Source organism: Eucyclogobius newberryi, unplaced genomic scaffold (genome assembly GCF_026437365.1).
Source record: "Eucyclogobius newberryi isolate DKJ021-1_F unplaced genomic scaffold, fEucNew1.0.hap1 SCAF_10, whole genome shotgun sequence".
Taxonomy (NCBI): Eukaryota; Metazoa; Chordata; class Actinopteri; order Gobiiformes; family Gobiidae; genus Eucyclogobius; species Eucyclogobius newberryi.
Window position 1 is genome coordinate 30048685 of NW_027315724.1, and position 72089 is coordinate 30120773.

The window sequence follows — 72089 nt, forward strand, 5'->3', positions numbered from 1 at the left end:
ACCATAAGTGAGGGTAGGAACATAGATTGACCAATAAATCAAGAGCTTTGCCTTTCGACTTAGCAAGACCACAAGACCCCGAGGGGCAAGGACTCTCCACCCACAAAACACCCATGAACCCTCCCATGAACCCTCGAGCACCCAATGGAGGGTATGTCCTGTGTCCACCACCTGGTTCGGGGGTTACCGCCGCGACAGGCACCTGGCACCTGAGTAACTTGTGTAATGTCTCTGCAATAACGTCTGAAAAAGCCATAAAAAATGTGATAAACCTTTTGTCTGCATTGTAAAACCAGGTAGAATGAGATGTGGTCTGTAATATTACTTGTCTCATTGAAAACGTTTATAAGAAGTGATTTTATGGCTTGTTCTTCTCAGCAGTGGATCCCATTATAGACTTAATGCTTTTAGATGAAGTGCTCCTCGAAGAGAAGATTCAGGGAGGTTGATAATTAGAGGCAATTCAAAATAGTGCACTTTGTTCATTTGCCCTTCAACCCTGACGTTTTAGCCACACAAAGCCACAAAGCACAAGTCATCTTATTTTGACTAATGCTCTTTAGAGGCTGTGTCAGTATTTTCCACTCATTCAAGGTATCAGGTTGTTGGATATAACTAATTCCTTATCCGCCTGGTGGCTTTAGAGGCTCTTTTTGCGTTGTTTCTTCTGAACGAATGAGACAGGCGCCACTTACAATAATGAACAGCCCACATGGGTATAGGCTAAAGTGGACAAGGTAAATCTGTATTGTTTTAAAGCCAGATTAGGAGCATTTTAAACAGATTTATAGTTTATGACTGTGGCTCTTTAATAAAAACTGGATTGAATGCAGCAGCTTGTGACACACTTGCCAATTCCATCAGTTTACACTCAAACGACGGCAATGAAATATCCCATAGATCATAAACTGAAAAGAACATTGCTTCAAGTGTTTAAATATATCTATAATGTTTGAAATAATATAGAAATAGTAATATTATTCTATCAAGCCTTAACAAAAAAAATATTTCTCGATTTTTTGGAGTATCCCGATAGCGACATTATATTATGATATTATGTCAAGCCAATAGAAAATAAAACATCAGTAAAATTACAACATATGTTTATTTTTTATTTTTAATCAGCTCTTTTTGAAGAATCTTTAAGTCAAACTTTATACGCAATATTCCAATTTAGCATTTTGTCACGATGCTTTCTGAATTTCTATACGGTATATTGTCCACCTCTATATATTCTGCATTGCTATCTATTTGTTCTGTGTTTAGATATATTAACATTTTTTTGATTAATGATGCTGCTTACCATAATTACCTAAATAGTATCTGTAAAAAAACTGAGAAAAGAATGAACACGTGAGTACACAATAGCAACATTTTTACGCAATGGTTAATCTTTTTTGACTGCAGTATTTTGGAGAGTATGAATCATAGCAAACATTCTGCAAAAGTTTGTCCATTTGAGGACTAATTTTTGGTCATAGATCAAAAAGCAAATGAAATTCATTTATTTTTTGGAAGTTCCTCCAATAAAAGATCCAAGAAATTCATTTTTGTAGTTGTAGCCAGCCGTGGACATTTTTAGTGCTCATGTTTATGAAAGCTAAATTAAGTTAAGATAAATGTCAATTATAAATGGACTAAACCCAATAAAATTGTGATCCAGAGTTGGAAAATGATATTACTTTTAAAGAGCAACACGTTTACAAGGGTGTGAAGTGGAAATAGGACTTATATAAGGTCGTGGAAAAGGCTGGAGGCTAATAGGCAATACAAACACTGGCACTGCTTCCTATAAAGTAAATTCAATTATTATCATGAGCTGAAGAATGTGGTAAACATGGCATAAAGGAATTATTGCAAAAGTTCCTCAATGTTTTTAAAGGCATGTTTGCAGAAAGCGAGAGGAGCAAAGAATATATGTTTGTCAAAGTGTCTTGCCCAGTGAAGCAAGATTTAGCTGTAGATTTATTAAAGATTGACTTTGAAAAATTGTTATGCTAAATCCTGAAATGCGTCAATCACAACGTTTAAAAAAAGCTAAAACATTCACAAAATTGCCCAATACAAAAACATAACGTAGGAGACACTAAGAATATAACCTTACAACAATGTAATGTATGAGCTTACACTGTTTGAAATATACTGTATGTCAAAAATTAATTATCTTTATGAAAATATATGTAATTCAAACTGCACCTAGAAGACCACAAGCTCAAAAGATTTCACCTAAAAACAACAATAAAGCCAATTTAAACACATTTATGTGTTTATAGGCCGAACAAAGTCATGTTTCACTCCCAAATCTGTGGTCCATATACTTAAAATCTCAATAAAATAGTCAAACTAATTGAGGTGGGCAGAATCTCTAAATGTTGTGAATTTAGTTATATATGCAACAATTTGATATTATGTATCGTTTATAGTAATAAAAAAAAGCTACTGAAAGGGTTGATTAAAAAATAATCATTTATTCTATCAAGAGTATACGGTGATATTTCTGCTATTTTATGATACAGACATTTCACATTTGTCTGAATTAAACCGTGACTCATACGTTTAAACACATTTCTATTGGATTGCCATAATCTCGGCTGAATATGGTTATACTCCACAAGAATATTGAGATTCATTTTTGTCAATAATCACAATTTTTTTTCCGACTAAGATGTCATTCATCAACAAAACGACTTAAAACCCTTCAAAATTCAAAATCCCAAGCAATCGGGTGTATGATGTAGTAGTGAGTAAGCCAAAGTGTAAAATGCGTAGCCGTTAAACTTGGATTAGAAGTACAGTTGGGTATAAAAGTTACTCTGGGTCATAATACCCCCTCTTATAATAAGCTGCTGGCGTTTTCCTCTGATCAGCAGTGTCTTTGGTGGTGGTTTAGGACAGAAATCGATGACTCACCCCCCAGCTATTCGAAATGACTTCCAGGAATGTGTTATTCTTGTAGCAAAAGAAAAAAAAGAAAAGAAAAAAGGATGAAAACTCTCCCTCGCTTTGGCCCACGCTCTCAAGATCACATTTGTGTCTATTGTTTTCCCGCCGTTGCTAAGGACACTATCTCTCTGTAATGGGGATTTTGACGTCAAACGAAGAGCTCGAATCTTGTCCCCATAATCTCTGCAGACGTCTTCAAGGTGGTGGCCGCCCGAGGCTTCTTCTTCTTCTCCTCCTCCTCCTCCTCACTTCTTGGCACTGTTGTTTCATTCATTTTGCGCGACGTGTTTACATGCTGGAGGAGCGTTGAGTGATCCCACCTGGTTACAAGCGCAATGCTCTGCCAGCAGGTCGGCCTGCTTTCTCCAGACAGATTTGTGACACTCGGCGCGTGCCCGAGACAGTTAAAAGCATGCCTTCACTTTTTCCTTCGTTAGACATTGTGACGGTTTTAAGGTTGAAATTTATATCAGGCAAATAGGACCAATATATGGGAGCACGCACGAGGGATTTCTTAAAGCTAGTGATTCTCGAGCATCGGGGGCAGATTGTTTCCATTCTTTCATGGCAAAGTATTTCCATTTAATTTGCAGGGGAAGTTATGGAGCAGCCGACCTGACAGCGGTGACGCGGTAAAAAGCTCATGACACCTGTGACATTTTCCAGTCGTCCCGGTGTCAGCGAGAAGCTCATGGGGCCCGGATCTGCAAATGAGCTGCTCTGGCTGAGACGTTTTGCTCTCTGATGTCTTACTACTCGACCGACTTGTAGTTTGGATGTTCCCGTCGCAGATTGTGCCTTCACTGTCTGTTTCTTTGTTTCAGATTTTTTGGCCCGTAGCCTTTGTTGGACAGTAAGTAGTTTATTTAGAAGGTAAAAAGACGAGGGACAAATTGCTATGAATGGATGTTACATTATTGAGCTTAGTCTAGTTTGTGTCGCAACCAAACCCCCGGGCCGTAGTGCAACACAGGTTCAAACGCTCGGCGAATCCGTTCAAGTGCGAAAGTGTGCATTTTCTGCCATAAAACATCATATTAATAAAAGCTATCAAGATAGTAATCAGTAGGTGTGAAGTTACTATTCATATAGCCCGAACAACGTTTTTTCAAGCATGTCTTCTGTGATTAAATAGAACTGTGACTAAACCGTCGCTGCTCTTCTCGGACAGTTTCAGCAGAAGCCATTTCAGTTCATTGTTGTTTTTATATTGTATTTCTTTTCCTGTTGCGTGAAGCACTTTGATTTGTCTTGTGTACGAATTGTGCTCTATAAATAAACTTGCCTTATAATATCACAAACAATACTTGATCCATGCCCACCCTGCAGATAGACTTTATTCTTCTTCTTTTTTAACTTTGCTCTTGGAACAGCTTTTCTTCAACTAGTGTTCCACATCTGCGTTTTAGGTCATGCCAATGCTTCATATTGACACTGTGACTACAATCTTGTATCTGTATATTTAAACGAACTATCAGATAAATGGGTGTATTTTACAATATATCCGATACATCCAGACTGTAAGCATTTCAATGTTTTATTACAGACACACTTTTAGAGAGAGGCAAAAAATTAGTGAAAATTCAGAGGCACACTGATTTTATTACACATACACTTATTTATTACATACTGAAATTATTTATTATATGGAGAGGGAATCATTTAAGTGTGTCCAACTTTTCACCATTGTGCTCAAGACTCTGATTTGATGGGCTATCGTCAAATGGGGCCTTCAGGAGGTATTTACGGCTGTATTTACAGGTCTCATAATGAACACAATTAAAGTTAAGCACTCCTTGAAGCCATATGGAACATGTTCAAGAGCTTTGCAGCGCCGTTACAATGGGAGAGGTTTGTCTGTAAAAACTGTAAACACAGCCCGCTCGCTGTGATTTGAGGGAAAATGGCGCGAGAAAGAGAAACTAGTTAAACATAAATTAGTTAGTTTCAGGCACGATATTCTGCAATCCAAAACAGCTTCAAAGGATAAATAACTGTCTGTTTTGTGTCCACACAGCTATTATAAATTGAGCTGGTTTAGTCTAGATTTAAACCAGTTTTTGCCATTGTTTAGGTCTGGTTTACCCTTGTTTGACCCAGTATGATTATATTAATTTTAATTCATTGCATTATTTTTGCCTTATCTTCTGAAATACGTGGTGTAAAATGATTGAGAGTCTCTTTAAAAAAATTCCAGCCAACTCTTTATAGAGCTCTAATGTGAGTACCTGGGTTTGGTTTCTGGGTCAGCAGATGTAACTCATAAATAGTGCTTTTTTTCCTAATCTGGCACACAACCTAACATTTTTGGAATCAACTTTGTAGAGGAAAAAAACACGTGCATAGTAATAAATTATCAAGACACCTACAATTTCTATTGTTTTGATCTTCTACAAGATTTATATATCTTGTATGATCTATAGTCATATATTTTATAGATTCATGCACTATCTCGAACATGTTTTAGCACATTTCTGATGGTCTAATCAGAACAGAAGAGCAAAACAACAATAAAATGCAGATTCATCCATTTTGCCCACCCCTTTATTTGAAAGTCTTCAGGACCCTATTTAAATAAGTCTTCAGGACCATATTTATAAGAATGTGTACCTGTTTTTTTTAAATTATTCCAATGACAATATTCAGGCTGGGATGACATTTCTTGATGATACATTATGTTCATCAAGAAATGCAAATCAAGAATGTACTAGCTAAAATATGCTTGTACGGTAAATGTCTTGGTTGAGGTTGTGTTTTATAAAATGTGAATGGCCAGTACAATAAACCACACATCACTATAGCCTATAGATTACACTGCAAGTTTGTTTAATTTATCACCAGTTCCTTTTGCAAGCTTTTTAATATTTTTTTTATTGGAGACAATATAATCTTGATATTTCAAAATAGCACATGCAATACTATCCATGTTTTAGCATATCGTTTCTCCCACCTGTATATGGAGCAGGCGGCAGGTGATGGATGTTGTGACTGGTGGGGCGGTGCTGTAGGAGAAGTCTGCGCGTTGCCCTGGTTGATCCGTGCTGGAGAGCGGTCTGGCACATCCCAGGAATGCACTTGGAATCTCCTTCAGAAGCACTCACGTCAGCAATGGCCTTGGATCAGAAACAACCAGCTCATAATAAAAACAAAAGAGAGATTTCACTTTGCATACAACTACTGGCACTATTCCCTATTTCAGGTATGATCAGCATAGGAACAATCACTCAATTTTGTGCAATTTGTTTTTGATAAATCTGGCATCATCTCTAATAGAAGGCCATCCTGCATGAGAAGTGACCCCAAAATGAAAGAGCAAGAGGCAGCAGAGCACGTAAAGACTTCATTACAGTAATCCACCGCCTGGAGACTTTATTATATTCTATTGATACTTTGAAGATTCTTTCCTGAAGAGTGATTACTGTCTTTTCTGTCGTTTTAATTGATGGGGCTTAGTAATAATCAAATAGTCCGTCGTCTTATTTTGGGATTAAGTTGTATAATTAATGCTCAAAGCGCATAGAGGTACTATTGTGTGTGAATGTAGAGCTTGTTGTTATGGTGAAACACAGTGAGAACAACAGTAAACCACAATCACAGAAGATAAGAATGATATAATGCATTTGGAGAGTATGTGCTGAAGCATGACTGGACAGACTCTTCGAAGACGTTGCTGTATTAACGTTTTGTCACTGAACTTTCCACAGTTTACTTTTACTTATGGCTCATTTCACCAAAGTAGCGAGAGTTCAATTGCGGGTGATGTCATCTGTACAGTGAGAAGCCAAACAGTCACACCTCTGCTACTGTTGTTTAAGTAAACAGCTCCTGCACCGCAGCCCTGGCCACAGAGGCTCCTGAGGAGCAGCTCACAAGTCCACACAGGTGAGTAAACCAAACGCTGTGCTTTGGCTTGAGAGAAGACATTGTACTTAATGGAGTGATTTAATCCTCTCTGTCAGTTTGTGGAGAGAGATGTCCATTGACAAGCTGCCCTCTCTGTGCGTCTGCACACAAATGAATTGAAATTGTCAGGCTCTGCCTCAGTCAGCCAAAAGGTTATGAAATACTGTCATGGTTCTCAATATGTTTTCACTCATGAGGTCAGTCTGGAAGCAAACACTCTTGTGCACACAGTACAGTGAATGCTGCATTGAGAGGGTTGAGCTCAGAAATGAATGGGCAGGGTTAATGATCCTGATAAAAGAGAAGGACATGTTCAGAGAGTGGATCAACATTTCAACTTCTTCAGTCAGAGTACCAACTGCTGGGCCGTCCCTGCTGCGAGCGCACTCACCTTACATAAGTCACGTCCCGAGACACATCTGGAAATGAGCTTGTCCAGCCCAGGCCTCAGTGCCCGTGGCTGGGGTCCACTGCACAGACCACACGTTGTACATCAATTCACTTTGGACAGATTCTTTTTCAATCTGCACGCCTCACTTCACATGTCACTGCTTTCTGCATTTGATTCAGTCTGCTGGCCCACTGCTCTGTGCAGCATCAAACCAACACGAGCGCATTCAGCGCTCTGCTGACAACTCACTATTAGCTTTAATAACATCTTAGCGTTCCAGCAATTATTATATCAGTAGTGTGCTTAACGTCATTTGACCTCTGATTGTGAAGGCGTTAAGCTTCCATATGAAACTCCACTTGAAACGTGTGGATATTAGAAGCAAGCATGCACAGACTGCAAGCATATTTTAAAATCAAAACTAATTTGTGGTCAAGACTAAAGGTTTATGATTTTTTTCTTTTTTCTTACAGGATAACCTATTATAAACAGGAGCGTCTCTGGTGCTTTGCAAATTTTCCTGAAGCGTCGACTGAAATTGAAATGTGCCTTTTTTGACAGCAGTAATGGAGGAGATGCTGTCACGGATGATCTAGAGGCAGATTAAAGTTGTCAGAATCCTGCAGAGTCCCGGGGCAGACTGCTGGTGCAGCTCTAGTGAGTCCAACTAAGATCTTGTGATCAGCTCATTAGTAAAGCTCCAGTTCTTTTCCACTGTCTGAAGGAAAATGAGCTTGTGTGGAGGGTCCAAATGCACTTGACTCTGGGTGGCCCTCTGTACCCAAACTGCCTGCACTTGTGAACCAAACTTAGATAAATATCAGACAGGATATTAAACACTATATATATGCCACAAAAATGGTACACTTCTGTAGCAAAAGCAAGTTCAAGCAGCACCATTCTCACATTAACCCTAACCATATGCTACTTTCTGCTCTGCTGTGACAAATAGACCAAATGCTATGCTCTTCTAAACATTATTATTTTAGCTTGTGTTTATCTTTAGGGCCCATCCCATGATATGTTGGTCTTATACATAGGTCTCAGCCTGGATGTGGCCACATTGTCAAGTGCTAAGTTGCATGACTTTGGACGACTAAAGAAACTTGAACCAATTTCCCACGTACACGACCCATTTCTCTATTTTTTTTTTATCATCGAGACAAACAAGTTACATGTCAGATCTGTGGAGAGGCATATTCCAGAGAAAGCAATAATACAATATCTATATATGAGACAAGCTGGTGTCTTACTCTCCACCAGAAAAGTTTCACCTTTAATAGAGACAGATTCTATTCTCTACAGACGAGCACTGACAACAACATTGGCATTTATGTATTATATACCACAGCTTAACCTCAAATGTAGGCAGTCACCCACAAAAATACGTATATCAAAGCAATATTTAATGTTGCTAATGGTGCAAAGCTATAATGTACAGCTACTTTTAAGGATTTACCGTAAGTCCTTCTCTGTAGCTCTTGTGTTTTCCTTGGGCATGAATGGGAACAGCACCAGCTCAGTGACCTACGTAGCCTGGTTACTATCCCACATGTCTCCCAAGAACCATTCTTCCTTAACCTATAAACTCACAAGTCTACAATTACATCGCACAAGTCCTGCCAGCCACACGTGATAATAGTTCTCACTTGTCCTTAATTAGGGGATTAGCAGAATGAATTTACCTCGTGTCTGGATCAGTCTGTGCCCTGTAACCCTTCTCAGTGTTTAAACATCTGACAGTTCAGAGACAGAACACTGTGCCAGCAGGCCCAGAGGTGAGGATGTGGTATGGCACGACGTCAGAGGTGCCCGTCCCACGTCAGAGACACAAGAATGTGAGCAAATGCACAGAGCAGAGTCTGAGAGGGCCAGACAGGTCACAAAACATCAGATGTGTCGTCAGTGTTAAATTATAGTTATTGTCATGCAAGTTACACATTTAAAACACACTTGTGTGAGATCTCACTCGGCAAATACATAAATTGCTCCACATTTTTGAAATGCTAGAATAAAAGACATTTTAAAAAGACATTTTAAATATTTTTTAGTTAATTCCTATACCTGAAAAAAAAATATGTTTTACAATTTAAGCAGCCAAAATGCTTGAGAGCAGCACTTTGTTCGGAAGTCCTCTTGCCAGTGGAACGAGGCTGTTCCAAAACCTGTCTGTTCTGCTCTTCTCACCGTGATGATAATATTAATAATACCTTTTATTTATATAGCACTTTTCAATGACCCAAAGACTCTTTGACATATACAAAAAGGGGGGTATTTACAGACAGGGGGGACAGCACGTACAATACACAATAATATACACAGTCCGATAAAAGAACAGATGAAATAAACAAGACAGAAGAAGTACAAAGAAAATGATGGGGATGTAACAGGGGGTAGAAGTGTAGACAGTGGGGTAGAGGAGGCTAGAGGTAGGGTAGGTCATGTCCCTGAGTTCAGCAGGAGTAGAGTGTTTGGTGCGGGTGTGAGCTGTACCTCACCCCCTGGAGATGCAGAGAGGGACTTCATGCTCTCTTTATGGTGCTTCTGTAGAAAGCATTCAGTCATAAGTGCTCTAATCACTGAGCCACTGTCGCCCTTAAGTTTGTTTGAAGATGCACCTTAAATTTGAACTTCTCCAGTAGAAATATTCTCACCTCTCCAACTTGCATAACTAATAGATCAGTGTTTTGTTTTATTTTATTTGCCGTCACCTTGACTCCAGTAGTTCGATAGAGACAATCTGCTTTACCTCATGTTTCCATCCTGGTGTGTCCTTTCAGTGCTGCACATTCAGAAGGAGCTTGTTTATAAAGTGCTGAAAATAGCGTTTGATTTGTTCCATGTGCAAATGTGAGACTGTAATGTGTCACTGTGAACGCCGGAGTCCTCTGGCTGTCTCTCTAGTCGCCTCTGCTGATTGCTTTTAAGTACATTTCCATTTTACTCTAAATTTCGCCTGTTGATTGATCAGCGTGACTTGAGCTAATCACCAGCCGCGTGCCCATAGATTCAAATCACACTTTGTGGTGCACTGTACTGTACTGGTCATCACTCAGCAGATCAGAGATGATAAGATTCTCTGGGTCAGCAAGTCTTAACATCAAGTACTATTTTGGAAAATGGGTTTTAAAGGTCAAATTTTTTGCCTGTTTGGCGTACATTAATCTCTTGTCTCGGGTCCAAATTAGGACTACATGGACCAAATAAAAAATAGGTTGGTGTGATTTAGATACACCATGACTAAACCAGTGATTTTTTCCTGCTTTATCAGGAACTTGAATCTTGTGCTCACTGGACGCCATTACGACAGGGAAGATATCGCAGTAATGAATGGCAATGAGCCTAACCTTTTGCTTTGTTGTTTATCTCTGTCATTAAAATAAGTTATAAATAAAAATAAATGTCACAAACTATTGAGATTAAATATTTGTGACCCTTAGCTCGAACAGGTGTACTACTTTAAAGAGTTTTAATCATGTAGATTGTGCGTTAAATCTGTCAAATCTGGACATCTGATTCACTTTCCACCTTCTATAATCAAAAATGTCTCTGGATATGTTTGTGTGGAATAGAGTTTGTTATAAAGCCCTGTGCCTTTAACATTTACTGATATTGGCAATTGAAATGATGATAAAATAACACATTATATATCATGTTGTGGTCTCACTAATGTGAAGCTGTCCCAGTGCCCTCGATTGAGAACCAGTGTCTGTCCAAATTCCCTTCCATATTTCCATTTAAGGTAAAACTACTTAAAATGAGATCAGACTGGACCAATGACAAGCTTGGCAAGGCTTTCCATAGATCGTTCTGAAGATTGTGGAAGATCGTGTGGAAATAATAAAATGTTCTCCAGGGGATCGAGTCATGTGACCGTTCCGCCTTACGCCAAACCGGTGTGAATCTGCTCCTTTTATAAACATTTATATTACCCCACTCAGCAAAACATATCTCTCAGACGCGCCAAAGAATTCAAAGCATTTCTCTCAAGTGTGACGAAGCAGTGGCCTATGATTTCCAACAGTGAGCAAATAGCCTGACTGCAATAATACAACCTATGTGCCTGTGCAAGAGAATCACAACAGTGCAATCTTGTAAAGTTACAGACTTGTGAAAATAATGCCATTCTAAAAACAGAGAGTGCATAAATAAATTATGTATTATATATTTTACCAATAAATGTAGTAATATGAAATGTAAATTTGGTTTTACACAAAACGTTAGTAATCAATGCAGTAATAATCAATGGGAATGTATCGTTTCATAAAACATTTTGCAATTGCTTTATTTACTACTGATCTGAATTTTAAATGGTCATCAATACTTTATTTTTTTATATGTTTTGTTCTGTTGTGTATATGTTAAACTAGTGGTTTCTAGTGAAAAACGAAATACATCTGAACATCCTCCTGAAATGTTTTATCAACTAATTAAGATCTAAAGTTTACTTGAATCGATTGATTGATTTTTTCGTCATGGACCTAGATTGTTATTTTTATTTTTTTGTTTTCTTATTTTTCTTGTAACTTATTTCAATATTTCCCTTATTATTTCAAGCCAAATCATTAATGGAGTTAGACATTTGTACTCTCTCCAATGGTAAATTATTTTCTTGTTTCAAATTATCTTCTTGAAACTAGTGTAATATCATAGCAAATAAGCAATTCATTCTCACCTAGTTAGACATTCTTAAATCCTGATTAATCTTCAGTATTTAAGTTTTAAGCAAGGAGATATTCAATTTGGAAAGACATCTATATATTTCTGTCATTTGTCATTTTCCAGATTACGCTTATAAAATGTTACAAATGTATGTGCTCAATTAGCCAAGAGTTCCATAAGTGAGACAAATCTACTTCCAAAACAACTTCCTTTTGCTGACATTTGGTTGTGTAATGATTTGTAAAAAAATGAATGGTGTGAACACTTTACATTTACTGCAGTACTTATTCTCATCCTATATCCCACTCATAACATAAGAGGTATTTTCATGGTGACAATCTGTTTGAACCACACTGATAAATGTTTAGCCTTATTTCACCTTACCTCAACTCGGGACAGCATTTTCCAAACAGAAAAGTAACCTGCCACTAAAGCTGTCAGGCTGATAGATAGTGGAGTCCAAATGTAAAATATTTCCCCCGGAGAGTGGTGAATTAGAGCAATAAAATGTGAATACTCAAAGTGCTTTTAGACACTGCATGGCTATCTGCTGGAAAGAGCATATCGAAAAGAATGCTGTTACCTTCAGAGTTGTTTGTTTAACTCGAATTTCACTGTTTGGCATTGTGCAACACTGTTTTATATGCGTGTCCGTAGAGATGTCACAATAGCAAATGTTAGTGTTACGATGATTCTGAGAGGGTGCATCAGAATTTAACGGTTATTCACGCTTATTTACACCACGACCAAAAAACTGTGATATGCTTCCTTTCCCACTGCCACATGCATTATCGCTCCTCTTCTACGTGACCCTTTTTTCAATCACACTTTCTGGATGACAAAGTAAAGACATTGTGACATAAACAGACTGATAAAAGCACTTTTTATTTTTTAATTAATTTTGCTGCAATACTTTATAATAACTACTTTTAAAGTAGCCTTAATAAAGCATAAAAATACTTAATTCATAATGATCAAATAATCTATTATACAAGCATGATACATCCGAACCCTGTATTTAAGTAGTTATTAACCTGAGTCTTTCTTTATAAACTATTTGCTCATTATTATTTAAATCGTATATCTTGCTTTATTAAGGCTAATTAGTTTGTAGTTGTTCTAAAGTGATATTTCGCTTCTAAAAATATTTGGTTTGTTCAATAACCAAATAATCTTGACACGCTTACTCCTTATATGCTATTGTTTGCACTGCCCAATCACTTACATCCAATATAATTAAATATTGTAGAAAGTTTGAAGATTGGTGGCGTGGTATTATATTACCCTTATATTATTGTTTTGTATTTGAATATAGCCTAAGTTACTGTCCATACTGTATTGTAGTTGGTTTTTCCTATCTCTGTCCACTAGAGAGCGTTGTTAAGTTGTATATTCTTCCACAGGATTGACAATTTTCTGCTGCTATTATGGACCTACTTTCAATGTAGCCTTTTTCTCATCTGCTATTTGATTTTCTTGTTTTAGTTTCTTCACAGAGTTGGCCTAGAGGCTTTAATCTGCAGTGTCAGTGTCACTGCTGTTGACACAAACTTAATAACCCACCTGTTTACCTGCGTCAGACTCACGCTCGTCTCGTCTACATCCTGGCCATTTTTGATTCAGACAAATATGTTCGATGCAGACGTCATTGCTTCTGATTAAACGTCTAAAAGCGAGTTGTGCTTTTCTTGTGTTTTACTGCCATCTAGTGGAAAGACTGCAAATAACCTACTGGCAACAGAGATCCGCTAGAGGTCGCTCAGGATGCACTCTCTTCAGTTCAGAATAGTGTTATTGTTCATTTTATTCTTTTAAAAGTACAACAAAGTATGATCAGTGTTGGGTATTAGTTTAGTATAAAATAGTATTAGGATTGTGGAATTGTAGTTGCCTTTGTGGCACACAGTGGCACACATACTGCACACACAGTGGAATACACAGTGGCACACACACAGTGGCACACACACAGTGGCACACACACAGTGGCACACATACTGCACACACAGTGGAATACACAGTGGCACACACACAGTGGCACACATACTGCACACACAGTGGAATACACAGTCACACATACAGTGGTACACACAGCGGCACACACACAGTGGCACACACACAGTGGTACACACACAGTGGCACACACAGTGGCACACACACAGTGGTACACACACAGTGGCACACACAGTGGCACACACAGCGGCACACACACAGTGGTACACACACAGTGGCACACACAACGGCACACACACAGCGGCACACACAGTGACACACTCAGTGGCACACACACAGTGGCACACACAGTGACACCCACAGCGGCACACAGAGTGGCATACACACACACACACACAGTGGCACACACACACACACACACACACACACACACACACACACAGTGACACACACAGTGGCACACCCACAGCGGCACACAGAGTGGCATACACACACACACAGTGGCACACACACACACACACAGTGGCACACACAGTGGCACACACAGTGGCACACACAGTGGCACACACAGTGGCACACCCACAGCGGCACACAGAGTGGCATACACACACACAGTGGCACACATACAGTGGCACACACACACACACAGTGACACACACAGTGGCACACCCACAGCGGCACACAGAGTGGCACACACACACACACACACACACAGTGGCACACACACAGTGACACACACACACACACACACACAGTGGCACACACAGTGGCACACACACACACACAGTGGCTCACACACACAGTGACACACACACAGTGGCACACACACACACACACAGTGGCACACACAGTGGGACACACACACACACAGTGGCTCACACACACAGTGACACACACACACAGTGGCACACACAGTGGCACACACACACACACACACACACACAGTGGCACACACACAGTGGCACACAGTGGCACACACACAAACACACAAACACACACACACACACACAGTGGCACACACACAGTGACACACACACACACAGTGGCACACACACACAGTGGCACAAACACACACACACACACACACACACACAGTGGCACACACACAGTGACACACACACACACAGTGGCACACACACACAGTGGTACAAACACACACACACACACACACACACACACAGTGGCACACACATACACACAAACACACACACACACACACAGTGACACACACACACAGTAGGTCCATGATTGCTCCTTCCTCTTCGCTGCAGATGTCCGTTGAGCGGATCAGTGCATTCCTCTTATCATGTCATTAACTGATAAAACCCCACACATCACATCAGCCAACACACAACAAAACACACTCACTCTGACCAGGAAATATGTGGCACGTTGTGCACTGACATGCTGACTTTAGTGGACCAGTGCCATGTGGAGAAAGTCCCCTGTCTTTCCCTCTTGGTACAATGGACCAGTCACTTGCTCAAAACATGTAAATGATAGTTTGTTTTTTAATCTCCTGAGTGGTAAAAAAAAAAGTGCAAACTACACACTGACCAAGTCTTTGTGTTTTTGATGCCATCTAGTGATAACAAGTGGTTAAATAAGACTTAATATTTCTACTCATAATATTTTAATTATGCTATAGAATAAGTTGCCATAATTGCAGTTTTGTAAAAGTAAGGAGGTGATTGCATGAAATACATTGTTGTATTACGCTTTTACCCCCTGCCCCATGAGACTATGGGTGGAAATAAGCTTTGAGCTCAATCTGGTGTATTTACAGCTTTAGATGTTCATTAATACAACTATTCAAATAATTAAATAAACTAAACTTTGTGCATGACTTATGCTTATAACACTTGTATAGAGTGGCTTTGAACAGAGAAATCAAAAAAACAATATTGGACAAAAATGATGTTTTTCCACTTCTAAGTGCAATGAGTTTCTCATCTTCTTCAAGGACAACGTCCAGAACATTAAGAATACCATCAATTCCATGGTGCAAATAATAATTCTCCAGTTAAACACGTCCTGTACTTTCTGCTTTGACATGTTGTAGCACCACTTACTAAAATAGTCAACATGTCACTTCACTCTGGAACATTTAAACGGCCTTGAAAACTGCTGTCATTAAGCCGCGGCTACGCAAGAGCAGCCCGGATGCCACAATACTAAAGAAATTATTGACCCATTTCTAATTTGCCTTTCCTGGTAAAATTCCTTGAAAAAGTTGTTTATCAACAGCTTATTCACTTCCTCCCAACGAGTGACTAATCTGATGTCTCCCTGTCACTCTGGTTTTAGATCACACCACAACACTGAAGCGGCTCTCATTAAGATGACAAATGAGTGTTCGACACTGTCCATCATGGGATCCTTCTACAGAGACTAGGAGACTGGGTAGGCCTTAAATTGGAAGTCCTACCTTGAAATGAGGAAATACTTTGGGATTGGTGACAGTGTCTCTGATGACGGGGCGTTGACCTGTGGGGTACCCCAAGTGTCAATCCTGGGACCCTTTATGTTCATTCTGTACATGCTGCCGTTAGGTCAGTTAATACAAAGCAGTGGTGTGTCATATCACATTTATGCAGATGACACTCAGATCTATGTCTCAGTGACGGCAGGTGAATAACGACCAGTGGATTCACTGCATTCATCAGCGAGTGGATGCAAAACAACATCCAACTCCAACAAACTAAAAATTCAGACAAAATGTATTACCTTTGGCCCACAGAAACAAAGAGAAATATGTTAGCAGTCACCAGACCTGAATTTCTAGAGCTACATCAATTAAATAATATCAGTAGCTTTTTTCCTTCTTAATGCATTTGTCTCCAGTAGATTAAACTACTGTAACGGCCTGCTCACTGGCCTCTCCAAACGAGCTGTAAAACAGCTGCAGTACATCCAGAACGCTGCTGCTCGGGTCCTGACTAGAACCAGGAAGTACCATCACATTAGTCCTGTTCTCAGGTCTCTACACTGGCTCCCTGTGGCTCAGAGAATAGACTTTAAAGCAGCTCTGTACAAGTCTCTTCATGGCCTAGCACCAAAGTACATCTCGGACATGTTCGTGCCATATAAACCATCTCGGACTCTGAGGACCTCAGGGACCGGCCTCCTGCTGGTGCCTTAAACTGTTTTGTTTAGCTGTACCCATAACTGAGAGACATTTACTTGTTTTTTACTTTTTTAAATACAGTCTAACGTATTTTTTATGTTTTTATTGATGTATTGTTGTGACTTATATTGTATTGTGGTTTTAATGTGCTTTTATTGTTGTAAAGCACTTTGAATTGCATTTTGCATGAATTGTGCTCTACAAATAACATTTGATTAATTGATTGATTGATTGATTGATTGATTGATTGATTTTTATATGATTTGTCTGTAAACAAATATCTTTTTCACAATCAGAAAGGGGACTGTAATTTAGTAAACTGTATAGAAGTAGTAAAATGTTTTATGTAACACATTTTACACACAATTAATTATACAAACAGCTAAAACAGCCAATTACAAACATATAACCCCATGTTATGGCATCTTAAAAACACATTTATTACATACAAGTTTACAGAGTCACAATACACAATTTCAAATGCATTAAGATATGGATTACAAAAGGCATAAGAGTTTTTACCAGATTGTAAAAGAAAACCAAATAAAAAGCTTTGATATGCTGAAGGAATCCTTTGGCTTGGAGAAACAAGACTTTTATAGGTTCTCTCTTACAATCAAGGACTAAAACAAAGTAACAATTATTATATTATTTCTTACAAAAACTGCACCTGCACATACTGACAATGGGAAAATATCGCTCACAGAGTCACCCATTTTAAAGAAACTGGATTAAATGGGACCTTTATGTCTCTGGCGAGCTGGCCCCTGTCCAGGACCCCGCCTAAAGCCCAAGTCACTGGGATAGGCTCCTAACAGGAGCAAGCAGTATAAAATGAAAAATGAAACAAACGATTATTCTAACCCTTTGACTGAAACCTTTATTAAGGCATATACTTTCAAGGGTCCGACACAATAACTGACATAAACTGACAATAGAAAAAAATCCCCTGAAAGTGGCAAAATTTCAAAGAATGTGGACTAAATGGATCATTATTTGGAAACTTTTATGCCTTAACCTTACTTTTCATAGAATGCCTTTTTCTTTTTATTTTTATATATATATATATATATATATATATATATATATATATATATATATATATATATATATATATATATATGTATATGTATATGTATATGTATGTATATATATGTATGTATATATATATATGTATGTATATGTATATATATGTGTGTGTGTGTGTGTGTTTTTGTGTCTGTGTGTGTGGGTGTGTATATATATATATATATATATATATATATAATCTGTTCTGTGCAGTATCTTTGCTGTTCCTGCACTTTCCTGGACCGAGATGTCTGGTGTTTTTCCTGTTTCCTGGGATCTGCTCAAGCCATTCCTCCACTTTGGGGGTAATCTATCAAATCTAATTTGAAAAATGACCCAATCTGTTCTTTATTCTCTGTCACATTTTAATTTGATTATTTATTTATTTTTTTCACTTTTCTTTCATTTTGAAACAATTTAAATAAAAAAAAGCATAAAAAAATAAATAAATGCTTGCATTGTTTGTAATGTTCTTTGGCAGGGAGTTCCAGGCCTCTGAACAGTGTTTATGGCCAGTTGTAATGTCGCAGGCTGGAAGTGCCATACTGCATGTGTTAAGGCCAGGACAACATCTTTGTGACAACAATGTGAAGGAAAAAGCAAATAAGGGCACAATTCACATTGTTTTTTACTGAATCCTAGACTCAGAGGTGTCAAGGAGTCTCCAGGAAAGATTGAAAAAAAAAACTAAACTGTCATTTAAAGACAGATGACTACCAGCAAACTAAAACCAAATGGACCTTTACGCTATTGTTGTGCCTCCAGCCATTTGTCACTAGAAAATCTTGTTCTTTATAATCCTTCTCCTATATACACTGTATATATAACATGCATAGTGTGACTGACATATGGTCACAGCTTGTTAACAACACTTTTGTATAACCCCGGCTCGGCCACAAACCTGCACAGAGAACGTCCCACACAGTAAATCAAAACTAGAAAACAATATGAGCTTTTGAGCATAGCAGAGGGGAGTGACTCAGAGCTGCCCAGTCTCCTCTCCACGCTGTTGCAGCTCACAAGCCCTTAATCTGGACAGCCGATGCAAATAGGCTAAAAAACGTCCCTGCCAGACATTTGCATTTAAACAAATTGATAAAGGTCATTTTGTGGAGCTGGGTGAAGCACAGAGAGTGGCGTGCGTCCAGCCCTTTTGACAGTGAGGTTTAAACTCTCCCCTCAGTATGGTGCTGATGTGCTTGAGGACAGGGACCAACAACTGCAGGGGATAAACAGAGGAAGAGACACACAGGAGCATCATGGACACAGGTACGACGTTAACATTTATCATTTTGTTAGCATTTATTATGTGTTCTTGTATTGCTTAGAATATTAAAGATGAACATTGACTATTGACATTCTAAAAGCAGCGAATTAAAATACTCTTGATCAGGGTAACTTTAAATATAGTCCGTCATATTATTCGTCATATTATTTGTTATTTGCGTGTAAATTTATTCATACTAAATCAATATTTTGGTTGGTTTGAATAAAGTGGGGGCTTATCTAAAGAGGTCCATTAACAAAACAGGGATCTTTTCCATTTTTTTGCATGCAGTTTCCTTCTGTATAATAATAATTTTCATTGAGTTTTATGTCGCTGCTACTCAGGACTGTCCCTAAATCACACCTGTACTAATGACAGATTTATTTATCACTAATTGTATCTATTTCTAATCGTTTATTATTTATAAGATTATAATAATAATAATACTGCGAAGAATAAGAATAAGAATGATAAATATAGCCGCAAGTGGCAATGATCGGCCCTCGCCACGCCGCCGCCGCCACGCCGCAAGAGGAGGGGGCGCTAACGCGCCCCAATTGTCCTTTTATTACGCCTACTGCTGAATCTGTGACGCTGTCACATCTTCTCCTTTGTTTTACCATCAAAGAGCAATTTTATTTCGAATTCTTGGCAAAATGTGCGGCTTTGCCGCACAGACACCGTGAGTCTTTGAATGAAAATGTGGATAACTTTTGATGGTCCTGAAGATGAGTCTCACCAAATTTCAGGTTAATATGTCTAAAGCCCTGGGAGGAGTTTGTGAAAGTCTAAAGTGTAAACATGTTCTGGCGATTTCCCCATTGGAATAACATGGCAGGTTTTGGTCATCGCTACGGCAAAGCCGTAACAATATGACATGGGTCTCATTGACTTTTTTGATCAGGATGCCAAAATTGAGTTTTGTGTCAAATTTCATATAATTTCGCAAAACTAAACATTTAACCTCCATATAAAATCTGTAGGGGGCACTGTGGCGCCAAATTAATTTATTTCACTTCAAGTAGGTTTAGGGCAAAGAGTTTAACAACTGATTCTAATTTGACGCAATTCGGACTTTATCTGTGCAAACAGCAGAAATGTTAAATTTGGGAGATTTCTGAAATTCTAGCTACAGTTTGCGGCTTCGCTGCACAGAGACCGTGACAGGTATCAATGTAATTTGAATAACTTTTGATGTCCCACTCCTCAGTAGCATTTTCACCAAATTTCAGCTTTTTAGGGCCAACGCCCTGGGAGGAGTTCGTAAAAGTATAACGTTTGGAAAAACTCCCGAGTCATGCTTAGCCATTTTTGAAGCAATATGGCCGGCATTTGGTTGGGCGGACGGCGTTGCCGTAATAATGTTTTTTACTTCTCTTGTCACCATCTACCTCTGCGCCAAATTTCATGATTCTACGATCAGATTTTTTTTGGGTCATTTCCTATCTCTCAATGATTTTTTGGTACATTTGGTGGCGCTGACGCGCCAATTTTTTTATTTTAGAAAAGGGAAATAGCCAGAATGTAGAGAGGCACGATTTTTATAGGTGTGCAAATTTTTGTGACTTTTCGTCAATGTTCACTGGGTGAAAAATAGGGGGGTTGGTCCCGAGAAGAAGAAAGAAAGAAAGAGAAGAGAAGAAAGAAGAAAGAAGAAAGAAGAAAGAAGAAAGAAGAAAGAAGAAAGAAGAAAGAAGAAAGAAGAAAGAAGAAAGAATAATATTCCGATGTCAAAACAATGTTTCCCATTTTTCAAATATCATAAACTATACATTTTCGGAAAGCGCTTGCGCTTTCCTACCTCATGGTGTGGGTCCCTGGTCACTGACGGGTACTTTCGTTAATTTTGAGTGGGCTCCGCCCACTTTGTGTTTTTGGCCCTCTATACAGTAATAATGTTCAATTTTTGCATTACATGCTCATATGCACGGAACATGCAAGAGATGGGGAACATATTCGTGACCTACTTAGCGCAAATGAGTGCTTTATATGCTACTAATTAGTATGCACGGGCGTGCATGAGTGAAGGAGTGCGTTAGTGAGTGTTTGGAAGTGGGCGAGCGCTTCGCGCTCGATTTCGTGCGCACTACGTGCGTACTTTCGCAGCCGTGCTTCGCACGGCCTTACGAGATTAATAGGCCTCTCGCCAGCTTGTGGCGCTCGGGCCTAATAATATAATAATGATATAATAATGATGTGACTATGATAATGATAATGATAATATGAATACAAAAGCCACCAGAAAACAACACGTCAGAAATAAACAACATAATGATAATAATAATACGGATACACTTGTTATTCACTTGAGTGTGACATTTATCTTTACAGTAAATTGCCTCTTTTTCACCATCCATTTGCATCAACCAAACCAAATGTCATTTCCATGATATTTACACACCAATCCCAACAGGTCATTCGCCTATATGCATAAAACTGTGAAACATTCAAATGAACAGCATTTGTGGGAATGGATGAACATTTGTATGCAGCTGTGTTACGTAGATTTGTATCTGATGTAAAACCTTTTTTTTTTTTTTTTTTTATATATATAGACTTCTCCAAGAGGGTTTACCAAGGCGTCCGGGTCAAACACACTGTGAAGGACTTGCTGGCAGAGAAGCGATCTCGACAGACCAGTGGACCCAGATACACTGTAAGCATCCCTCCTTTGTCCCATCCTTTCCCATGTCATGTTTCATTCAGACCACAGCTGACAGTCTGTTTGTGGCATAACCATGAGGCTGTCTTTTCAAATCTTCTTCTCTATTTACATTCGGGCTGTTTTGTTCGCTAACGATCCATGGTTGAGGCATTGACCAGGCCCCACCCCCCCTCGCCCCGGCTCCCAAACAGCCTGGAGAAATCTGTAAATAGCTAAACACCGGTTATAGAGCGAGACTGTCCTGGGATGGCCTCACAAAAGGCCTGACACAAAGATGACAATGGCCGTGGCGGTGCGCTCCAAAAGTCCCTGAGGTTTGGGCAGGGCGGGGCGCGGGGTTTCAGGTATAGGATTGAGGCAGTCGGGTCGTGCGATAGGCGGCCTATGCAAAGTCCCACCCTCTCACACCTGCCCGCGGACATTGTCTTGCATTGTTGTCGCGCACACAGAGACACCAGAGACACCAGAGGCAGATTTATTTAAAACGTGCACGAGCAAGACCTGCTTTTCATCCGCCAGCCGCAGTGAAAGGGTCTTTACAGGCGACTGTTTGCCTTGTGTGAGCATCGGCATGTCCACTCCGCAGACACTCAGCTCCCTCACCACGGCCTAATGACGGGGTTTAGGGCCTGACAAAAGGGGATGACTTCAAATTCAACAAAAAACATAAAGCCATAAAATGATCCTGTGCGATCTGTTGTCACGCTGTCACACACGCACGCACGCACGCACATGCACACGCACACGCACACACACACACACACACACACACACACAGAAAAGCCACAAAGTCATTGTATACTCTTGAAAACCTTGACAATAGTTTAGAGGACTATAATTAAGTCTGTGTAAACAAGTCGTAAGTATACAGACAAAACTGATTTTTGAAAGAAATTATATCATCTTCAATACAATTAAACGAAAAGAGCCCCGGGTCAGAAAATACATTAAAAACTAGGTACAAAAAGTGGATTAATCTATTGAAATACATGATTATGTGCTGTTCTAAATAGATCATGTTTGTTACTGTATACTTGTTGCTAACAACAGGGTGTGCTCTGAGGCAGATCTGTCCCTGGGTTTCAGAATGATGAAAAATCAGGACCGTTGCCACAGCCATTAAGAGTTTAACCCTTGTCCTATTCTCAAAGATAGTTAGAGGCTTAAAAATCACTTTTTCATTGTTACTATTTATTTTGACATAAAACAACAAAAATAAACATACAACAGACAAACAAACAAACACATACAAAACACCACAACACTTTTCCCGGACTAAATATCTTATGTTTTGAAAGCAGAAATGGCCTCGAAATGTTGCCTATAACATGAATAAGGACTTCGTTATCCATTAATGTCAGAGAGCTATCAAATCATCACGGTTGCCATAACAATTTAAAACTAAATATATTAGTACTACTTGATATGCATATGAGACATACGACATATTCCATTAAAACGTAGTGAACTATATTGAAGAAAAGGTGGCCTATTTCTCTCCAGATTGATAATTTTGGCATTTATAATGTTACTTCCTGGTTGGACATGAGCAGCAGATGTGACATAGGTCGAGGTAATTCCACAAATGTTACCTAGCAACCATACATAAATTACCCAATGACGTGACAAATATTGATGACCTGATAACACCTTTGTTTTTGGATTGTTTAAACTGTCTGAAAATTGTGTCCATTGCATTTAAATTGTCCCTGCATTTCTATTGACAGAAGGATTCTGTTTTATAACTCGGTTTGATTTCTGTTCACAAACTGCTACTTGAGCATGTAAAACTGTGATAAATTAGACCAAACAAAGTAATCATTAGAAAAGATGAGAGAACCTGGCATGTGTACTTTAATAATAACTAATTAGCCATAGTAAAGCATAAATCAAAATGCTCCACCCTTGGTAACAACTTAAAGGCGCAATGGACGATTTTTTGGCAATTTGAGAACTCAGGTGCATGCGCACTCCCCGTGCGAACCGATACAACACACACGTGCGTTTGTTTATTAGCGCGACGGATCGCATCGCATCTTTAGTCTCCCGTAGATTTCCGTCTTCTTATGAGTCAGCTCGAACTGTCTTTCTCCGTCTTCATTTTGCCCCGTACACTAAGGGAACTATATTATGATAGATCAATGCGCTTAGACACGCGGAAATGTGGGACGAGCCACACGCGGCTGCAGGTGAGCGGTAGGTGCGTTTTATGATTGATACGTGGCAGGACTAATCGGCCGGCCACGCCACGAGGAAATGAGACTCAGATTTGGGCCAAAAAAATCGTCCATTCAACCTTTAATACCTTTAATCCTGACCTCTTAATTATCATTTATAAATCGGGCTCTTGAAAGTGTAGTTATTATAAAGTGTTACCATCATATCTTTTGAGTGGTCAAAAGTCCTCAAAATATGGCCTACGTGTCAATAGGAAGCTCTAACCCATAACTACAGTACATTATTACAGTAAATAGCATTATTGCCAGAGTTACGTGCAATATTCAAACATTTATAGGCAAAATACAAGTGAGGAGATTATCTAATTATCTGATTATTTGCCAATCTGATTGAGGGATTACACAGAAATCTGACCTGAACAAATATATTCAAAATGACTGCAGTATTTTCAAACCCACGACTACCATTTTCAGTCATCATCTGAATAAACTTTAATTATATTGCCAAATAATAGAGCTCACCGATCCAGTTTTTTGTTGTTGTTTTTTTTATTGTCGATGCTGATGATTTATTGTGACACTGCAAATGTAAAGACCATGCGGCGCTCGCCAGTTGGCAAAACAAACACGTCCAAGTGCGACATCTTTCTCCGTTCACGTCCGTCTTTCTGCAGCTGCTGTTGTTTTTGTGTCAAAGCTCTGACAGACGCAGCACCAGACGCATGCAAAACCACCAGACACTTTTATCACATCGGCGCAATCTCTCTGACCTTAGATTTTAGGTGAAAGTAAGATTTCTAATATACAGTCCTCCCCTGAGTTATGGCGCGAGCGAGTCCAAATCAGATGTAGATTTATTACTGATAACATTATGCAACTTTCCAAGGTCCGCCTCCTCTTTTAGAATATTGCTTTGCCAGAAATGTTCCACAGTATATTAAAGTTATTAAAGGCATCAATCTCGCATCAGTTCAATTACAGGTATTTTTATTGCGAAAAGAAATTCCTTGAAAAACAGGCAGGTTTTTTGCCCTGGTAACTTCACTTGTTTGGAATTCAACTTGATACGGTGGAACATAATAAGCAAAGCAATGACGTCTCCATGGAGATAGTGTATTTATTTACTCAGATAAATAGTAAAGCATTTATTTAAGCATTTATTTTGTATCTTTATTTGATGCTCAAGAGGAATTTCCCCTCCGAAACCTTGAATAAACTCATTGCTTTGGCTTGGGGTTCCAGATCATTGTCTTTACTACGTTTATGATGCAAATAATTATGTAGCTGAAAAGAGCGCTGTGTTTATCTCCAACTAATTTCGTGATAAACGAATTTGAATAGGAGCTCTAGTTTACGATAAGAGAGAGAAATATCTCGTGTGAGCTGTGCTGTGCGATTGCTGATTCTCTCACGATGTGTCCACGGCGCTAAGACCGAAGTCTGTTGTAAAACATTTTCATAATTGAGCAGCATTGCTAATTCTCCGGTCACAATGTGCTTTTCATTTGAATGTTTTTAAGTGATGCATGCTACAACGCTTATGTGGACCCACACAGTGTTCTGCAGTTTTTGGGAGCCTTTCTTTTGGCTGAAAAAAGACTTCAAGACTAGACATAGAGAGTCTAAAGGGAACACGGTGTCACATCACCCAGATAAACGACGATTGTAGCTTAGGCGTGCTAATGTGACAGAAATATGACAGAAACAAGGCCTCCTGCTGGTGCCCAGGGTCAGGACCAGACATGGGGCAAAGTCTGGAATAGTTTTCCTGAGGATGTGAGACAGGCCCCCACCCCGCCCGGTTGTGTTTAAATCTAGGCTCAGGACTGTTTTGGCCAGCTGTGCCTATGACTGAGAATTGTATCTGTTTTTTACTATTTTAGATACATTTTAATATGTTTTTATTGATGTATTTTGGTGTATTGTATTGTGGTTTGAATGTGTTTTTATCGTTGTAAAGCACTTTGAATTACACGTTCATAAATTGCGCTCTACCAATACATTCCATTATTTCACAAGCCCAAGATGTGCGAATAACAAATATTTATTGATGCGAGATGGACACTGGCGATCTATGGCAGCTCCAACTGCAGACTGATGGCGAGGACGAGAGACTCAGGGTGGGGGGTCTCGATTGCCAGGCCGGTTCAGGACCAAGGAGAGGACAGAATCAAGCGGTGACTAAGGCTTCTGGGTAATAAAGGTGTGAGGGGTGGTCCTGCTCCAGAACCTCAGTTAACATATCAACATACCGTATTTAATAGTATTTAACACATTGAGATTGACTGAATGTTTGAATAAATAGAAGCATGTTTTACTTTTTGGTAATTAAATAACAAAAGCTATAGTTAGCGAATAGTTTTGACATTTTATGACTTGAATCTACATAGCCAAAAGCCAAACCCAATTTTACGAGCTTGGTTGAAAACAAATGTGCTTCCAGACCACTCTCGCAGTCTGGAAGCACCCGTCAGAACATTTCCATACGCAGCCTTCAGAGAGCCACTGTGCCGTACCTGGGCCACATAAGGAAGTCTTGGCGCTGGCAAATCACATTCAAATTCAAGCCTCAACATTTGCATGCTTCCCAGTCAACATGGGCTTAATATCAACTCTTTCATGTCAGCAATATGCAAACAAGTTCACCTATACCTTGTCCAGAGCTGCTGCTCTGCTCCCTCCACATCCACACTGTCCATGCTTCAATAACCAGCAACGTCCTGGTGTAGACATTCTTTTAATGTTTAATTTAATGTTAAACATCTACTCCATCTACTCTGAGTAGGATTAATATCTGAGTTCCCAGACTTGTTTCGCAGATTGAGAATGACTCTCGGATTGGAGTCAAAATGAGTCCAGATGACTATTACTGAATATGTTTCTACAAAAGATTCCATCTCATTAACATTCACTTACTGGATATAAATTATTATTTTTAATGTGAATGAAGGGTAATCATTTTATTATCCTTTGGCTGGAAAAAAATGTACTATTCCATTAAAATATTGAATAGTATTGTTTTTTCCACAAATAGTCATTTGTGACATAAAATTGTAAAAACATTATTCATATTATTTATTTATTTGATGTATTTATTTTTCTCTAAGTATTATGCCAGTGTTGTACATTGTACAAAGCAGCAATATGTAACTTTCTGGACTAGGAACATCACCTGTATGATTCCATGGAAATAGAAAGTTAAAACAAAACGGATGGAGAATCTGGAAAATGGAGAGAGATGTGTACCTTTTCTGCCGTACTGTGGAATATTGCAGCCAAGATACATTTCCATGGAAACAAGCAGGAGGAGTCAGGGTTGTGGAGATGCAATCCTGCTCACAGTCAGGAGACATATTTTTCAGTGTAAAACACAGAAATGAACAAAACGTTTTATTTTAGTCTATTTTTTGGCTAAAAAGTTCCATACTGGGGCTTTAAAGTGAGCTTAGACTTGTCTCTGACGGGGCCTGTCCCCAAGCTTCAGCTTGATTAGCCTACGTAGATTAGATGAGTTGTTTTTATGGCTTTGAGACATTGAGAACCCACTTCTCAAAACACAGAGTTGTCCTGTCCATTGAGTGAGAAGTCAGTTTGTCTCTATCATGTCATCTAATGTTGTGCTCTGTGTGTCACAGGGGGGGTCCACCAGTCCACCCTCGTTCATGCAGATGTCAGGTAAGATTTCACTGTCTGTGCCTCATGTCTCAGTCTCAATCACTACCATCATTAAGACCATTTAACGCTCACATGACACCACTTAATGCTCTCACTCAGTGATATGCAAAAGACCCTGTTTCTACGTAAACAGGAGGGACATTCTTGCACTATTGGAAATCAGACAGTATCCACTTCTGTGATCATCTAACTTTGAACTGTTCCCTCAGGGTCCCATGTCTTGCCTGCGTACTATGGCATGAGGCGCACCTTCGATTCGGACTTCTGCTCCTCCACAAAGCAGTTCTCCCCGGACCTGTACTCGTCCAGCCTGGGGGCCAAATCGCTGGGCTGTGAGGCCCCCACCATGAGTAGCTACTCGTCCCTCATTGACAGCTACTACCCAGAAACCTTTGGGGACTACCGCACATCGTCTGCCTTCTCCAGCTCTGGTAGCTCTTTCCTGCCCTCCTCAGCCTTGTCCTCCCTTCTGCCCCCCTTCAGCAGCGACACCTCACATCTGTTTCTGGTATGTCCCTAAATAATACAGCAGTGTTATTGCATGCATAAGAGTCATTCAAACAAGGCATTTCAACTCTCAATATGAGGGATTGAAAATGTGTGACCCTCTTCCTCAAAGTGGTCAATTATTTTCCCCCCGAGAGCCATATTTTAACCCAGGCTTGTACTTAGGCATGCTCAGAAGCAAATGTCTGGCTATTTATTATTTCATTCAATTGAACCCTCATTAAATACACATGTGACACATGTACCTTAGCTAATATAATTAAGAAAGAGAAAGCGCACACTATAAACATTATCAAAATCTTGCGGGGGGTGGATTCAAATGATTTTGCCCTTGGGCCACACAATGTCCAGGTCTGCTCTACCTACATTAGGTAGAATGTAGTGGGATGTATTTGTGGACCCTTTAACCAGTGCCTCCAGACAACTTGTCTGGAGCAGTAGACAACAATGCAGCTCCCAGGGCCCAAACTCAAAGTGGAATAAATACATTTTAGAGACAATATGAATTATAGTAAACTAATAAAGTATTTATTTAAACTTAAATACACCAAATAAAACAAACAAACAATTAAACCTCTCAATAAATGTGTATCATAAATATATGAAGACTTTAATCATGCCAATTTAGAAGTAGCAAAATAATCAGCAAATTCAGAACCCCTGTTTTATCTCGCTCTCACTGAAATACAAGGTCTTGTTTTGTGTTGTCCTTAGAGAGACTCTTGGGAGCAGCCGGTCTCTGAGCCTGGGTCTCAGGTGGACCCTCTGTGTGGGGACAGCCTGGCCCCCGTCAGTGTCTCGGCGTCCATGCCCAGCCCTGAGGCCCCTGGCAGCCCGTCCCAGTACCGCTCTCCCAGCCGAGGCTCCTCTCTCACCTCCATCGGTCAGCCATACACTCTCCATCCACTAGAGGACGCCCACTACCACTCCCTCACCGCCACCACCTCCAGCAGCAGCAGCCCATACACCTCGTCCTACGCTTGTCCCCCATACTTAAGCACCCCGGAGCTCATGTCCAAGATGGTCAGTGAGGAGGGGGACAACCACAGCCTGCCTCTCACTAACGATAGCCATTCATCCTGGGCCAAAGAGGACGCCATCAGCTCTTGGTCTCCATATGAAATCAGGAGAGCCTACTAAGACCAAAGACTATATACTATGGCAGGCTGGACAGCAAAGACGCTGTTGTGGTGAAGCACAAACTCAGACACTTTTTTACACAATGAGTGTGAAAGACATTTATGTGTGTAGTGCCTTTCAGAACATGGTTTGACTTATTTATTTAAAACTCATGGATGCGTCCAAAGCAAGGATGTTCTGGATCTCTACTCTTAAAATCCTGATCTTACGTTGCTTCGCTTTTTTATAGTTAAGCCTCATGGTCACTTTGTGTGGCAGGAACTAGACTCAAGTCTCTTCGATGCAGTGACTTAGCTCCAACAAATGTGCACTGTCCTATTTTCAATATTTCTGCATTTTTTGGTCAATAGATTAAAGACATTTCCTTTTTCTCCTAGAACAATGTTTTATAAGATTTTTTTGATCACCACTATAATTAGCATTGTTAATGTAAATTACTAGGTCTACACTACACTGCTCAACTGTTTTTTTGTAAAAGTACTAGAGAACATGTAGCAATGAAAAAAGGATGAATGAATATTTAAGGCTTGATGTTTCAATAAAACAAAAACATGTGTTTTTACTGCTCAACATTTGCCATTTTAGCTTCAGTCACATGTCTGTGATGTATTTGTCCTGTGCATGTATGCTCAGGGTTTGAATGAAGCTCTTCCAGTTATCACATATATATCATATATTTCTTCAAAGCTATGAAATGAAACCAGTCTCAATCTAATATCTTAACTCAACTTGGAACCGGCTCGTGTTGTACGTGTGCTTGGCCACGAAATGGCGCTCCAATGCCAGAAGGAGCTATGGTACTAGATACAGTATAAGGTAAGTTAATCCAAATCTGTTTTACAGAACATTTCAGAGTCTTTGAGCGCTCTTTGTCAGGAGAAATATACTGAAGATGATTGAACCATAAATAAGAATGATTAAACAGTCAACAAAAATAGAATTACTTCATACATGTTAATTGGGCAAGTTATTACACACATTTCAGAGAACATTTTAAATGGGACATTACAAAATAGTGCAAGGAATCTGCCCAATGGTTAACATAATAACGTCTTAAACATAAGGCCTAATACACACTACTCATCTAGCAGTGCAAAAGAAGAAGGAAAAAGCAAAATATTTTGAAAACATTTGTAAAAACGTATTGCATTTGACTGAACACACAACACATACATTGATAATAAAGCCGTTCTTAGAGTACAAAAATATAGCATGTTCCCAATTCATGTGTAAGATTTTAGTTAATGTAAATATAACTCCAAATACGTTCCCAGTTTAAAAGGGGATGGCGCCGTTTTAAGAGAGTTTAAGAGTTGTCTTCTCATCTTCATATTAGTTATATAACAAATTAATGTTTATTTTAAGATCCGCGATAGCGACTGCGCTCCAGCTGAAATAAACACTAAACGTAAACTATACGACATTTTCTCATTAGAATTTATCAGTGGAAAATATTGTTGAGAAATGTAAGTATTAGTGTCGTTGTAATGTGACATGTGGTGTATGTAGTGTTCTGTGAATGAATAGAGTGCGGCGCAGTCTCCTCCCTGAAGCTGTGGAGCTCAGGGATGCCAAAGATGGCTGCGGCCTTTTGCCACGCCCACCCCATCCACTCATTTACCTGCTTTTCTCTGAATTAAATGTTTTAAATATCTTGAGTCTTTTACAAATGATTCATATGGCCACTGTTGTACGTAATTACGCCAAAAACACAAAGTTGTGAGTTAAAGTAGCGCAGATCGTCCACCTGCACTCCACAGCCAGATGAGGGGGGCTGATGCTGTGATACTGGGAAAACATGGATAAAATTAAGAAAAGAGTAGTTTAATATGGTTTAAGTGCAAAATATTGTCATAGTATGTTGAAGTTAATCATATACAACCTCATTGTGAAGTGATTTTTCAACAAAAATCGGCAAAACTCGGTTGCTTCTGAATATTCAAATTGAAAGTAACGCGCAATCAAATCATTGTCAAATCATTGAGTTCTAGGGGTTTTAAATAGTAGGGATGGAAGGAGAAAATCACAAACTAACATGTCTCCAGCTATAATACAATATTGTTGTATGCTGTAACGCACATTTAAGACATTTATCTTTTGATTTTTGGATACTTTTGAAGAATTTTCGTTCTTGGCCATTGTTGCTGAGGTAGAAAAGAGACATTGTGGAGTCCTGCTGGTCTTCAACGGGGAAATCTAACTCCATTTCAGCCATCATGTCCGGTGAGTTTTAGGTCTTTTTCCATCTTCAATGGATTTTGATGCATTTTATCCTGTTTGGGGGAAAAAATAGAACATGTGAGCTTTTTTTTCCTTCTTTTTTTACAAATGACATTCTATTAATTCAAATCAAACTAAAGTTGATTTACATGTGTTATTTTACCATGAATAAAGATTGTAAAGGTATGATTTGAACCAGGACATTTGATGAATAGCAGAGCGCTGCTAGACTCCCTCATGACATGCTGCACATGTGCGCGGCTCCCGCGTCTCCAGGGCGATTGTTTCATACTTTCACGGGTTCACATTAAAAGTCTTGATCGACACACGCCGGGACACGATCTCTAAGACTTTTTTTTTTTAATTAGAGGTGAATTATTGCGGCTGGCTGCCTGTCATTTTGGGGGTAACTCGCTGTGCATTTAACAGGGCGTCGTGCGTAAAGACGGAGTGGGATGTGTCTGCGGGAGATTTTGCTGTACTATTCGCCAAATTTAAGGCAAATCATCGAGTGCCTTTTGTGCATGAATATTAATCAGAGGCAGCCAGTCTAATTTCAGTGTCAAATCGCCTTTTCGGGAGCGGCTGGCCACTCCTAAATGCTTTACATTAACGCAGCGAGCCTCAAGCATTTTTGCCTAACTTTGATAAACTTCCTGATGGAATAACACACCACGTTTCGAATGGTGTGGATTTAAGTTCCATGTCCAAAACAGGACATCTTGATTTGAATAAAGACTCGGATTGGACTGTGTCGTGAATCATAAACAGCTCAGGCGTGGATGGAACAAAACCATGCACAGAATCATGTTTATGCAGAGCTGTGTAAAACGACTGTGGCGCACGGACTTCGAGCGCACTGCGAGAGTTGGAACTTCTTGAACTACTGTTTGCACATCTATTAAACTATGCTCGCCCAGCCGTAGAGTTTTACCCTCTGCGCATCTCTTTTGTGGTATTTTACACGGTTTACAATTATCTTAAATGTTCTGATCACCTTTCCCCCCGAGACACAAACAGGCGCAAACTTATTATGGCTCAAGTCGGTCGCAGAGATGAAATCGTAAACTTTTCAATTTAGAATACTTTCACTTACTTTAACACGCGGGTTTTTGCCTTTGTTGCTCTGTTGTTGTTATGTGGCTTGTTGGGAGGCGCTCAGTGCGGAGCAGGAAACACGCACCGGGGCTTTAGGGGTGAGGGGAAGCTCTGCAGCGGGCTTTGGTGCTGCATAATGGAGCTAAAGGCTTTTACGCACTAGAGATCTGGAAATATAATTAACAAACCAGGCAACACACGCTTCAAACATATTTGACTGTTTATTGAATGAAACAAGACGTGAGGGTCACTACTAATGCAACATAAAAAAACACGTTTAATAGGATTCATTTGAGTTAGGTGTTTTCACGTTGTGTTTGTTAATTTCTCAAACTTTTGGACAGATAAGGTGAACATGATTTTTATGAATGTGATCGTGTTTGCTTAACATGTTTGACGCGCTGTTTTCTTGTTGCAGATAAGTCTAAGGTTTACCAGGGAGTCCGCGTCAAGACAACGGTCAAAGAGCTGCTGCAGAGGCACCGCGCCCGCGAGGCCAACGGCAGAAGTGCCAAAACGGTACTTGAGTCACACAACAGCCATAAGCACGCACACTAAGGCTCCTGGAATCACAGACTGACGCCCCTTTGAACGGCTCTTTAGAGCACGGACACGAGCAAAACACAGCTCTAGAAAATGCGGGTTAAATATTAATATGCATTTGTGCTTTCCTCTCTGTGTCTTCCGATGAACAGATCATATCCCAGGCGTGTTTGGATCTGCAAGACCTTTCCGCGTCGGTCTATCCAAGTAAGTGATAGAGTCTAACTTCACTTTTGCCAAAAAATATATATTAAAAGAAACAAAATTGCTAGAATGAAAGAATATAAATTGAAATTCTCAATTGAGTTCCAAAATAAAGATGGAAATCTGTAAGAAAACTGGCAGTTAAAAAAAAATAGGAAAAAAAGCCTAATTCGCATTTTCTATGATTGTTGTTTTCAACAATTATGATTGTTGTTTTCAACAATGATAGAAAATAGAAAACATGTCTTAAGTCAAAACAGACTCTCAAAGTGAAGCCAAGTTTAGTAGCTTAGCCCCTCTTATAAGCTTCATTCAAATGTGATGCGGGATGAGTCGTGACATCACCCACTGAACTTATAGTTAAGCAAATGGTTTGCTTTCTCCATTTTTCTCTGCCTTGCCTGACTTAATTAGGCAAGATCAGCTAATGAATATTGGTGGAGGCTCCTCACTGTGAAATGCTGGGGTTCATTTCAGTCAATCTACATGTTGACTTGAATGTTTTTTTAGTTTTAGTTTTTTTAAACATTTATTCATATCATTCACTTAACCTACAGATTATTGTCCGGCCATCTATGTTTTGCCGTAATAGCAATAGTAATTATTTTTCAATTTTCAAGACTTAGGAGAACTTGAGCCACAAGGACTCTCCATGCTATAGGGACAAACGTGCAAAGTCGTTATTAGCTCACAAGCATTTTTTAATCAAACTTCCTGTTGTCTGTGATGTTGTAATAGTGACATTAGCATAACTGAGTCTAAACTTTGCTTTTGCTTTCTTACAGCTCCTCCTGCTCCAATGCCTGACGTCAGCCACCTTCAGGTGCCTTATCCTGCCTCGTTCCCTGCACAACAGAGCCTGTGTTCTAGTCAGAGGCAGGATCTGAACACCTATAACAACAACAACAACAACTTTCAGCATCAGTTTTGGGACGCTGTGCTGCCTGGCATCAGTGGCCCAAGCCACAACCTCCATCAGCACATTTACCAGCATCAGCAACATCCACAGCAACACAACAGTGGGCTTCAGAGCCTACCATCCTCTTGGAACCACGGACTGTCATCAGATGCCGACTACTATGGGCCCGGCATGGTAGGATAAAAATCACTTTTGTTGGAAAGTTGAAACATTTGAGACGTAATAGTAGTCATTAATAACAAGTATTTTAGACAATTTGCTATTGTATGAGAAGAAGTACATTGTATTTAGAATAATCAAACACAAACATACAAATCAGCAAATAACTGCAGATCTTATTTCCAGCTACACCATGAGCCAAAATTTGTATTAAAACGTCTCCAAAACATGAATCATGCTGATAGTCCTACATACATTGCTCACCATCTTTCAAATCTCCAGTCCTCTGGCAACTGGATTGGTATGTAGATTGTAACTTTGTCCTGTCTTGTTGCAGACTTCTTGTTCACCGGCTGATTCTCTAAAGATGTGCAGCCCTGAGGACCACAAAAGCTACTCGCCACACGACTCCTTCTCCTCCTCTTCCTCCACCTCTTCGTCATCCTGCTACGATTCGCCTAGTCGCTTGGAGTCTAGTTTCTGCAGCCCCGAGCCCTACCCTTACACCCAGCACTATTCGGCCCAGGACTCTTACAATGTGGGCCACTTGTGGACGGGCCAGCAGGAAAGCTTCTCCACCTCTGAATATGCACCATATTACAACTCCATGGACTTCGGGTACCCGTGTATTGATGAGAGCTTCTACAAAAAAGACCTGACAGCTGAAATATACAATGCACTATGATGCCAGCAGTATTGACTCTGTGTTTGTACATAATGTCCATGTTACATTTTAGACAGGTTTGACTCATTTCAGCTTGTGATTGTAATTGCCCTCTTCTTTGATTGGTAGTGATTGAGACATAATTTTCCATGGAGGATTTTAATACTTTGTTGCTGTACAAAAATAAAAAGGAATAATTATAAATGCCTATCTTTCTTTTGCTTGGATGTGAATGCAATGCTGGAGTATGTGGGGGCAAACTGAAGCTCAGAAGTAGTACTAAAGTACTGCTTTAGAAGAATTGTTTATTTGCAATCATTACTGCACTTCCCAGAAATCTCTAGGTATGAAGATAACAGTAGACAAAGCAACGCTCATTTTATTGACTTTATCGTTTTCTTGTGCACACAATTTAATTCTGCTCATGCAAAACATAAAGAAGAAGTAAATGTACGTTGATACAATATCAATATACAGTGTCTAAAATCACTGAAAATATAGAACTATAATAAGATAATTTTCATCAGTCTTTTTTTTTTTCATCAGTAAATTCAACCATATTTTGTTACATTGACTCCTATATTAAACTGCCAGTGATTTATAATTATATCAGAGAAGTGAGAGGTAACAGAGCCTCAGGCCAGAGTGAGCATGTGGCTCCTGTCCTGTCTGAGACTCCTCAGACAGGACAGGAGCCAAGAAGCCTCCCGAGCCCAAACATGGACCCCAGGCTGGGTGCTTGGGGTGGGGGGGCAGACAGCAGGTCTCTGATAGTAAAAAAAAGGAGGGAAAATGGGGGAATTAGCACCTTGTGTCATTTGTGACATTTTATCCATTTAGGCTCCATCTCAGCTCAGATCTAACTGTAGCTGCAGGGACTTAGAACAATGAGCCCTTTGAGCGTTACATGTAAAGATCTTAAACCATCAGCGCTGCAATACACAAAGTAAAGTTTATCTTGATTCCCACTGTGAGACATGATGAGGTGTCAGTTCAATCGACATGTACAAACACACACATGGTGCCACATGGATTAGGAGTTAAATCAGGCAGTGATCTGCAGCTCTCAGCTCTCTAACGTTACTTAATGAGTGAGTCGTTTTAACCAGGTCATAAGTGACATTTTGCAAGCTTGAACAATTTGCAGTAGCAGAAAAACTGCCCCAAACTTGTTATTTTGTAGAAGGTTTTCAGCAGAATGAGTGCACACCACACACGATTGCTATGAAAATCCTTCACTCCAAGCAATCTTTGAATCTCCTGTCCTGAAGATCACCCTCGCCCTCCCACTCACTGCACAGACAGTACAAGCTGCTGCCTTCAGGGACACATTATCGCACAGTCAAGCACAAAAGCAACAGATGAAAATGTTCTTTCCTACCAACATCTGTCACTTTGTTTACCAAGTCCAAGTGACCAGACACATTTTTAATTCATTCTTCTTGGGATTGCCTTATTCCAGTGTATTGTATTTATTCTATTATTAATAATGTTTTGGCCATATGTCTTTGTGTTGGAATCGTGCAGACGTGCTGATTGATCCTGAGGTGTGTCTGGCTGTTGTGTGGACTGTGACCTGCAGCACTGTGAGCCCGGGACAAATGTCCTTTCTGGGATAATAAAGTTGAACTTAATCCAACCTAACCTGACAAATGTAATGACATAATATTTAAATTGTGGCCCTTCCATTCATGATTGTGTGTCCTGTCAACACTGTTCCAACTGAAAGGTGAACATTTTGAATGTTATTTTCTGGCATGCAAGAAATATATCTTCTGTCGATGCATTTTAATAACACTAAACTTAGATAGTATTACTCATTATCAGAGTCAAACTGCACAATACTGTTCCGTCATTTGACAAGACACTTGACCCTGCAGTCCCTTCAGGTTAAAACGTTAGGCTGGTTGCAACAGTGAGGGAATCCTTTCCAAATCCTTATTCCCCTGTTGTAATGCGGCGTGTGCCTCTGCTCAGAAAGCATTGACAGATGGACACAACAGAGAAGCCGTTCTTTTCACATTCATTCTCCCTCTTGTTGCAGGATCAGCAGACAATACAGACACTTACCTGCAGATTTGCAGAACAAAAAAAATAAGTTATTTTGCTACAAGTCTAATGGCTTGGAGTAAATCTGTGATTGTGTGTATGAACGATGTTGCAAAACTGAGCTTTGGCAGGGGATTTCCACAACTGCTTGCTCAGCAGGAGGCTGTGCCAACAGAATTTATGAAATACAAACACAATAACATACACAAACACACATTCACAGCGAAGTGTGAAGGTAAAAACACAAAGAGCTACTCCTTTTTCAGTTTCTTATGTTTGGTTTGTCAGGCTGTGAAAGCTCTGTGATAGTGACAAAGGTCACGCCGCACTAGATCAGACTTGTCTGTAATGACATGCGCAGCAGCATAAGGCTGTGCAGTTTGACTCTGATAATGAGTAATACTATCTAAGTTTAGTGTTATTAAAATGCATCGACAGAAGATATAGAACAGTGTTGACAGGACACACAATCATGAATGGAAGGTCAAGTGTCTTGTCAAATGACGAAACAGTATGGAATGTGTCAAATTGTTTCCTGTACAATCAACAAACATATTGCCTCAAATTCAAATATCAATACATGAGTCAAGTGTTGAATGAATGGGATTTAGGCTTTTGTGGGCAATATCATTATTCTTCAGAATCGGACTCTTTGTCATTTATCTTATGATTCTGTATATTTGCACTGTCCATACAGTTCAATTCAATACAATTTATTTTTGTAACACCCAAAATCACAAAAGCAGTTGCCTTGGAGGGTGACAGTGAAAAACGGATTAAACCATGTCCATAGGGACAGGGGCAATGTCCCAGGGTCCCCTGTCCTTAGACCCTCCTTCTCGGCCCGGAAAAACAACAAAAAACCTCCTTGGGAAAAAGAAACCTGGAGGAGTTCCACAGTGAAGGAGAGATCCGACTCCCTCAGACTGACAGGCTGACGCGAGAGAGACAGTGGAGCTGGAACCACTCAGGAGAAGAACCAGCTCTTCAGGAGGAGAACCAGCTCTTCAGGAGGAGAACCAGTTCCTCCAGGCAGATGAAGAACCGTTCATATGGAGTAGAGACCAGGGACTCGAGGAGCATCTGGGTCCATAGGTCATAAATGTGCCTGTCCCACTCCCCCCCGGAGTGGCAGGGAGTGGGAAAAGAAAAAGAAAAGGCAATCAACAGATTGCAAGTGAAATCAAATATTAAATATTGTTTGATAGAATTGTTGAATGTGTTATAAAAGCAAAGACCTATTTTAGAAAATGATGCAAAGGTAACAGTACAATCTGTACTCATTTACTCACACAGACACTTTTGCACATATGGATCTACAGCTTCCTATTTCTATTGAGAGTAAAAAACAAATGCCTCAGTGGCAGTTAAACCAGAATGTTAGATCAAAAACTGGCTGTGATTCATATTATGAATTGTGAGTCAGCTATTATGTTTTATACGTCACATCGTGCATTTGTTTTTGTCTAGTGTGTGAGTTGCGCAGCTACCAGATAAGAACAGTAGTAAAGTCTGGCCTTTATCGAGTATGAAGATTGCTGCAAAGTATCTTGGGGCAGTTACTCGAGAGGAGGGAATGTGTCGCCCATTAGCTGCAAACTGTTTCTCTGTTTCACCCGTCTGCGGCTGCTGGAGCAGAGAGTCCAACCCCAAAACAGAGAAAAGGCGCCAATTACAAGAGCAAATTATTTTTTGTACATTTGAATTTAACATAACCAAAATATATGTTTACATTTCATTTATTTCCCCCTGTTTTAATCCTGGTTTAGTCAAAATCTAGTCCAGGTTTAGTCTAAATTCTGATGTTATGGTACAGGCAATCTCTCCTGGCCTGCACTGTCTATGCTCAACACGGCCTATAACACACATGTCATAAACCACAACTACTGATAAGTGAATGTTTGTTTCATATCAGTGCGAGGCTTAATCCTTTGTGGCAAACTCCCCTTTTCCTTTCATTGATTCATTTTTCAATGCATCAAATCTCAAAGTCAAACAGCGAAAGTCACTTATTTACTTTTCAAACCACAGTATGTGGAGGCTTTTATCCATTCAACTTTTTGTGTTCTCATCTAGTCTAGTTCTAGTAACATTTGTATGATACAACAATAATAAATGAATTATCATTATTATCATTATGATTAATATTTGTAGTAGTAGTAGTAATATTAGTAATAATAATAAATATAGCCGCAAGCGGCAATGATCGGCCCTCGCCTAGCCGCCGCCACACCGCCGCCACGTCGCAAGAGGAGAGGGCGCTAACGCGCCCCAATTGTTCTTTCATTACGCCTACTGCTGAATCTGTGACGCTGTCACATCTTCTCCTTTGTTTTACCATCAAAAAGCAATTTTATTTTGAATTCTTGTTCTGGTGATTTCCCCATTGGAATAACATGGGAGGTTTCGGTCATCGCTACAGCAAAGCCGTAACAATTATGACATGGGTCTCATTTACGTTTTTGATGGGTACGCCAAAATTGAGTTTTGTGTCAAATTTCAGATAATTTCGCAAAACTAAACATTTAACCTCCATATAAAATCTGTAGGGGGCGCTGTGGCGCCAAATTAATTAATTTCACTTCAAGTAGGTTTAGGGCAAAGAGTTTAACAACTGATTCTAATTTGACGCAATTCGGACTTTATCTGCGCAAACGGCAGAAATGTTAAATTTGGAAGATTTCTGAAATTCTAGCTACAGTTTGCGGCTTCGCTGCACAGAGACCGTGACAGGTATCAATGTAATTTGAATAACTTTTGATGTCCCACTCCTCAGTACCATTTTCACCAAATTTCAGCTTTCTAGAGCCAACGCCCTGGGAGGAGTTCGTAAAAGTACGACATTTGGAAAAACTCCCGAGTCATGCTTAGCCATTTTTGAAGCAATATGGCCGACATTTGGTTGGGTGGACGGCGTTTCCGATGCGAAAACAATGTTTCCCATTTTTCAAATATCATAAACACATGGACCCGAGGCCCCCTCATGGACCCGAGGCCTTCAGTCTCTGCGGTCAAGTCATCCTCTCTGAAATGTCATCCAAGCAAAATGTAATTGTTCTGACTGATTGTCTTGGTCCTGCTCAATGGAGAAAAGTATAAGTATAAGTATAAGTATAAGTATAAGTATAGTAGTGTAGAGTTCCAACTTGGCCGCAATGGATGTCGGGGAGTTTTGGGGGGTGGTCTGATAATATAATTGATCCATGGGTGGTCTCAGTTGTAACACAAGGAAGTTGTTGTTGTTGTTGTTGTTGTTGTTGTTGTTGTTGTGAAAAACACTGACTGTTCTTAAGGCTGTTTCTCGCGACTCCATCACGCATAGCTCTGACGTCACAGTGGTACAGACCTGCATGTGTTCAACCCAAAACACGTTACAGCCCCAGCTCCAAAACCAGCAAAGGAAGCCAACGTGCAGAGCAAATGTGTGTATGTCGTTTTTTTAATGATGTACATATATTTTTAATCCTAAATTACCGAGCCAAATTTCAAGTTTTGGCAATAGGACCTGCACCATCTCCACGTGTCCCGCAGAAGCACCGTGAGCGTCATCAAACCAGCATCAAACCAGCATCAAACCAGCATCAAACCAGCATCAAACCAGCATCAAACCAGCATTAAGCTAAGTAGCCGTGCAACTGCTGTGACCTGCGCCTGATGTGAGTGTGTGACACCACAACGCACTTTTAAACTTGACAAACCAGATTGCTCCAGGGAAATCAGTCCGGGGTTTTCCCTGTTTATTCTTGATGGAACCAAACCGTTTAGAACTACAATACTACTGTGTGTGTGTGTGTGTGTGTGTGTGTGTGTGTGTCTGTGTGTGTGTGTGTGTGTGTGTGTGTCTGTGTGTGTGTGTGTGTGTGTGTCTGTGTCTGTGTCTGTGTCTGTGTCTGTGTGTGTGTGTGTGTGTGTGTGTGTGTGTGTGTGTGTGTGTGTGTGTGTGTGTGCGTGCGTGCGTGTGTGTGTGTTTAATAAGTTCCAAAGAACTTCATCAAATCATTAACTGTTGATGCCCACACCCGTTAGAAGGTGTAGGTTTATCATGAAACTGGCTTGTGTCATCGCTTCAGTGAAGAATGGATTAAAAGCAGCTGCTGATGAACACTTTTTTCCACTATTGACAATGGGCACTGCTTGGCTCAGGTACAGGGTTAAGTACTGTGCCACAAACACTTCAGTTTCAAGTTTACAACAACAACACAAAAACATTATTAATGGCATTAGAATCATCTGTGGCCATATAATCTAATCCATCAACCAAATAGAAACTGTGAAAAATAAATCTATAAGTTTATGCCAAACCTTTGTCACAGACTGTACTGTATTTTTCCAAAGGGAGTTGATATTGTGAAATGTGGTCTCCTGAGGCTGGCAGATTTCTATGACCTTGAGCAACAACCTTTTAAAATGAAGACGCTTACAGATATCAAACACAAGGCATGTTACTGCAGGGACTCATGCCCTAGAACAAGAGAGGTTAAATCAATAAATAACTACGTTCTAGAGGTATTCTACAAGGTGCACATGGGACGTAGTAAAGAGAAGTGACGATAATCTATAATACTAAAATCTGAGCAGGTAGTGGAATGTATTTGGCTGTTCAATTGGCGCATGTTCTAACTGATGCCAGAAGGTAAAGATGGATTTAAAGAGGTCTCCCAATGACACCGCGGTGCAATTACTCCGAGATAGATGCCTTTGGGCGACCCCACACGCCGTTGTGGGTTTTGCATCCAGCATCAGCTCAATTCGGTGGCAGCTCAAACTTGTCCTCGCTTCGTCTTGTGGGTTTATAACGTTTACAGCTTCCAAAAACGTGCCTTTGCTTCCACGTTTCTCTGTCACAAACCACCGGTGGGTCTGTTCTTCACTCACTCAAACCAAACATGCACATACTTGAACACTTCAGTAACACTTCAGGAATCAAGTTTCGTGCAAGCTCTCCTTTTCTGTTGCCATCCAAGCGTAAAATATTACATTTTAAGTCAAAACATTCCCAGCACAGGAGCTGGACAAGTATGTTTTGGGTTTGTGATACCATCTCCATGTGTCTATGTCAGTTTCCCCCCAGGTTAAACCCCGGGGGGGCCTGGGACAGGACCTCTAGTTCAAAGAAATAATCCATCCCCCAATCTAATTTCACCCAATATCTGAACAATTTTGGATTGAATGAATGCAGGACAACGGATAGAAATTACCCCTTAGTTATAATGCGGCGTGTTTACAGGGTTACCGTGCAGTGTCCCGACCAAATAAACTAATTATACTAATAAAACGTTTAAGTGCTAGTGAAATACTTCTTTTGAAAGTTTGTCCAAAAGCCATGGAAATATCCAGTTGACACATGCTCCTTTGTGTCCTGAGGCTTGTTTCAATGCATAACACACAGACAGTTTCAAGTAAGCCTTCAAACAGTGTCAAAAGGCTGAGAAAATATCTTTATTATACAGTGTAACGATGTTTTAATGTGCAGGTTTCCTTTATTAAACATTTGTGACATAGGTGGAGTTGCCATATGAGTCTTTATCGTCTCCTTCATCTGCTTTTTGTTCTTCCAAAAGTGTGTCCAGAAGGCTCGGAGGCTCCTGCTTCTCCTCTGGCTCTTCGTGCTCACTCGGTCCTTCTGTGACAGGGTGCAGCGGCTGGTCCAGGGTTTGAAACTCTCCGTTTGGCACTTGGAGGTCCAGCTGAGGGATCATTGTGGCCAAAGACATGGAGAGAGGCACGTGGAGCAGGGGCGACCCGCTCAGCGCCGCAGGGCTGGACATGGCGGTCCAGGGCAGGTATGTGAGCCCTGAGTCTGAGTCCATCTGTGGCAGTGGGGTGGGCACTGGAGCCACTGGGATGGTCTGCAAAATGAACCACAACTGTCACCATCAGTCTTCATTAAGTCTTCATTAGCCTCAAACGACTCACCTTTCCCCTCAACTAAGACCATTTTATATAATGAGAACTGCACGTCATGAATGAACTCAACCTTCCTAAAGTGCAGTGATTTTTATATAAGTTTGTAATAGTTTTGCGTTGCCTTTTACTGACAGAACCCTGGGAAGATTATTTCTAGGGTCTTGTTAATTAGTTATTTTAAGTCAGGATTAAGCTCACAAACATTTGACAAAATATTAAAATATTAACACCAATTCAAGGTTTTAAGTATAATATAATTATAAGTATAATTATTCCTTCCTGAATTGGAAGATTTTGTGAGAATCTATCCCCACGCAAATTATATTGCTTGATTACAATGATCATTGGTCAAAGAGGACAATTGCAGTAGTTTGAAGCCCATGTAGGAAAAGTGCTTGGGGAATAGTGTGAGTTTAAGCTTAGAGATGCATTAAACAGAAGTACTGCCTCATGATATGAGCAGCTCGTCACAGGAAGGGCTGGATGATGTGGTGCTGAAAATTGAATTGTGTTCTCATTCCTTTGACGATATGCTATTTTGAAAAAAACTGCCATATTGTAATTCACTAATTTTGTTTTGAATGCAGCTCAAACAAAGACACTTTCCCCCCCACAAACCTCCTGTTGGTCAGTGTAAGCAATGAGTGAGGGACAGATTAAATGATCTATCTTCAGACAAAGCAGGTGACTTTATTTACCTATTCAGGCAATATAAAGCTATTACATGACACATATTATGCAAAATAGACTTTTAACTCTGTTATAACATTGTTCCCTCTTCAAAAACATACCTGGAGTTGTATTTAACTACAATCATTCAGGGTCCTGGTTGGAAAGTGCTTAGAAAGTATTTAAGTCCATAAATCATCGCCTGACTCGTTCTGCCGTCTGATCATGATCATTACAATTATGTGGCTGAATTACCATGTCGGAGGTAATTCACCTATGTAATTCCCTCTACAAACAGTAAAAGGAGCCAAAAGTCAATTTCTGGTGTGGAAAATGCCAACCAATTGTCATTTTGTTTTTTGTTCTAAAACAGATCAATGTAAAGGTCCCCAAGAGGAGGGCTGAACCATTATTTTCAATTTAAATATTACAAAACTCCGTGCCACTCTCTGCCGTCTGCAGCTTCGTTGTTTTACCCTCTGCTCCTCCCGGGACCTTCTGCACGTTTGTGCTTCACTTTTCTTTGTGTTCAGGAGTACTGTGTTCAGGAGTACTGTGTGTGTACATGTGAGATCGAGTTGATGTGATGAAAATAATATATTTAATACCGCTGCCACCACAAAGGATTAAAGGCTTTCATAGAAGCCACACTGAAGACCTCGCACTGACTCCGTTGTTCTTACACTCCTCCCTCCCCTAATATCTCTGCTTAAGCTATGATTATCTGACAAATATATATCTGATGCTGTGCATTTATATCGCTTTCCTTTGCCTCCTGTTCCATGCGCACGTTAGTGGGACCTTTCTGTACCATGTTTCATGTACCTTTCTGTTCATGTCTAACGAGTTAAACTTATGCCACATCTGTTCCTTCCTTGGCGATACGGGCCTAAATAACTGTAGCTTGTGCATTTCTATCACTTCCTTATTCTATGCGTGTTAATGTGAAATGTGAAATTTGAACCCGGTGGTGTGAGTGAAGAGTTATACGGCCCCCACACAAACAGGTGACGCAGAGTGAGGCGCTCCCATTGGTTCAGTAAATCCCTCTGTTTGTGCTCAGACCAAGGCAATCTCAAACCCCATTTTGCTGACTATGACCCTGCACTTAAAATAAATACACAGATATCTTGGTCATATTACTGCGAATATGCTTAACTTGGACTGAAATGCAGTAGATAAAAAACAGACTCAATATCAAACAGATTTCAAATGACTATTACAACAAAACATGGCAATAAAAAAGTCCTGGTAAAAAGGTTATATTCCTTTAACAAAATTGCTGTTTGGTGTTTGGCAAAATCGTTCAGCCCTACTCAAGAGCATGTTAAAGGCCATTAACAATACACATGATATTTGTAGCTGATATGAATCGGGATGAAGTGATCAGGCTGTGATATTAATTTGGGGCGTTTTTATCCCTATATCACACAGCCATAAACCCACGTACTTACCCCAAAGTTGGTCAGCAGAGGCGCGTGTGTGTAGGTGAGCATGGTGTAGCTGGGGCACAGGGTCTGCATGTAGAGGTCCGTGCCATTGGAGAGGGTGGTGACGGCGTAGGACTGGCTCGGTGCGAGGGCGTCCTGGGGGCCACATTCGGGTGCAGACCAGGGCAGGAGAGCGGGCTGGACGGCGCCACTGGAGGTGGGCACAGCTCTCCACCCAGAGTAACCTTCACTGAGTGCTGCCGCAGAGGGATCCGGGTGGAATAGACCTGCGGGTTTGAGAAATAGTTTGGTTGAATTAGTTGCGGTGCGTTTGAGTAAGTTAAGATATGTGGATGCCATCTGCAGAGGGGAATGGTGACTGACGAGTGGTTAGGTTGGTATTTTTCATGTTATTGTGGATTGTCTTTTATGGAAAACATGACACTGATTAACTCATTTAAAATAGTTTATTGTGAATCTATACGAGAGTGTCTGTCTGGTCATTGAAAGTGTCTGTTATAGTCTCGAAAGTGATGGAATAACATGAATAAATAGACATTTCCATAAAGTGTCCTGCTGGTTGTCGTGGTAGGTCACTTTGTTACCCCAGAGCGCAGTAACGCCTTGACATACATGATCGATTTGAAGGGAGGATAAATTAATGTTGAATTTGTCATTTCAATTTTATAAACATGACTTATGGATCTGGCATCCAGGAAACTGTAGAAATATATAAGTATCGATATCGCAATATTGGTTAGTTAGTTAGTTAGTTAGAGTATTGCAACAAACTAAATACATCCCAGTAAAACCAAAGTTGTATCTGACAACTTTCAAAAAGTTGAAAAAGGCTTTCTTTTATTCATGATTTTCTTTATTCAGTCTAAATGAGCCTAAATCAGTTAAGTTAAGTTTTTATTTTGACAGAACAGAAGTTTAACTAATATATTGAGACATAAGCATGTTTGTTTTATTATAATAGAAATTATTGTGTTAAAAAGTATTTTATCATATCGCATTTCACAAAAATGTCCAAAATTGCGCAGCCCGGTTCTGGCAACCCAGGTTTAGTTATGTTTACACATAGTTGTAGTTCCTTTTTTAAAGCAGTGAAAGGCTACATACTGCATCCTCCCATGAAACATTTATTCATCTATTTTTTTTATCTTGGGGGTCGTTAGTTTCTGACATGTCTTTACAATGTGCTGTAGACTACCTTGACTGATGAAAGGCCCCAGCTCCTGAAACAGAACAGAAAAAGGAACAGATGAAGAGAATAATCTGTGCCCAGAAGAGACACACAAACTGCACTGACTCAAGAGCAAGTGTATTTTATATAAAGCTCTGTTATTTCAAAGGTCAGCTGGAAGGTAGAGCTAATCGCACACTCAGAAGTTCATGTGAAATGCCACTTTTCAAGATTATTAATGAATCCATGTATTTAGCATTTGAATGACTTTATTATAAGGCACTATTGTCTTTGTCACGAGCATTACATATACTAAAAGAAAAGGGAAAAATCATTGGGTCTTAACAGATCAGGACAAAACAAGTAAAAACCTGACTCTCTGAAAACATTATAATTATATAATGTATTATTACATTTACTGCTTCAGTGCAGGGAACAAAGGAGAACATGTCAAGTGTGCCGTTCCCTCTTGTAATTGTTGAGATTGCGTAAAAGGATGTGGATTCTCCTGAAGGCATAACGGACACCTGACATCAGCAGTCCGTTTGAAAGAGACACTCCAGATGTGGAGCAGACTGATATAACTGTGGTGTTTCTGTGTGCAGTAGTTTAAAAGATTATTTATATGAAGTATGAACTCTGAAAGAAATGATAAGCTGCTGACAGTGAACCTAATCTTCTAATACTTTAGCCTGAAACGATTGCACATTAGAGAAGTGTTGTTTAATCCAGAACTGTGACTTTTGCCTTAAGAAAGTCACTTATGTTTATAGATACAAAGTGAGAGGACTCATGGGCAAAGATGAGGTTCTTTTGTATTATTTTTCCCTGGAGCCATTTAGTAATGGCTGTAACTGTCATAAAGAAACACCTGGAGCCTAAGGAACACCTCAGGAAAATGCGTGTTGTGGGATTGGTGCAGCCTTCAAATTGGATCTAGAATTGATTGACTAATGTTACTTTTGGCATAGGCTCTTATTTTACTACCGCTAAAAATCTTAAAGTACACGATGATCCCAGCAATTATTATTAATCTTTCAAAAGAAACACTTTCAGATGCTAACGGTGCATGTCCCGGAAAAAGCAAACGGGAAATTTTGCATGAATCAACAAGCTGCTGTTTGAACAACATAAACATATTTACTCTATAATGTTTTCTGATCAAAAGTTTAGTTAATAAACCAAAGTCTCTCATTTTAGGTTAAATGGCGTTAGTTTGTATGAATTACCACATGAAATTGTATTTGCAGCTAACAGTAAGTATAAGAATGTAACTAGTCAAAATAGACAAAATAGAAAGAAGTAACTGTAGTAAAACAATTAAAAGTAAAATATCAAAGAAGTTGTTGTTGTTGTTGTTGTTTTATGGCGGTTGACATCCGAGTGTTGCATTACCGCCAGACTTTATTGTTGTTGTTGTTGTTGTTTTATGGCGGTTGGCATCCGAGTGTTGCATTACCGCCAGACTTTATTCCTCAGACGTTTCGTAGTCCTCAGACTCTGTCGTATGGGACTTTATTCCTTAGACTTTGTCGTAGTCCTAAAAGTTCTTCAAAGAAGTTGTTGTTGTTGTTGTTGTTTTATGGCGGTTGGCATCCGAGTGTTGCATTACCGCCAGACTTTATTCTTCAGACGTTTCGTAGTCCTCAGACTCTGTCGTAGTCCGTAAAAGTACTCCTCCCATTGCTTTGGCGTTACAAAGCCCATGAGGTCATGATGTGTTTTTGTGACTAGAATAGTTGTTTTATGGCGGTTGGCATCCGAGTGTTAATATTTGTGTGGTACATCTTGAGTAATGATGCAGTATTTTTTGCTTTGAACTCATACTTCAAAAGTAGATGCTTTAAAGCAGGAGTGTCCAAACTATGGCCCGGGGGCCAAATGCGGCCCTCAGACCAATTTTTATTGGCCCTCAGGCTTCCTGCTAAACTGGCCCAAACAACAAAAAGTGCTACATAGTACTTTTTACTGTAAAATTATCTGCTATAATAACCTAAATAACACACATTTTGATGCGATACAGACCTAATATTAATTTTACAAGTCATATTAAAGGTGTGGAGGCTCATCAAAATTACATCAAATACAAAATTTCCAATGATTCACTTCATTTTCATATCATTTATGGCCCTCCACGCTGTATATGTTTCAAAATGCGGCCCTTAGTTAAAAAGGTTTGGACACCTCTGGTTTAAAGGTTCCCACCACAGTTGGAGCCGCTGTCTTGGAGGTAGGGGGCGCTGTGCTTCTCTTCCTCCGCAGTAGTTCTCTGACTGGGTCCTTGACTCGTACCCCTTGGTAGGGTCTAGTTCGCACCTCAGATGCTGGTTGTGCTTCAAGAGAGAATTTGGTCAATATATACATAGATGTTCTTATAACCCAGCAACATTTCTGACTCAACCAGCCACATTTCTTTGAGCGTGGTGAGCATTTCCCATGTGCTCCCCCCTGGTCTTTACAGAATGACTCTGCAAGTGCATGCAAGAGAGAAAAAATAGTTTTTCTTCAGGCCTAAGATAAGCAGCACATGTGAAACAATGAACCCAGTTTGACTGTGCTGCAGGCTAGGATTTACTCTAAGCGCCATAACCTTAAACTGTCTCAAGTTTCTGATACTTAACGAGAACATTTTAAACTTATCATTGTCTATTAAGCTATATTATTTACAAGGATCCAGAAGTAACACGGTTTGACATCTGTTCTCTCACATTCAGTCTTTATTTGACTTTTTGGTGTGGAAAAGCCTCATGTGTCGCTGAGCATTATTCAACGTGAGACTGCATCAGATAATAAAAAAAACGACGTGCATCGGTTCATCTGAACTTCCTCTGACAGTTAGTTTTTTTATGCATGTCACAATGAGATTTATATTTATCCTATATTATGTATTTGTAATGTGTCATTGTTTTATTTGATTGTGAAGAACAAAATGAGCAGATAACTTCTGCTAATCCTTCTCCTAACCTGCTCTTGTGACCTATGACCAGTGCCTTACATTTCCCATCACTCCATGTGACAGAGTCCTCTTGTTGACCTTGTCCAGTTCAGATATCTGGCATTAACTGACAAACGGTGGATTTTAAATAGTCTATGAAAACGGGGGTGTCTTTGAAGCCAACTCTTTTGTTTTCTATGTTCTCTTAGGACCTCAAACCTGGTTCAAATGCAGTTATACATTTGATTTGGAAAGATAATATTTGCTCAATAAATGTATTGCGCTCTGCTCATCCATTGTCTCCGTGCAGTAGAGTCTCATTAAAACAAAGATGTCGACTAATGGATGAATGTTTCTGCATGTTTTGTTGAGCTTTCAAAGAGGAAGTGACACAGCTGTGCAGTGCTGTATTGATGCAGGGTCCCAAGCATTTTGCATATCAAGATTGCATCCTAGTCATAACATTATCTTCCTCTTTCCAAAGTCAGTTTTATTTTTATTTTTATTTTATTTATTTTGGCTGAACTTACTAAATGTGGATTGCCTTTCGTAAAGTCTTCTTCTTGTTCAATTCCTTACGCGTGGATAATAGACCTAAACTTGTTAAAAATGGCACTGTCCTTGATTTGACTGCACCTTTGAGTCCAGCGTACAAACAGTAGAATATAATTTTGTCTGAACAAATAGGTAAAACACAGAATTGGCCTCAACATCAAACGACTAAAACTGAATTCAGCAAGCTAATTCTGCCCAATGTACTTACATTTGTCCCAGAGCATTCTGACGGCTGTATCGGGGCGCTGAAGTCAAGACCGAGATCAAAGTGGGGACAAAGTGTGGCTCTTTATAACAGTGACACGACCCGGGCCCCTGGGATTCCATTGTTGTTCAAATCTCAAAGCGGCAAGTTTCATTTGTAACTGATAGAAGTCTTGACTCACCAGCCCTGACATCATCCCATACTTTTAATTCATGTTTCAAACCAGGGGTGGGCAATATCGACAAATGTTTAGATCTCAATATTTGTTTTAATGATCCCGATAACGATATTAAGACAACGTGTTAAAATATGTCTTTAAACATTTCAGTGCAGGTTTAATTATCCGGCAAACGTGGAATGTCTGTAAAAACCATACACACTTTTAAATTTTAATTTTTGATCAGCTCTTGTTGTGGCATTTTCCCCTATTAACGATATACTCAATATTAAAATGTGGGTGTAATCCCTCATTCGTCCAGGAGCGTTCCATTGTAGAAGTGTCAAATCAATATTAAAATGTTGCACAGCTTCAAAACAGCATTCACAATAATATCAAAAACCTGATATAGTGTTTGCATGTCTATGTAAGAAAAGACATTCTCATAGTGTATAATAAGTGTGCTGTACCTTGTATGAACAGAGGGAAGGAGACCACCACTAGAACTAAATGATACATATTTATGACCCACGCATTAGAAGTCATGTAAAGAGCTGGTGTTCTTGGCAGCTTCACAATGAACGCTATAGTTACGAGATAAAGTCAAAACGAGAGGCGTTTGCTTGACAGACTCGAGTTCCTTCAATAATTATGTTTTCCTACTGGTCCTTATTATGCTCAGACAAGTTCCTTCACTTCTTTGATGTTAATAAACAGACAATTGTCAGTTTTGGCATTCACCTTTTGGACTCGAAGGGGAAAAAATGTGATGGATGCGCAGTGTGTTTCGAGTATAAACTTGTCCAGGACATTAGTTTTGCAGCCAGGTATAAACTATGCTTGATGATTAATAATTCATATCGCAAGGATGTCACCAGCCAGTCTGGGCATGTGCAGGACGAGCGGCAAGAGATGCAGGATGAATGAAGGGGAACAAGTTTATACTGTGTTTATATTGTCCTTCCTTGTGTGATGATTATTGTGCAGATTTACATGTTGTATGAAAGCTGCTTTTGTTAATCTGCTTTGTTTAATCAGTTTGTATTCTTCTGCAGGTGGTAATGCGTCTCACAGAGTCAAACTTCCTCTTTTCACCTCTAAAATGGGGTCACAGATGAAAGATTGTTCTGGACATGTAGCCTATGCCGCTTGTGCGAAAATGTAAAGGAACAAATTGCACAAATAGCTTATAATGTACAAACTGTATCACATTTAAACGAGCTAAAGTTAGTCAAATATAACATTTCACTAATAAAACAAACGTTGGATCCGAGACACATACAAATATTACAGGACATCTTATGCATTCAGGAAGACCTATTTTGGTATTTCTACTAAAATACTGCACAGTGTTGCCCTGTGGCCGAGTGGTTAAGGCACAGCACATATGCCAGGTCCTCTCCCTCTCTCTCATCCCCCATTTCACGCTCACCTTTTCTGTCTAATAAAGCCTTTGGGACAAGAATGATTTAATAAATAATAAAATGAATAAAATGAATAAAATGAATAAAATGAATAAAATGAATAAAATAAATAAAATAAATAAAATAAAATAAAATAAAATAAAATAAAATAAATAAATAAATACTGCACTCTGTACACTGTAGATTTACAAAATGTTTTATATAAATAAGAGATTTGCATTAATAACATCTGTACCACTTGTTTGCAGATTGCACTGACGGCTTATCAGTCTCCTGTGGTCTGGAAAGGAGCGCAGATTTTTGTCCACAATAAATAAACATCTTATATTTTTTTGTTAAAATGGCACTGGATGAAAGTCTCTCATGTGAACTTTGACACTGAAAGCCAAATCTATAGCTTTTTTATTAGTGAAAAGTAAAATAAAAATATAGGTTATAATATACGTTTGAATAGTTTATTTGGTTGTTTGATCTCATAACTAACGTGTAACTGTAACAGATATGGTTAGAGTAAAGTTAGAGTCGAATATGAAACTGGACTCAGAGCTCACAGGAAACACCTGGGTGAACTTTGAGCTTCGTTGACCTCGGCTCTCCAAACCACAACAGCAATAATACCAATTTTTGGCCTTCCACGTATCAACTCCAAACCAGATCAATAAACGTGCTATTCAAGGTCTATACGGGGCTAAAACAGGTATATAATAACATGATGATAGTAGTTCTAGGATGACAAACATGTAGATATTGACTAAATTCACGTAAAACACCAGAGAAACACCAACTGAGAGAAAAAAGCTTGACTAACTTCATGTCTGTGTCTGACTTTCTCTAAAACAAAAGATAAAGTGAAGAAGCTGACTTACTTTCAGTGGTCTAGGTCCATTGTAAGTCCATAACTGTGAGTGACTGTGGCCTCTTGACTTGACTTTTTCTTCTTCTTCTAATTTGTGCTGTGAATAATGCAAAGTGTGGCTGTAACTTCTGTGCATTGCAAACCAGAGCTGTCAGCAATGGTCTGCTCACGCTCTAGTTTAAATAACAGCTGCAGACTTTCTTGTCTGTCGAGTAGAAATATCATTGTCCATCCATCCATCCATCCATCTTCTGCCGCTTTATCCGGGGCCGGGTCGCGGGGGCAGCAGTCTGAGCAGGGACTCCCAGACTTCCTTCTCCCCAGACACTTCCTCTAACTCCTCCGGGGGGATCCCGAGGCGTTCCCAGGCCAGCCGAGAGACATAGTCTCTCCAGCGTGTCCTGGGTCTTCCCCGGGGCCTCTTCCCGGTGGGACATGCCTGAAACACCTCCCGAGAGAGGCGCCCAGGAGGCATCCGGAACAGATGCCCGAGCCACCTCAGCTGGCTCCTCTCGACGTGGAGGAGCAGCGGCTCTACTCCGAGCTCCCCCCGTGTGGCCGAGCTCCTCACCTTATCTCTAAGGGAGCGCCCAGCCACACGGCGGAGGAAACTCATTTCGACCGCTTGTATCCGCGATCTTGTTCTTTCGGTCACTACCCAAAGCTCATGACCATAGGTGAGGGTAGGATCGTAGACCGACCGGTAAATAGAGAGCTTTGCCTTTCGGCTCAGCTCCCTCTTCACCACAACAGTCCGATGCAGCGACTGCATCACTGCAGCCGCTGCACCGATCCGCCTGTCGATCTCATGCTCCATCCTTCCCTCACTCGTGAACAAGACCCCGAGATACTTGAACTCCTCCACTTGGGGCAAGGACACCCCACCCGCCTGGAGAGGGCAAGCCACCTTTTTCCGGTCGAGAACCATGGCCTCGGATTTGGAGGTGCTGATTCTCATCCCAGCCGCTTCACACTCGGCTGCAAACCGTCCCAGTGCATGTTGCAGGTCCGGGTTTGATGGAGCCATCAGGACAACATCGTCTGCAAACAGCAGAGATGAGATCCTGTGGTCCCCAAACCGGACACCCTCCGACCCCTGACTGCGCCTAGAAATTCTGTCCATAAAAATTATGAACAGAACCGGTGACAAAGGGCAGCCCTGGCGGAGCCCAACATGCACTGGGAACAGGTCTGACTTACTGCCGGCAATGCGAACACAGCTCCTGCTCCGGTCATACAGGGACCGGACAGCCCTGAGCAAAGGGCCCCGGACCCCGTACTCCCGGAGCACCACCCAAAGGACACCCCGAGGGACACGGTCGAAAGCCTTCTCCAGATCCACAAAGCACATGTGGACTGGTTGGGCAAACTCCCATGAACCCTCAAGCACCCGATGGAGGGTATAGAGCTGGTCCAGTGTTCCACGACCGGGACGAAAACCACTCTGCTCCTCCTGAATCCGAGGTTCGACTATCGGTCGGATTCTCCTCTCCAGTACCTTGGAATAGACCTTACCTGGGAGGCTGAGGAGTGTGATCCCTCTGTAGTTGGAACACACCCTCCGGTCCACCTTCTTCAACAGAGGGACCACCACCCCGGTCTGCCAGTCCAGAGGCACGGTCCCCGAACGCCACGCGATGTTGCAGAGATGTGTCAACCAAGACAGTCCTACAACATCCAGATACTTTAGGTACTCAGGGTGGATCTCATCCACCCCCGGAGCCCTGCCACCGAGGAGTTTGCGAACAACCTCAGTGACTTCAGCTTGGGTGATGGATGAGCCAGCCTCCGAGTCCCCGGTCTCTACTTCCTCTTCGGAAGACGTGACTGAGGGATTAAGGAGATCCTCAAAGTATTCCTTCCACCGTCCGACGACATCCCCAGTCGAGGTCAGCAGGCCTCCACCCGCACCGTAAACGGTGTTGGTGAGACACTGCTTCCCCCTCCTGAGGCGCCGGACGGTTTGCCAGAATTTCTTTGGTGCCGACCGATAGTCCTCCTCCATGGCCTCCCCGAACTCCTCCCAGGCCCGGGTTTTTGCCTCTGCGACAGCACGAGCCGCGGCTCGCTTGGCCTGCCGATACCCGTCGATGACCTCCGGAGACCTACAAGCCAGAGTGGCCTGATAGGCCTCCTTCTTCAGTCTGACGGCATCCCTTACTTCCGGTGTCCACCATCGGGTTCGGGGGTTGCCGACACGACAGGCACCGGAGACCTTGCGACCACAGCTCCGAGCAGCCGCATCAACAATGGAGGCAGAGAACATTGTCCACTCGGACTCAACGTCCCCAACCTCCCCCGGGACATGGGAGAAGCTCTCCCGGAGGTGCGAGTTGAATACCCTACTGACAGAGGGCTCCACTAGACGTTCCCAACAGACCCTCACAATGCGCTTGGGTCTGCCAAATCTGTCCGGCTTCCTCCTCCGCCAGCGGATCCAACTCACCACCAGGTGGTGATCGGTTGACAACTCTGCCCCCCTCTTCACCCGAGTGTCCAAGACACGCGGCCGGAGGTCTGATGACACGACAACAAAGTCAATCATTGACCTCCGGCCTAGGGTGTCCTGGTGCCATGTGCACTGATGGACACCCTTGTGCTTGAACATGGTGTTCGTTATGGACAATCCGTGGCTAGCACAGAAGTCCAATAACTGAACACCGCTCGGGTTCAGATCGGGGAAGCCGTTCTTCCCGATCACCCCTCCCCAGGTGTCACTGTCATTGCCCACGTGGGCGTTGAAGTCCCCCAGTAGAACAACGGAGTCCCCGGTCGGTGCACTGTCCAGTACCCCTCCCAAGGACTCCAAGAAGGCCGGGTACTCTGCACTGCTGTTCGGCCCGTAGGCCGCCACAACAGTGAGAGACCTGTCCCCCACCCGAAATATCATTGTTAATAATAAAATGGGACAAACGTGCATTGTAATCTTCCGAATAAAAGTCGGTTTAAAATGATATTTCTGCACTTTTGTGGCTCATTTAACACTTGTCTGCTGCTTAAACCTCGTGTAATACATTTATTGACATTGCATTAGCACATTTCTGTTGGATTATGTAAGTTTATCTTCTGATTAACATTATCGAGGGACGCTCCGAACAATGTAATGCTGAATTGCTTTTTGCCAATATCCCTCACCTCCGGGCCTGACTGTCTGTTTAGTGTTTGAATTGTCGCAGATCGTATCTTCGGCTACAGTTTGAGGATCAAACTCAGTCATAATCCAGGTTATGGTTTACAACGTCTCGCATCAAACTCAACTGACGGACTTTGTTTGTTTAAGTTCCTCCGTTTGAAATCCTAAAAAGAGCTGTTTAAAAGTGGCCTGATAATAACAAAAGTCAATAAAACCGTTCATATTGCATTTATGTCAGCTAAATCACGGAATACCCCTCAAGCCCTGACAGTGACAATAACTTCATGCTGACTTTGTGATTCTTTACACAATTTCCCTTCAGTTCATTCAACCCCAACTTGAAATTCAAATATGTACAGACTTTAACTTGACACTCGCTTTAGCCTGGACTTCCTTTCTTTTGGTGACTCAGGCTCCCTTTTCAAATGCGAATCATTAACTCGAACTTGACCTGTGACTTGAGAGTTAAACATGACAAAATACAATAACTTTGATTGGAAATCCAGCTTGTGGCTAAAAGACTGCCGACATGACATGGCACATAAAAGGGATATACATCTACTACAGATTAGATAAGATAAGAGAACATTTACTTTGTTGCAATGCCAAAATACAACAACAGCGGGACAATAAAAAGACAATATATCAATGTAGAATATATAATAAAAACATAAACCGCAGTAGAATGAAATACTATAAAGCCTATTATAAACAGAATATGTGCAGGACAACAAATATGACTTACATTATAATGTGTTACTCATAGAAGTGGACAATACATCAAAATGTAGATAATGTAGTTAATGTTGTTTTGAAGATATGCAAAGTTTGAATTGCGAGTGTATCGTTTATGGTAAAAAAGAAAAAGCAATACAAACAGCTTGTTAAATAAAGTAAGGCAATATTTCTGCACGTTTGTGATTACTTTGACAGATATTCCACATTTGTCTGATGATTAAACCTCAACTTAAACGTTTAAATACATGTTTTAACACATTTTTGTTGGATTGACATAATATCGTCTGAATATGGTTTTCAGAATTCTCCAAAAACGTATTGAGATATTAATTTGTGTCAATATTGCCCAGCCCCAGTTACTGATGTGTTAGTTGTCTGCTCTTGTTGTGGATGTTGCTTTCTGTCCGTGTGCAACCTGCTGCAAAACCATCAGATCTGACTCATTCGATTATAATCTTTCAGAATGTGTAAAAACAATGGTAACCTAGTAACCCTAAATATCTTCAGCTCTTAGTCCTGAACTTGGCTAATCTTTTACTTGTATTCAGTTGTGGAAGAAGTACTCAATGTTGTTACGGAAATAAAAGAACAGATACATGTGCAGATAATTACTCAAGTCAAAGTAAAAGTATCAAAATCAAAATGTACTTAATGTGTTAAATGTAGTGATTTTGGTTAAGAATTGTGCCGATCTTTGGCCAATTTGAATCAGTTCCTTGATTATTCAAATCTTATGTATATATTTTTGTTTACTCAAAGCTGAGACTTTATGTTCTTATCATTATCACGTGCTTAAACTAACTCTTCAAATCAAATGAATAGTACTTATGTGGGCAGGACCAGAGAGAACACAGGTGAAGTAAAGAATAACATTAGAAAGTAAGAAGGGGGTTAAAGCAAACTATGTCCAAAATAAGAGTCCCATTTTGTCCACTTTACTGGTCAGTCCAGTTCAAAGTATAGATACACTAAAAATGTGCACACTGCACAAACCACTGACGTAAAGATACCTAAAAGTACAGTACTTTTACTTTTGTACTTAGTAACTTTCCACCACTGCTTGAATTGTGCAACACTTCTGTTTATGAAATGCGCCGAGAAAATGGAGTGGCAATTTTATTATTTTTTTTTAAAAGATGCAAATCCTGATTAAACTGGAGTCGCTGGCACTGCGTTAGTCAAATAGAGGAATGTGATTGACAATAGCAGAAATTAAAGGTGCATCTGTGTGTAGCCGAGAGGACAGGCCTGTGCACACAAGTCGAGCCTTAGAGGGGCGGTACACGCCTCAACCTGCCCTGCAAACAAACCTGCTCCCAAACGTGACTCTCACCCCTCGTGTGCTCTGTGCCCGCCGAGATGCAGGGACACGGGCCCCACCTTTGACCTGTGTATTGAGAGATGAGCAGCAAAGTCCTGGGGCAAACACTTTGCTACATGAATAAAAAGTTGAGAGGTGCTTGCACAGCTGTTTGGCTTTGAATAAGTGGTCAAATAGTAACTCAGAAAATGAAGTGGTCCTTGAGTGAGGCATGACAGTGAACCAGGAAGAGACTTGCTTAATATTGGGAATATAAATACATGAGGGGGAAAGGTTTCTGGAAAACCCCTAGTGTGACAGGTGCATGGCCTTGAGGCCAGGTAAACTCTGCTACAAATCCTATTAAAAAAAAAGTAAAAGGTACTGTTTAACAAGTTATGCTAAAATATTTGTGTCGATTAAGACATTTTTAAATTCGAGCCGTATTCAGGAAGTAGTGGAACTTCCCTTTTTGGTTTCTGAGTAGCCCCATTGCAGTAACTGTGCCAGGTGCTTTTACAGTTTATCTTAGTTAAACATCAGCTCCACTTGTTTTTTGCCAAGTAATTGCTCAGTGCACACATGACTGGGCGGGTCACATAACTCAATGTTAATACACACTGGTTTGGGGCAGTTTGATTCAAGGTGCCGTCAGACATTTACAGTTTAATGAATGTCAGAAAATGAATTACAATAATAACGTAAACTGAAAGAACTTAACTCTTTTGTCTTACCTTTTTTTTGTCTAGTTGCCTAATGTTTAGTTTCATGAAATTTTAAAGTGGTTTTATTTTTCTATTTGAAAATCCTGCGTTTTGTGTGTGTTCGTTCATTAAGCTTTAGCAAATTTGACACCAGTTGCATAACAGCTTTTTGTGGGAAAAATCCCCATTTTCATTAACTGCACAAGGAAGTCATTCCAGGAACATTCATTTAACAACAATCATAGAATACCACAGATCAGAGCATGTCTTTACAGGAACAGCCTTATACAGCATGTGCCAGTTATATAACATATCACATATCATGTCTTGCAAACCTAAGAATACAGTGAACTGGGAGTACCTTTGGAGCTGATGTTGGTTTATGAAGCAGCAGCGCCCTCTTGTGGTGAGTCTTTGAAACATCAAAACATCAGTTGGTCTCAGTTAGAACACTTATACAAAACGGCCCTGGTTGTGCACTCAGGGTTTTTTATTTTTTAAGGGGAGACACTACAAGCCAGTTCTCTCAACATAAAAGCTTTCACATGGAAACAACAACATTGCGCTGCTGGAACTGGGTATTCCCTCTCGTTGGTCCCAGGCCTGGTGCTGGGTGGTACTGCTGAAGAGCTGCTTGGGAATGCTGAGGGTAGAAGGTCCCAGCAGATGGGTCGAGCTGGTTCGGCGGTCGTGGCTCCTGGAACGGTGGACACGGCTGGAAGGTTGGTGCTGGGGTGTCGCTGGGCTGAACGACATTAACTGAAGTCGCTCTTTGGGTAACAGCATGTTTCTTTTTGTCTTGTCGTTCCTTTTCATTTGCACACGCCACATTAACTTTCTCCAACAAGACTTCATCAGATGTGGTTTCCTGGAGAAGGTAGGGCTGCATGTCACTCTTGATACTGTCACTTTGCAAGCCAGTCAGGATGGTATGCATGAATAAACTCTGGACCAAAGCCGGATTATATTTCAGACCTGACTCTGCTTCTTGGGATGCAAAGAGAATCTTCTGCCGAAGGTCCATGGCCCTCAGAAGGAAGTTTTGTGGAGTCTCCTTACTGCTTTGCACCTCAGAGGAGAGCTGCTTGTACAGTTCAGTGGCACCTTTCTCCAGATAGTGAGACCTGAGGATCCTCCGCAGAGCAGGAAGAGTGAGGTCCCCTTTACCTTCTAGGTAGCTCCTCAACTGCAAACCTGGTGTGATGGCACGGATCACTGCATCTATTATCTCGTCTTCTTGGTAGCCTTTATTGAGCCCACTTTCAATTTGCCTGGCCAAACTAGAGAATGTGAGCTTGTCTTTTCGTCCGGGCTCACCAATTTGGCCTGCTATCTTAAAGTCTTTGCGCCACATAGGGTTATCTTGAAGCGTTGGGGCTTGTCTTTGCACTGGCATGGGTTGTGGGGTCAGTTTTTTTGTAATCTGCTGCATAGCTTCTTCTTTTTCTTGAATCCTGGTTCGTAAATCATTTAACTCTTTTTGTAACTCTTCTCTTTCTTTGTCTTCACCTTGTCGGGCAAAATCCGACTGGCATTTTTGCATTTTTAATAGTGTCTTTAATACTGAGCAACTCAGACATTCCCTTGTCTTCTAGCTCAGCTAATTCAGCTCTTTCAACATAGCTTGTGATCAGTGCAATAAGTTGGCCACGTCTTTTGTCTGTGAGTTGCTCTTTTCTCTGTCCAGATATTAGTGTCAAACACACGTTTATCAGTTGTTCAACATTCAGTTCATATAATGCACCTTTAATTTCAAGCTGCAAAGTTTCTAGCTCCGACTCCATTTTGATCAGATACGTGGACAAAGCAGTTCAACGAGGGCTTATTCAACTTCGTGGTCTTGCGGTGCCCTCTAGTGGTGGTTGTGCGCACTTGAGATACGACCTGTTGCACGTGTTGACAAAGCCACGTTGTTTGCGGTGCCTCGCTGCTGATGCTAGATTCCGATGCTAGGGTTCGAAGAAGGATATTCGGGTCGAGCTTCCACTCACGGCTGGTGGATAAAACTCTGGCCAAACATCCCAGTGGTGCCTCCAAATGTTGCACCCTCTGCTCCGACAGTTTGGGAGAGGTACGTGGTTGCTTTTTGAATGTGAAAAGTGAAGGCCAGAGACGGTCACATCCTTACTCTTCCTTTTTATTTCAGGAAAGAACACTGAAAACTTTGCGCAGGCGCATATCACACATTTCCGCCAGCCAATAGAAATAAACATTTTTAACAGGTTATATGTACATTTTTACCATTTACACTTTTTGTACTGAACACAGTCTTGACCACAATAATTAACTAACAGGTGAAAATAGTGTCTTATGACGAATTTCAAATCTGTGACTCGCTTTTTAACCTGTCACACGACCACAGCTCCGAGCAGCCGCATCAACAATGGAGGCGGAGAACATGGTCCACCCCAACCTCCCCCGGGACATGGGAGAAGCTCTCCCGGAGGTGCGAGTTGAATACCCTACTGACAGAGGGCTCCACAAGACGTTCCCAACAGACCCTCACAATGCGTTTGGGTCTGCCAAGTCTGTCCGGCTTCCTCCTCCGCCAGCGGATCCAACTCACCACCAGGTGGTGATCGGTTGACAACTCTGCCCCTCTCATCACCCGAGTGTCCAAGACACGCGGCCGGAGGTCTGATGACACGACAACAAAGTCGATCATTGACCTCCGGCCTAGGGTGTCCTGGTGCCATGTGCACTGATGGACACCCTTGTGCTTGAACATGGTGTTCGTTATGGACAATCCGTGGCTAGCACAGAAGTCCAATAACTGAACACCGCTCGGGTTCAGATCGGGGAAGCCGTTCTTCCCGATCACCCCTCTCCAGGTGTCACTGTCATTGCCCACGTGGGCGTTGAAGTCCCCCAGTAGAACAACGGAGTCCCCGGTCGGTGCACTGTCCAGTACCCCTCCCAAGGACTCCAAGAAGGCCGGGTACTCTGCACTGCTGTTCGGCCCGTAGGCCGCCACAACAGTGAGAGACCTGTCCCCCACCCGAAGGCGGAGGGACGCGACCCTCTCGTTCACCGGGGTAAACTCCAACACGTGGCGGCTGAGCTGAGGGGCTATCAGCAAGCCCACACCAGCCCGCCGCCTCTCCCCGCGGGCAACACCAGAGAAGTGGAGCGTCCAGGAGATGGGTTCCAGAGCCCAAACTGTGCGTGGAGGTGAGGCCGACTATATCTAGTCGGTATCGCTCAACCTCCCGCACAAGCTCAGGCTCTTTCCCCCCCAGCGAGGTGACATTCCATGTCCCCAGAGTTAGTCTCTGTGTCTGGAGATCTGGTCGCCAGGGCCCCTGCCGTCGACTGCCGCCCAGATCTCTCTGCACCGGCCCCTTATGGATCCTCCTGCGGGTGGTGGGCCCACGGGAGGGCGGCCCCACGTCGCTCCTTCGGGCTGTGCCCGGCCGGGCCCCGTGGGGTAAGACCCGGCCACCAGGCGCTCGCCATCGAGCACCCATCCCAGGCCTGGCTCCAGGATGGGGCCCCGGTGACGCCGATCCGGGCGACGTAAACGGCCTTGTTTTTGTTGTCATCATAAGAGGCTTCTGAACCGATCTTTGTCTGACCCGTCACCTAGGACCTGTTTGCCTTGGGAGACCCTACCAGGGGCATGAAGCCCCCGACAACATAGCTCCCGGGATCATTCGGGCGCTCAAACCCCTCCACCGCGTTAAGGTGTCGGTTCAAGGAGAGGTGTAACATCTTCATTAACCAGAAAACAATGATATGTTTGTTTGCACGACTGAGATGGAGAAAAAGACACATTTTGAAGTGAGTTTTATTGCTAAAGTAACATGCATTTATCCTAATAAACTATAATATTGAAACTACTTTAGCACTTCATCTAAACTTCATGTACTTGTAAACCCTACATTATCTTTGCTGCAACAATTAAAAAGACTAAACGCTATAGTCATTAATTCATATTTTCTCTACATAAAATAACAATACATTTCCCACCAGTGAAAAGAAAATATACACACAATAAGTACTGAGTCGCAAAAACATTGTTGCAGCTATTATTCATTGAACTATAACTCAAGTTTATTTGTACAGAACAATTTGTAATGCAGTGCTTCAAGGAAATGTGCATTCAAATCAGAATACAAACTCGTAATATATGTAATAATATGTGCAATACCGTCATATTCATGTGCAATTACTGTCATACTCACACACAAGTAACGTCATATTTGTGCATATAACTGATGTAAATAAGAGTGTTTACTTTACCATTATTATTAGTATTATTTGTCTTATGCCTGCTATTTTAATTATTATCATTTTATCTTTATTTTTATTTTCTTCCCTCCATTCCCTATTAAGATATGAGAGGACTTGTTAATAATAATAGTTTTTTTCTGTTCATAAGAGTGTTTTTTTCAAACTTCCTACAAGTTATCTGTCCTTTTCCTCTGTAGCTACTGCGTTGCAACAATGAAATTTCCCCATGTGTGGACATTAAAGGATTATCTTATCTTATCTTAAAACAACCACCATGAAATGTTTTAAAAGAGAAGAGCACAGATACAATCCTTTGACCCCTCATACCTTTCAGTCATATGCACACAACGGTTTTTAGTCTAGATTTAAACTTTGTCAGAGAATTGTTGACACTTGTAACCGCTGCAGTGATGCACAAATATCACGTTTTCACTTCCCTTCCAATGTGTTTGACAGTGATCATCCTTTAGGCCCATTCTCACATGTAGGTGCTGCATGCTGACCACTAGATGGCGCCATGCATTACACCATGGCCCAGTTGTTCCAGTTAAAAAACACTAGTCTCCTCTTTAAAATGAATCCTGATCAGCCGGTGATGCAACAGAAGCACAGAGTTGAGTGGAGGCAGCCAGTGGGGGAATTATTTCACGCTGGATGACAGACCACCAGCATCCATCAAAAACTTCATGAAACACTGCTGCCTGTTCGAATACATCCTCTCCACTGTCTTACTCAAATGCAAGCGCTTTTAGGCCCGCGTCTGTCCGCAGCACCACATGCAAAGCAGGTCTCTTAGTTCTGGGTCAAGTGCTGCAGGCTGCGAGGCCTTGAACTCGGCAGGGGCCTTGACGTAAAGACTTTGGCCCTTCTCTTCAGAGGGGAAGCGGGAGTCCAGCATGTTCTTACTTTAAATGGGCTTTAAATATGAATATAAGAATACCTTCTACATCAAATGGTGGCTGGACTGGAGATAAAAGTGCGTTGTGTATAATCAAATGAGGGCAATATGTTGAATTATGGATGTTGTTTTGAAGATATGCAATGTTTGAATATTAGGCACGGCAATAATAATAAATGTATTGCCAAAAATACTGCAAAAAAAATAAATAAACTGCAACTAACGATCATTTTGCTAATCGATTAGTCTAGCAATTATTCTTTAGATTAGTTGTTTAGCACGCAAAAGGCACACAATGGAACAATTTGTGCTGAATTTGACCCAGACGAAGCTGAAGGGAAGTGGTTCCTGATCCTGGTGGAGAACGTTTATGAATTAAATAGTGTTTTCATCAATTACACTTGATTTACACATTTTCCGTGGCATTTTCAGGCAATTGCAGTTCAATTTGAGTCATAAAACATATTTGCTCAGCTCATGACATGTTTTAGAACGTATTAATAGACCAGATTATTCGACTAAACCAGTTAGTTAGTCGTAGATGATTATTCAAATGATTGATTAGTTGCGATTAATTAATATGACGTGATATTTTCAGACGTTTGTGGGTAATTTCACAGTCCATTCACACACCTCAGCTAACACATTTTAGCACATTTAAGTTGGATGGGCAAAGTTGTTATCTGCTGAAAGGAAAATCAAGATACGTTTTAATATAAATACACCACCCCTTATGCCACCTAATTGTCACTATTTTCTCAAACTTAAACCACAATGTGTAATAAATAGAAAGAATTCTGTCTGGAGCTGCTGCTACAACGATAATTACTACTATTATCCAACTATTGTTTTCTGCTGTTATTGCCTCTCCTAAAAAAAGCAAAAATGTACAATATGTGTGAAGTATGAAACTTTTCTGGTTCAGGTTACGCCACCTGAAAGGATCTATCACGATAGGCCCGGTTAGTTCCAGTTGCTGTAAAGGATCTTCACTTATCGTTCCAGTCATTCTCTTTGGGAATTAGCGAGTCTCAAATAAAGATCACTATCAAAAATAACAACTAAACATTTCACCTTTTCACGTAGATGTTTTGCTTTTCCCAGAATATGCCACACACAGTATTGCATTAAACAAGCAGGTCTCATCACTAGACCAAGTTACAGGTCGGCGCTATGGAGAGGCAACCTGGCTCACAGTCAGAGTGTGTTTATGATCATCAAAAAACACCTGCTAGGCAAGTTAAAGATATGCATGAGGAATGGGTGAGGGTTGTGTTTATGAGAACGGCTGTGGCTCATTTTTCGTCACAAACGTATTAGTCTCAAACTAATTGCCTTTTTGTACCTGTGAGCAGCCGCTTGCACTAACTGCTAGTGTTTAAGAGAGGTCAGATTATAATAAAGAGAGTTGCAGTAATCTAATAAATGAGTGAATCACTCTTTCAAGGTCCTTGGCAGTAAGTATGGTTTTACTTTAGCCAGTTACCTGAAAAAGCTGGTTTTGACCACTGCACTGATTTGTTTGTTAAGCTTAAGAGATGAATCAATTAACTCACTAAGATTTCTCACAAATGGAAGGTTAAAAGAAGACAGAGGACCAAGAACACTACCCACCCTTCCTAATGCCACTGAATGACCAAAAAAAACCCACAGGTATTTCAGTTTAAATGTAGATGATTAAGAGTCATCCAGTCTTTACTGTCTCACAGGCGGTGAATCATGATGAGGTATTTCAGAATCAGAAAAGGTTTATTGCCATTGTCAATGAACAGAAATCACAAACATAGGAACTTGCTTTGGTGATTCGGTGCGACATAAAACAATGAACAAATGTAAAACAACCTATACAAGTCAAAAAGAGAAACAATTCAAATCTGCTATAGGATAAAAAAAAAAAAAGGCTTACTATGTACACAAATTTACAGTTGTATTTACTTTGCAGTGCAGTGGGTGATTAAATCATGCTTAAACCATTACTGTAGCCTCCTGCCTGAGGGGAGTGGCCTCCTGCCTGAGGGGCGTGGCCTCCTGCCTGAGGGGAGTGGCCTCCTGACTTAGGGGAGTGGCTCACAGGGTTAGAAGGGTTGACTGTAATGGAACATAAATTTGCAATATTGTATTTGTTAAAGAGTGATGTCAAAGAGAATTGGACCTAGGATTGAACCCTGAGGTACACCACAGTTCAAACGGGCAGTTTTAGACCGATGTGAGCCAAGGTGGACAGAGAAGGTTCGTTCTGACAAATATGATCTGAACCATTGAAGTGCATGGCCTTTAACGCCAACAGACACTGTGTCAAAAGCTGAGGATATATCTAAAAGCAGAAGGGCAGCAGGATTTCCAGAATCAAGTGTTAAAGCAAGATAATTAAAAACAGGTAAAAGTGCAGTTTGTGTGCTATGCTGTTGCTTAAAGCCTGAAAGCCTGACATTTGTCAGAAATGTCATTAAAGGCAAAGTGCGACTGCAATTGACGATAGACATTTTTTTCCAAAACCTTAGAAAGGAAGGGAAGTTTAGATATTGGCCTATAGTTTGTAAGAACATTAGGATCTAAATTATGCTTTTTAATAAGGGGCGGGACAACAGCATGCTTAAAAACAGAAGGAACACAGCCAAGTGAAAGTGATGCATTATGGGACTACGTACATCAAAGACTAAGACAAAGACAGTGGCATTATTAAATCGAAATGTCAAAAAAGTTTTTCCACAATAACACACTTTATCTGTAAATATTCTCCTCCCAGAAAGCGTCAGTCAGTACATTCTAACCTTTAATGGTTAAAGGAGGTTAAAACTGGGCATGTGAGAATATATTGGGGTTGCTTGCGTAAATGTTTTTGCCCTGTAGCATGTATTAGATGGAACAGTAAGCATAAGGGAGTCGGCGTAATCCCTCATTCAGTAAGCATCCCCCCTCAGTAAGCATAAGGGTTTATAAAGAGGGGTTATGATTAGAAAGAGACATTCAACAAAGTGTTAGATCACACAACACCTCGTCAGAAAAAAACAAAGCATAAAGCATGTGTACTTTGGGCGTTTATACTTCTGCACACATAATTTTTGCATGCATACTTCCCACTCAATTAAAGAGTACAGAAGACGCCTGACTCTAACATTATGAAGTCGGCTTGACAGTTCCCCACTGCAGATAAGCCCAGGTATGTTAACTACAGTGAATGTACTTTGAAGAATGTATTGATGCCAATGAGTCAAATTGTTGTCTGTCTGAGTCATGAGGGCTCTGGCGTGCGAAGATCTGGAACACTTTGATGGAGCTCAAGCAACAAACAGACCTAACGCCTCCAGCACATTCAACATGTCATTACCGGCATTTTTTCAACAAATCGTGCTCTATAAATACATTTGATTTATTGATTTATGTCCTCGTACATGTTGAAAGTGACAAGTTTCCCAGGTTCTAAACTAAGGGTGTGTTAAAATATTGAAAAAAACATTACATTTCCGTACTGAATTTGGTGATGCGGTATTGATATCGTTAACTACTGTATTGACATGTACCGTATTTTCCGGACTATAAGTTGCACCTTTTTTCATAGTTTTGGCCAGGGTGCGACTTATACTTACATTTATACTTAAATACTTATACTTCATATTATGTGATATTATTTGTTATTTTCACACTTGCAACCGCATTTCATACTCCAGTGCAACCTATATATGTTTTTTTCTTTTTATTATTATGCATTTTTTGGCTGGTACAACTTATACTCCGGTGCGACTAATAGTCCGGAAAATACGGTAGTGTTTTTGGTATATTTCACTAAATTATTTTGTCGTATCTTTAGAGAAGAAAACTTTTGACACATTTACAGATTTTGATGATTAAAATGGGTGTAATTCATGGTCAGTTTGTGCAGGTCGTCATTTAACAAAAAAATATGTTGTTAAAAGGGATTTGGTTCTTAGAAAATGGTGCCAAATTGCCAGAATGTCAAATGCAATGTATTAATTTGTATTATGTATTGCTAAATTGTGATATTTTCGTATCGTGTGATATTTTCGTATCGATATTCCCATGAGCTCAGTATGAAGCGGCTCACTTGTGGTAGTTAAAATAGATGGTTGCAAATGTTTCATCCGTCTGTATGTGCTCCACCAACATCAACATCGTGCAGTCTTTTTGTAGAGGCTGTGAACACAAATAAGGCTTATGTATTCATGGCGTGACAGTGGATCCGCCGAAATGTTGCTAAACTGGTTATAGACAGAGCTGGACTTCATAGACATTGATGCTACGGCGCAGAGTAAACAAATCCACATGAAACCTCCAGATATACATTACTGGTCGGAAGGTAAGATAAACAAGGAGTGAATTACACACCTGTTGAGGTCATAAAAAACCTTTTCAGAGCAGTTTACATGACATATTGTGTATTGTTTCCTGGTCGAAAAGGAGGGTCTAAGGACAGGGGATGGACAGAGGCAACTGCTGTAAAAAGAGACAAATGGAGTTGAATTGAATTGTGTGTATGAGCTAGATTTTTTTGGTGGATAAAATGATCCACCAAAAATGTATATATGTATATTGTTGGCAGACGAAAAAACTTAGATTTACAATTCAGTTTGAACTCAAATGACTTTACGTGAACTGTTTGTCTTATTCAGCAGAAACTGATGTTCTTCTAATTAAGTCTGATGCAAACCTGGAGCTCAGCTTTAAAGAATGCCACTGTATTCACCCACTGCCAGTGTCAATAGCGTCAATCATCTTGTATGACATAGTGAATTAATGTAGTTGTAGCTGCCAACAATAATGTCTTTGAATTCTTTCTGGTTTGATTGATCGATTCAAAACAACCGTTTGTACTATATGAAAGTAATTTATTTCATCTGTTGAAAATAGAATAATCAAATGTTGTAGCTGGGTCACCTGTTATTACTCCTCTTGGTTATTCTCCACTTTATTCCTCTGGGGGAGTGTCTTTGCTGGAATGTGTCAGGCCGGGGACGGTTTTCCAGGTAGAAAAAACAGGTGCTGCGTATGTCAGTTACGCTGCCTCTGCTCACACGACAGCACGCAACACAGAGTACCTGAACGTTGGAAGGCTCGGCTTGGAGCTGCCACTATTCTCAGCAACAATCTTGCCTTAGTCAAGATGAGAGGACGCGGCTTTGGAAAGAAACTCACCCGTGGAGCAGTTGGAGCGCGTAATGAAGTGTCCCACTGTCCATCTGCCGAACCAGAGTGTGAAGAGCGTGTTTGTGGCCTCACAATCAAGAATGTAACCCAAGGGAAGAGAAAAGGTACGTTTACTGCTGAAATCTGTACTTCGTTTACTCGATTATATGACTCTGTTGTACGATAATCCATCCATCCATCCATCTTCTACCGCTTGTTCCCTTTTTGGGGTGACTGGAGCCTATCCCAGTGACTTCGGGCCTTAGGCGGGACAGTGGCCAACTTGTCGCAGGGCTGACACAGAGACATAGACATTACAGACAGTTCACTCTCGCATTCATTCACTAGGGCCAATTTAGAGTCACCAATTTTTGCCTAACACATGCATGTCTTTGGACGGTGGGAGGAAGCCGGAGAACTCAGAGAGAACCCACGGTAACACGGGGAGAACATGCAGACTCCACCCAGAGAGATCATGTGATGTAGGTCTGGTCCGGGAATCGAACCCATAATCTTCTTCTTGGGAGGCAAGAGCGCTAAATAATGTTTTGTTTTGTTTTATTCTGCACAAATGTGTACATAGCTACTAATGTTGCTAAAACGCAAAAAATAATGCTAAAATAATTAAAGTATATAACTAAAATAGGGACCTAAAATTATTAAAAGCTTTGATGTTTTCCAGGTCCCAAACGGGGCAGAAGAACCAGTGACGGAACAGTCTACCTTGGTGTACGTGTGAAAATGACAGTGAGGGATATGTTGAACAACGTCAGAATCACTCAAGGCGGGAGTTCTGAGAAGCTTCAGGTAAATGTGCTACAGTCAAAAGTATCAGGGTTTAATTTACCCGTCGGTGCCACTGGCAATGTTCACATATCATATCTATAGCTCCAGTGTTGTATCGGTTCACTCTTTGTGTCTTTTGGGACATTTTGAAATCAAATCACACTGCAGCTCAGGACATAGGCTAAAGGGTAGTATAATGTTGGACAGATGTCGTTTCATATTATTCTTCTCTCTTTTTTTCTTTATTCTGCTTTCTCATCACAGGATACATTCAGGAATAAAGGTTAGTCAAATAAAACAGAATTATTGTTTTCTGTAAAACTCACTGACGCTCACTTGATTTTCTATCCGCAGAAGAACGAGTCAGAACTAGCTCAGCCGTCAGAGCAGCCAAGGTATTGCAGAAAAACAGACCTGCAGTGCCTAAGGCTTTTCTTTGATAATACTACAGTGTTAATGTCATAAATGCCATCTGGCTTTTTCAGAGACGATGCCTCCCCAAAAGCCTGGAGGAACTGGCTATCATAGTGGAGGTTCTAGAGGAGGATCTCAAAACTCCACACACTAAAAGTTCATCTCGTCCCAGCGTTGCTCTGTGGGAGGCGCCTGGCTCTCCGGGGCACTCGCCTGCTCTGACAGGTAATACACACCATAATACAAACTCACAATTACGAAACTTGAAATGACAGAAAGCATCTGTCCAAGGTGATAGCCTGTAGATCTTGTATTTGTTTATGTATATAAGAAAACACACAAAGGGCTGATAAACTACTGCAGCAAACAATGGTCGTTTGTCCCACAGCTCATTATTCACTCACTGTCACAGACTTAAAACTAGTGCTGACTTGAATAGTGAAGTGTATTAAAACTAGGTCCATGCAAAGTTAGGCCTCATTCTGAGACTGGCTTTTAGGAATATGTGTGTTTCTACCAAAATGTCTATTCCACGGAATGTAAGGGGCCCACATCTGATTAACTACCGAATGGGAGATGTCTCCATTGGCTGCGAGGCCTTGAGATGCCTTGTATACAGCTGTGTTTTCTCATGATCTCATTTCTGTAAGTTCTCCAGTTTAGAGAGGAGGGCTTTTCGGTCCTCATCCTACCCAAATATGGATATTCTTTACATCTGATCTCTTATTGGCTAACCGGCCTTTGTAAATAAACTACCTTGAAAAGATTGCAGAGCTTTGTCAACGTGAATCCTTTGTCTACACCCTACGCCCCAAACGAGCATTGATCCAGCCACCACAATAGACTTAAAGGTTCTCTTCTTGTGTTTTAGGATACAGCAGTGATGGTTCAGAGGACATACACAGCCCCCACCCTCACGTAAGCTACCCTCCCTGGACAGACTACTTCGGGGCCTTTTCCCCGGACCACCAGGCTCTGTCCCCAGACCACCAGGCCCTGTCCCCGGACAATCAGGCCCTGTCCCCACACCACCAGGCCCTGTCCCCACACCACCAGGCCCTGTCCCCGGACTACCAGGCCCTGTCCCCACACCACCAGGCCCTGTCCCCACACCACCAGGCCCTGTCCCCGGACTACCAGGCCCTGTCCCCACACCACCAGGCCCTGTCCCCAGACAATCAGGCCCTGTCCCCACACCACCAGGCCCTGTCCCCACACCACCAGGCCCTGTCCCCGGACTACCAGGCCCTGTCCCCACACCACCAGGCCCTGTCCCCGGACAATCAGGCCCTGTCCCCACACCACCAGGCCCTGTCCCCACACCACCAGGCCCTGTCCCCGGACTACCAGGCCCTGTCCCCACACCACCAGGCCCTGTCCCCGGACAATCAGGCCCTGTCCCCACACCACCAGGCCCTGTCCCCACACCACCAGGCCCTGTCCCCGGACTACCAGGCCCTGTCCCCAGACCACCAGGCCCTGTCTCCGTCTCCAGACCACATGTCTTGCTTCGTGGCTTCCCTGGAGGAGCAGTATAGCTGGAGCTCGGACAGCTCTGCTTTCTTTTGGACCCAGCTCCAGAAAGAAGAGATGGTGATCAATGACATCTGTGACGCAGAGCTCCTGGCTGCAGATGAGCATGGCAAAAAGTAAGAAAAAAAAGTATGTCATAAATGTGATAAAGAAAATTAGGATGCCTCTCATCTTGTGTCTCCTCCAGTCTGCTCCATAACGTGGTGTGTGTTGGGAAGAGGGCTCTGGCCTACGCCATCGCTAAAAGGATGGCTGCCATCAACAGCCTGGACCTCAAAGACTTATATGGAATGGTATAAAAACACACTGTAATTATTTATATTTACTGACTATTATTTACTTGTACTCTCTGTATGTTTTTGTAGACTGCTCTTCATTACGCTGCAAAGTACAACCACCACCTGATGGTGTGTGATCTGATCCAGCTGGGAGCGAGCATCAATGAGCGCAACAACATGGGCAAGTCCTGCGTCCACCTCTGTGCGGAGAAGGGATACACCCAGGTCCTGGAGGTCAGAACTTTCACATGTATACATATGTGAACTTATCA

General features: G+C 41.0%; 4 protein-coding genes across 5 annotated transcripts in view; 3 read left to right on the plus strand and 1 right to left on the minus strand.

Annotated features, from left to right (window-relative positions):
- The first annotated feature begins 19089 nt into the window (after positions 1 to 19089).
- Positions 19090 to 29641, plus strand: pou2af2 (POU class 2 homeobox associating factor 2). Its single transcript, XM_072458719.1, has 5 exons — positions 19090 to 19313; positions 21867 to 21967; positions 27789 to 27828; positions 28038 to 28336; positions 29050 to 29641. The coding sequence occupies exons 1-5, from the start codon at positions 19304 to 19306 to the stop codon at positions 29473 to 29475; spliced, it is 876 nt and encodes a 291-aa protein (XP_072314820.1). The 5' UTR covers positions 19090 to 19303; the 3' UTR covers positions 29476 to 29641.
- Positions 29642 to 31448: 1807 nt separating this feature from the next.
- On the plus strand, positions 31449 to 35443 carry linc.pou2af1 (lnc RNA pou2af1). Its single transcript, XM_072454278.1, has 5 exons — positions 31449 to 31698; positions 33212 to 33312; positions 33489 to 33543; positions 34326 to 34633; positions 34956 to 35443. The coding sequence occupies exons 1-5, from the start codon at positions 31692 to 31694 to the stop codon at positions 35301 to 35303; spliced, it is 819 nt and encodes a 272-aa protein (XP_072310379.1). The 5' UTR covers positions 31449 to 31691; the 3' UTR covers positions 35304 to 35443.
- Positions 35444 to 42760: 7317 nt separating this feature from the next.
- On the minus strand, positions 42761 to 50309 carry LOC140371556 (POU domain class 2-associating factor 1). Its single transcript, XM_072458729.1, has 5 exons — positions 50225 to 50309; positions 48732 to 48859; positions 46554 to 46578; positions 45362 to 45624; positions 42761 to 43180 (listed from the first exon to the last, which is right to left on the minus strand). The coding sequence occupies exons 1-5, from the start codon at positions 50238 to 50240 to the stop codon at positions 42815 to 42817; spliced, it is 798 nt and encodes a 265-aa protein (XP_072314830.1). The 5' UTR covers positions 50241 to 50309; the 3' UTR covers positions 42761 to 42814.
- Positions 50310 to 68662: 18353 nt separating this feature from the next.
- LOC140367698 (uncharacterized) overlaps positions 68663 to 72089 on the plus strand; it is a 5386-nt gene continuing 1959 nt past the window's right edge. For both annotated transcript variants that reach the window (XM_072454299.1, XM_072454290.1), the window contains exons 1-8: positions 68663 to 68931; positions 69489 to 69613; positions 69857 to 69875; positions 69947 to 69987; positions 70078 to 70231; positions 70878 to 71655; positions 71727 to 71832; positions 71905 to 72051. In XM_072454299.1, the coding sequence (XP_072310400.1) occupies positions 68784 to 68931; positions 69489 to 69613; positions 69857 to 69875; positions 69947 to 69987; positions 70078 to 70231; positions 70878 to 71655; positions 71727 to 71832; positions 71905 to 72051 (1518 nt within the window). In that variant the 5' untranslated portion in view covers positions 68663 to 68783. The remainder of the gene's footprint in view (positions 68932 to 69488; positions 69614 to 69856; positions 69876 to 69946; positions 69988 to 70077; positions 70232 to 70877; positions 71656 to 71726; positions 71833 to 71904; positions 72052 to 72089) is intronic.

What these genes read in the sequence shown, in the direction of transcription:
- pou2af2 (XM_072458719.1), top strand. An exon ending in CCAGTGGACCCAGATACACT is followed by an intron (nt 21,968 to 27,788) that starts GTAAGCATCCCT and finishes TGTGTGTCACAG; the next exon opens with GGGGGGTCCACCAGTCCACC. An exon ending in ACACCTCACATCTGTTTCTG is followed by an intron (nt 28,337 to 29,049) that starts GTATGTCCCTAA and finishes TGTTGTCCTTAG; the next exon opens with AGAGACTCTTGGGAGCAGCC.
- linc.pou2af1 (XM_072454278.1), top strand. An exon ending in TTCCGCGTCGGTCTATCCAA is followed by an intron (nt 33,544 to 34,325) that starts GTAAGTGATAGA and finishes GCTTTCTTACAG; the next exon opens with CTCCTCCTGCTCCAATGCCT. An exon ending in ACTACTATGGGCCCGGCATG is followed by an intron (nt 34,634 to 34,955) that starts GTAGGATAAAAA and finishes GTCTTGTTGCAG; the next exon opens with ACTTCTTGTTCACCGGCTGA.
- LOC140371556 (XM_072458729.1), bottom strand. An exon ending in AGACAGCGGCTCCAACTGTG is followed by an intron (nt 46,579 to 48,731) that starts GTGGGAACCTTT and finishes GTTCTGTTTCAG; the next exon opens with GAGCTGGGGCCTTTCATCAG. An exon ending in CTCTGCTGACCAACTTTGGG is followed by an intron (nt 43,181 to 45,361) that starts GTAAGTACGTGG and finishes TTCATTTTGCAG; the next exon opens with ACCATCCCAGTGGCTCCAGT.